Below are 72,089 nucleotides of genomic sequence, written 5' to 3'. Positions count from 1 at the left end.
TATTGTTCAAAAAAAAAAAAAAAAAAGTCAATATACCTTTCGGAGTGGAGGATGAGCACAGATTTTAAACAGTGTTTTTACACAGCAGCTAACATAATTTATCTGAAATCTGACAACTACAGGTTGATACTCACAAAAATGTTAATACCACAAAGAAGTTTCCAGCTGAATTCCTTCTCAATAATTTCTCATTTGTCTTGTTTATGGGGTTTTTCCCACTTCATCATACGAGGAATGCAGTTTAACATTTCCACATGTACTTCTTTCATCAACATACATATGAGAAATGAAATGAGGATGATTTAAGAATATCCCCAGTTCAAGGTCATTTGGGGTGCTTTCTGTGTGGACTTGAATCAAAATTACCTGTATGGTTGTGTGTCTCTCTGTGTTTGCTCTGAGATGGGATGGCGACGCGTCCAGGGTGTACTCTGCCATTATCCAAAGTCAGCTGGGATGAGTTGTTGATCCTGTGGCTCTGTTCTGGGTAAAGCCGCATAGAAGATGCATGGCCAGATGGAAGAAAAGACATTTCTGTTTTTAGCGGCTATTAAAATGTGGGTGGATTCAGGAGTTGCTAGTGATTAAATTAAATCACATTGTGAATGAGACTTAATCAAACAGAAGAATGAATATTCTCTTTTTCTTTGAAAAGCCACAGCTCTTTGTGTCATAGGCAACTGGCAGTTTTCTGGCCACGTGTCTGTCTTTTCTGTATTGTACTCGATAGATCCCAACATGCATGAAAAAAAGGTCTATTAACTACATTTGAGGCCAATATCTATTGCAAACACTCCATAAATATTAATAAATTAAATGTATGTTAAGCTGAATTATCAAATGTATCATTTTGGTTTGATCAGTTCGCTCTTGAAATGAAACCACTCACTCTAATATTTTTATACAATCCAGTACAGTTTGTGAATCTGCAGAAGAAGATGATGTTTTTCTTGCCCGTGCCATGATGAAAGCTGACCATTACTGGTGTATAATTTTAATTCAAGCTCTTTCACAAGATGGGTTTAGATCAGATGACAACAAGGGTCATGGCAAATAGTTTACGCAATCTTATCAAACACCATCTTTAGACGAGTACTCTTGTTTACAAAACAGTAATGGGTAACCTATTAATTCTATAAGAATTGTGTAAATGTCAAATAGAATGGACAGGTGGTCCAAAAGCAATACTAAATGGATGACAACAGTCCAGAAAAACTCTAACAACATAAACAAAAGCCAAACTAAACACTGGGATCAAAACAATGGTGAAGCAGGGGATCAGACAGGACATGAACCGACAGATGACGAGGGGAAGACAACAGCGACGGCCATGAAACTAGACAGAACAGGTGAACAGAACTACAGGCACATGGAAGTTCCAGAGCTTTATACACTCACCAGGTGGACAATCAAGGTGAGCATTCAGGTGACAGGGATGGAGCCATGAGGCACTACAAATTAGGGGGAAGATTCATCATACACAGCAGCAACATGAAACAATAACAAAAGAGAACTTGACATAAAAGAACAGACAAAAATGTATTGTGGCAACGACATGAAACTCTGGAACACAAGGAACGTTAACAAGAGGAAACATGCAGGGAAAAACAGGATACAAAACACACAACACAACTGTGTGAACACCACTGTCATCTCACAAGTACATTCATTGCTGCACCCGGGCCAACATGCAATGTGACTCTTCTGGTGAATTGTTCTGTTTGACAGCATCAACTGTTGCTGAAAGTCTGATTGAATGATTCTATTTGTTCTGTAACTTTGAGTTTTTTTATTTAATTAATCTCTGTGGGCTGCTGTGGCCTTGGCATTTACAGAGTACTGTAACAAAGTGATAACTAATTAGAAGAGAAAAAAGAGAAAAAACCTTCTCACGTTGTATTATACTGAACAATGTTATGCACTTTCTGCAACATTTTGCCTGTTTTTCATGTTGCAGATAATTTGCAATGTGAATTGAAAATGCATCAACACGTTAATGGGAATTAGATCCTATAATATCTCAAGGTCTTGTAGAGGTTCACAATATCAAAGTCACATCAGCAGGGCCTCACAAATATGTTTGAACAAATGTGTCTAAAAAATGTCAGAGCAAGAGTCATTAAAGATGTCTTGAACACTATAGAGTTCAGTTTAGCCAAACTAGAAAGGCCAAGAAATAAAAAGTGAGACTTAATCCAGCACTTCTTTCAGGAGAAGTCCATCAATTGTGTCACACAACTGTCACGCCACATTCATACGTTCACAGCAACCAAATGTTGTAATTTTTTTTTCTGATGATTGGCATCATGCCTGCAAACTCCATACATATTCTGACTTAAATTTCATGGGAAGTTTGTCGAAACTCTGTCCTCCAGTCCTGTAATAAGCAGTTTGATTGTCTGATCTTTTCGGGGAAGATAATGAATCGCCAAGTTTCTCTCAAGTGTGTGTGTGTGTGTGTGTGTGTGTGTGTGTGTGTGTGTGTGTGTGTGTGTGTGTGTGTGTGTGCGTGTCTAACAGTGTAAAGCACTGTGAGATGATGTATATGTAGAATCCATTTAACATAAAATCCAGATTGATTTAGTTTAAATACACGTATGTGAGACTTTCGTGAAAGGATTGTTTAGCTCAAATCAAAATACCCAATATAATCGTGTGCTTTTTTTAACACATTGCTTGAATTTCTTGGGTCTTGTCAGGTTTTTCTGCTGCATTCCCACCCATTTAAAGCACATTTATTGCATCTGTCTTGGAAAGACAATCTACAAATAAACTTTCTTTTCTGTGCCGTACTGGTAGTTTATCACTTCGAGTGAGGAAAAATATAGTGTGGAGAGCTGCAGTAGGAGTGACAGACTGTTAAAGCTATTGATATACCTTGGAGCAAAAGCTACAATAAATCTTGACCTGCTGTCTACCTGTCAAAACAGCACAGCTCGTCTTTTCACTGACATGCTTTTGCTGACATTTGCTCCAATAAAGATGTGAAATTCAATTTAAAACAAAATGCGGGCTTTACTTTGAGCAAGCGTAATGTTTGTGTGTGCCATACTGTAGCTACCGGGCAAGAGTTGTCCGTATCCACGTACGGTTCCATGTTTTTGTGCACACAACTCATGCTGATTTTAATGGAATGCATTGTGGTGTAAGATTCATATCCATTCTCTTCCCACGCTACCCAGTGAAATCTAAATGGCTCCTTTGTATAAACAGCAAATCTCTATCATGGAAAAATAGATCAAAACAGGCAAAATGCAAAGGCACATGGATTGAAAAAATGGCAGCGGGAAGGAGATAGATTTAGTCATGAATTTGAATAAGTGTGGAGGGAAATGGCACAGGTTAATAACAGGGATAAATCATATCTTTCTCACAGCTTGAGGCTGCGGCTTGTCGATCCTTCTGTGTCGTTAGTCATCCATTCTCAAAGACCTGACAAAAATACAAACGCATAAATAGAGGAGACAGAAATCTCTGGCAGCAATCCTGACCTTGCTTCTCAGAGAAATCAAATGAACAGAGCAACTTAGATTCAAAGGCAGGCAGGGCAAAGGCGTTTTGCTCATATCCTCATACCAGTTTGTCTCTTGTCAGAACTCAAGAACATATTTTTTTGTTTAGGTATTTCGAAACTGCAGAATAAAAACTGGGTACTCGTAATGAATACATTGCATTGTGCAGAAAACACAAAACAAGTTTATATATTTAGCAAAGGCTTCTATTTTTGTGAAAGAAAAACTGCAACGACAAAAAAAAAACCTCCTTCTGCCTCCAAATTCACAGCATTTGACAATTAGATTGATGAATAAAAACCAAAAGAAAAACCCAGAGGCTCCTTAATCAGACAAATCTGTTTTGTGTGTTTGAATACATCTTTTACATGCAGTATTTCTTCATGTTGTGAAGTCAGCCGCTACCTGGGTCAATACCCGACTCACCTATTAATTTTTCATGGCCAAGGATTCACAGGTAGCAAATTTCACAGCTCATCATTGCAAGGATTGTGTTTCACACAGGAGTTAGCTGGAAACACAATCGCTCTGAGGAGATACGATCTCCTCTGGGGTAAACCGAGGTTAATAATTATAATATGCAGTGGCTTTCTTGGGTCTTGGGGTCAGACTTTGTGTTCTCACATTGGTGAGGATCCGCTAAACAGATTCTCAGGGCAGATGAAAACTGAATGATTTATGTGGGCATATTGCCAATGAGTCTCCTGCGACTAAGGACCGTATGCTGTTACACAAAAGGCTTGATTTACCAATGGATGACAACATTCAGTGAGCACGTGTGTAATATGCCAGTGCTCTCCATGGTTTTTGAATTTTGATACAGCTGGCTTGTTTAATTGTCTCAAAATCTCTGAGGCTTGACAGTCAATGTGTTTTGCGTGTCATAAGTGTATTAGTCACAACGTCACTGTTCAATGTGAATTATTGCAATGTGTGAAATATCAATACAGTATTACTGTGATGAAGAGATAATGACAAACAATTGCCTCAACAAAACCAATAGAATCTCATCTAATTATCCTCCATCTTCTAAAAATCTCAAGATCTCTGAATGTATTTTGAATGCACAACCTGGAGAAGGTGTTAATTGACACATTTCCCACTGCCTTTTCAAACGTGTCTGTAAAAGTTTCACTCAGCCTAAAATGAAATGTCAAGCACACTGATTGGAAGTGAAAATGGAGATCAGGCACAAAAGTAGCACAAACTTTTAACAAGCGAGGAGTGTGATAAGATGTGACTCTAGAACGATGTCTGAGCCATCATGCCTGTAAGACTGACTTTTCGTCACACATGCTGATATTCAGTTTCCATAGCAATGCCTTTTGGATTTTTTTTTTTTTTTTTTTCCAGATCAAATAAAGTGTAAAGCAATAGATCCAGATGTTGGATGTGTGAATGTTAAGTGAGAGTGATGGCACTCTATGCAAACTGCACAGATCTGCGAAAAAGAGAAACGCGGGGCAACGGGGGACCTTCAACAAGCCATAGATATCAACGCTGTGACTTTTAACACACCAATCACTCACTCGATGACAGCGTGCTGTATTTCATTTACACTCACACCCAAAGTTGTCATCTCAAACTAGCAAACACACTGCGGCACGGCTTGCCAGATGTTCCTCCTGAACACTGACTCTTCTGTTTGTGCAGCACAAATGTATGTTGTGTGAAGGCTGACAGAAACTGTCAACAGCAACACCATCTCCGACTAAATTCCTCCAACAGTTCACCCTTTATTCGTCAGCAATTTTAGGTTTATGTAATTTGAGCATAATTCTGCTTCAATTTGCAGAATTGAATATAATGCTAATAAGTGAGTACCATATAAATCAGGGTGAATTTGTATGACTATTTATGCCCTTGCGTACATGCTTATGAGGTTTTTCTGCTGGTTTTCTGGTTTCATTCCAAAATCCTACATTTGAAATTCTGTGTCCTATGACAGAAGTTGGACATTGCGATATACGTTGGATTAATTGTTATTGAATGGATACATATTCAACTAGAAAACAAGATTTAAAAAATATATAGTACATATTTTAAACATAAATCAATAATTGAGATTAAAAAAGTCAAACATATTTTCTAATAAGCTCTCAATGAAAAGCTAAAATGAAAAGAAAATAATATAAAAAAAAAGTGTACTTATTATGAAATAAATGTTACTTTTCTTGACGATTCAATTTTACAATTACAATTCCAACTTTACTTTCCACATTGTGACCTGTTTTATTTAATAATGGACTTCAACTTTGATTTAGAGCTAAACTGAAAGTAAACATCATCAACCAATCCAATGGCAGAAAACACCCATATTCAAAAGCACCAATTACCCTACACCTTACAGAAAATACAGAAGAAAATAAAACCTAATATTGCTCTATTATGCTGTCACAGTTATCTGTTAATGATATCTGTTGAATGTTTCTTTTGGATCAAAAACCAAGGCAAAGCTGACCTCACACAGATATGTGAATATAATTTACTCAAGAGCATAATAAACATAGTCTCTGTGCTTTGCTTGCAAGGGGCCAGCCATGTCTTTATTTTTGTGTCGTTGGTACAAGCTGGTTAACGTTTACCGAGAAAGCAGTGGGGGGGGATAGCGAATGAATAGCAAATGTGGAGTTCACTGGTACTCACTGTTCCACCTTGATCGATCAGGTGTCAATAAATATTTCTGCGCAAGACATTACTGGGTCTCCTGAGTGCTCTTGCTCTCCTTACTGGCCCAGATTCATTTCACTTACACCTGTGCTTGGAAATACTCGATTTTTATGACCTACTTTTATAGGAAATAGCAGAAGATGGGAATAAATGCATGAAGTTTTTGCGTATTTGGAGGGAAATATTCCCCTTTATAAAAATGCTGGGGCTGCGCACAGACATTTTGAGTGACAGATGCTCCAGTAGAACAGAAGGCAGGCATATGAGAATTGTTTATGAGAAATACAATTACTTGTGGCCGCACGGTGGTTAGTGCCTCACAGTGGGAAGGTTCGGGTTCAAATACCAGCCAGGGGTCTGTCTGTGTAGAGTTTGCATGTTCTGTGTGGGAGTTAAGCAGTTTACAAGATAAATTCCCATTTAATATAAACTTCATGTTCTCTTACAAATGTATACAGCAGAAAGTTACTAATCTGACTCTGACTCTGGTTTTCTCCTGGGAAAATGAAGTCTGTCCTTTTCTTGTTCATGTGGAATTGTTTAGAGAATAATTTATACATTCTCGAGGTAAATGCATTTTATATGCTCCTGCAAAAGTTCACAATGAAACCACAATCATTGGCAATAATCTGGCAGCTTAAGTTCACATCAGTTCAAGAACCGAAAACATAACAGGAAGATAAATATTGAGATAAATATATGGGGGGGGGGGGGGGGGTACCTTTACAAGAAGCATACCTATTTAGATTAGACAAAGAGGACAAGTACTTGAGCAACAATTTGGCTGTGCCAGTGCACATTGCTGATATTTCCTGTTTATCTCCTCGCCTAATTCCCAGCACCAATACAAGTAATCATATTAACATGGTGATTATTGAAATAGCATGTGAGGACATCAATGGGTGCGGTGAGAAGTGTCCAGTGTGGACAAGCTCATGACAAGGATGTTAAAAATTCTATGCAGTAATGTTTGATTAAACAAATGAGACGAATAAGACCGCAAACAGAGCGGGCCATTCTTGTGTGAGCTGCTATTTCACCTCATGAATGTCAATGAGGAGGTGGTAGAAGGTTATTTATAGTTGAAGATTGAATGCCGGGTCTATCCCTCTGCCTGATAATGCCCCCCTGTTTGTCTTCATGTGGAGATGGAGAGATGTTTATGCTTACAGCTACAGAGCCCAGGCATCACACCCGGCACCCCAACTCCGACAGAGGCAGAGAGGATAAAGAGAGCGTGAGGAAAGCTTGGAAACAGAAGGACAGAGTGCTTAAGTTATATTTGCAGGGGAATGCCTGTAGCAGAGGCACAAATACGCTCACATGCAGACAACACAGTGCCCATTAATGCAGGCCGCAGTGCGTGGGCCATGCCCTTCCTGTGACGCCAGCTCAGTGGACACACAGCATGCAGGAGTCATCGCTGGCTGCCATAGATAATTACCATAATGAATGTAAGGGCCGAGACATACAGACACTACTGCAGGAAAAAAAAAATAGCCCACAAGCATATTCAGAACAGCAATACTGACTGCTGTCTTCCTGAAATAAACATTAGACAAGGCAGATTCTGATACATGACATAGAAAGAGTCCTTCTCCACAATTATGGCATCTATTGACATTTTCTATATTATTCATGGTCAGTGGTCAAAACTAACGATGATGGAAAACTTTCAGAATATGGTTACATTGTGCAGGTGGAAATTTACAAAACTTGTATTTCTTTGCAAACGCTGAGATATTACCTCTTTGCTCTGCAGGACATGCCTGCAATTGCCCTGCCAATGCTTTTCAAAGTGTAAATAATCTTGAAGCTTCACAGATCTTACAGCTCTGATGAATAATGCATGCTCGAAATTACAGTTGCTGTGATAGCCGCCTCTGTTGTATCGGCGTATCCCCTCTCCCCTATTGATCACAGCCTATAATTCCTTCTGTCTAAAAAGCGGGATGTCACAGAGAAAGGCTCTGATGGGATATTCTGCTTTGTCATCCTTGGGAAAAGGTCCCTCTGTCTGCGGATCGTGCTGCAAGTGAAAATTGCACACTCCACCAATCCAAAAAAGCATGAGCCTCAGAAATAATGCTTTCAGAAAGGTCTGGAATAGCCACTGAGCAGACATACATTCTTGTTGCTGCAGGCAATTTCCTCTCTATTTAACCAAGCCTTTAGACTTGTTTACGAAACACAACCGAAGGCTTTTCTCCAGGTAATTCCATACCTTTCCACAGGATATAGTCAACGAACAAATCTATCGTTTAAGACCTGAGGGCAGCTCGTGACCATTTTAAATAATCCAGGAGGCCAGAGGCCAGCTTTAGTTTTGCTCCATAATTGATCTTTAGAAGAATAACTGAAGTGAATGACCTTATAGATTGAAATTAAGCAATGCTCTTAAAGTGGCATCGATTTTTCTGACACACCATGAAATCAAATGAACGTCGCTTTATGTTCACGTAAAAATGTTTTAATTTACACCTTAACATTGAACAAAGACTATAGTTTTTATATATATTTCCTCCTATAGCATGTTCAGATTTAGTTGCTTGTTCTCATGAAGTATTACCAGACAAGAAAACTATAAAGCAAAGTGTTTACAGCCATTTTCACCCAAACTCATCAAGTTTGACAGTGTTTTGATCAGATTTAGGACATTTCCTTTCAGCATTAGCCTTTTACTGTATTTGTATCCATCTATTTACTCTCGCTGTAATATTTCCACTTTAAGAGACAGCTTTTTCAAAGATGTTGGCTGAGAAGAATGCTGAAAAACAAATCCATCAGTTTATTTCTCCTGGACTGGACTATGTCAGCGCTTCTCAATAACTCTTTGCAAAAGTCTCCAGTTAATTAAAAATGCTGCAGAGAGTGAACTGACAGGAACTGGCAGGACAGATATCATTTCTCCTATATTGGTTTCATTTCAGTGAATTCCTGTAAAATCTCGAAAAAGACTTTAAAGTCATCTCAGACCTCTTAACAGGCTCAATTATATCTTAAAGAGCTGTTTGTCTAATATTATCCCAGCAGAATATTTAGTTTTTAGAGTGCTGCTTGCTGGAGATTCTTAGAGTTTCTCCAGTGTAGAATGGGTAATATTGCTTTCAGCAATCAGATGCTTCACTTATAAAACCAGAGGCTAACTCACTCTCTACGTTTAAGAAAGATAGGAGTAGCTGCAGGAACCCTGGGTGACTTTCTTAACTTGAACCTCTCTATATTAATAATGCTGGAAGACATTCATTACCAAATTCAATCTGACGTTCTCTGCTCTCTCCACGCCCGATACGTTCAAATATCACTTCACATGTTTCTCTCCCCTGTGGGCTTCCAATCCCCAGGATTAGGGATTTGATCCCAATTTCACTATGTTCAAGTGTTGTTTAGGGCACTAAACTCTCCCAGTGGTGGTCAAACACCAGTATTTCAGCTATCACCATTGTCTGAGAGTGTGTATGTTAATATGTGTATGAAGGGAGCATTATGACTCATCATAAAATGTGGTTTAAGTGATCAAAAAAAAAAAAAAACCACGCTAAATAAGTGAGTTTCCATTTACAAATAGTACTCACGTGTTTACTCTTACTTACTCACCCACAAAATTAATTTGGTCAAAACATTATTTTCTCCTGGTGTTGACACGAGTACCTGTATAGCGCCTGATGACCATCCATACAAATGGGAATAATTAGGAAACAAGGGCATTTATTAATCAGCCATTTTGGTCATATTCAAAATGTAACTTTCAAAAAAACCCAAAAAACAGTTTTTCTTCACTTACTGGTTGTTAATATAAGGCGCCCTGTGTCTGATTAGATACTGGTCAAATTTGAAAGTAAATGAAAACATTTATCCTGAATGGAAGAATTTGAAGCTTCATTGCTGTTTCTGTGACTACACCCACAGATCTCACACTCAGATGTACATGCTGCATGCATTAATACAAGACAGCCGGCGATGATAGTTTGTAAGTGCATTGAAGGCTCTGAAAAGTTTCCTTCGCCTCAGTACAACAGAGAACACAGCACTACCGTCAACACATTTCTCTCTGATAGCAGTGTGGTTTTACGATCTGCTGTGTTGTCTTCTGATTAAACTCCACTTCGTGGCATGGAAGCTTTCCAAAAACTGTATAAACCACTGAGCTACCTACTGTCTGGGGAGAGGGAAACACATGGTCCTTCAATAAAAGATAATAGAAATGACAATAAGATTTACCTTCTTCATTCATCTTCTTCATTACCATCTTCAAGATACTGGGAATAAACCAATCCACGGGCCTCCAAGCTCGCCAGGTCGTCTGGGGTAGTGGTTATATAAGGCACCTGGTAATTCATTACATTTAATAGGATGCTACACAGCAGTTGTGCTTTAGGGCTACTACTTATTCAGTCTTTGATAAGAGTTATAAAATCTAGTCTTTATGAGTTTTGAGGCAGGGAAATCTTACCAGAAACCCTCTGTAGGCCCCAGATGAAAAAAGAAAAAAAAAAAAGCAAATATACTTGATGTACAATAAGTCCAACATAGAGCATGCTCACACAATAAGATAAAAATATGTGCTGCCTGAGAGTTTTTTTTTTCTCCAAACAGATGTTACATTCCTCTGTGTGTGCAGCTGGAGTACAGTGTCTCTGCAGTAGCTGTTTCTCTCCTGCAGTGCTCAGCAGCAGACCAGAGAAAATTGGTCTCCGAGGACAAAAGCAGCATTAATGTACTCTAACTTAAAAAAGGTGGAGAGTACAGTGAAGTCACTTTCTGAAGACATGACCCCGCTGAGTGTTAGCCGCAACATAAATGTCGAAGCAAGCGCCTTTTCCTGGAGCTTTGAATGATAGTGCCTGTACATGCTGCCTCCATTCAGGAACCATCAGGAATTAATGATTACACCAGCAAAGTGCCAGAGTGGATCTCTTTGCCGGAGTGGAAGGAACTCAGGGAGCATGGAGTCGATGACACTGTACAAGCACCTCTTGATCTCCCCGCGTTATATCTTGATGCTACCATTCCTTGATGAGGTCTGTTGGCTGAGCATCATTGTTTTATGCGCTGTAATGTGACACAGAACTGCTACAAGCCTTGCGTTCATTAGAGGTTTATACATCTTTTACCTGAGAACCATTTTTGCCTCAGCAACAACAAATAAAGTAGCGGGGGGAGAAAAGACAGACGGACAGAGAGAAAATAGTCGTCTCAACGAAGAAATATCCATCCACATACAGCAAATGACATATGGAAAGGACTGAATTTCACACTCCGCTTTCTATAGAGCTGAATTAGGCTCCATCACAGCTGAATAAGTATGATGGGAAAGGACAGTGAGAGGCTTTCTAGTAATCGTGCATGTCAGGAGAAATTTCTCTCAGGCAGAAAATGTGGAGTTAAGAAGAGGAGTGAAGTGCGGATAAACGAGGTAGGCAAGGCTTGATGGATTCCAGAGGAGGATGACTGACCACTAATTGAGGAAGAGGCGCCCCTGTTGTGTCTCACTGCATGTTGCCGAGACAATGGAGGGCGAATTAGGTTGCTTGAAGCCATACAGGAGATGTAAGGCGTGATGGAGTATAATAGAGGCAAATGAAATGAGGTGATTTAGACTGAAAGATGCAAAGGACACAGCTCCTTAGGGGAGCCCGTGGCCATTCGAGTGTGAAAAGTTATAAGAAGTCGGGTATTATGAACCCAGACAAGTCAAACTCTGTGTCCCTAACTTCTTGTCATGGACAGTAGAGACATCAGTTCACTGCAGGTAAAGTTTGACAAGGAGGGTTAGGCCATTTTCACCCAGTTAGTGCTGCAGCAGTATAAACCGGGTGGATCACAAATATGCCAGCATGCATATGTGTAGTACACAGTAAAAGAAATGTGATATTTATTAGTACTGTTTTGGGGAAAGTATGCAAAATGTAACATAAAGTTGAGATCTTGAAACTGAATGAAAACATACTTGAAATACCTTCCTCAGAAAACTAACACCTCACAATTCACAATAAAAAAGTAAATTTGAGATAAACACAATCCCTATATAGTGTTTCCCCTTTCAACTCGATCAAAAAACATTGCAATTGTCCCCTACTGTTTCTTTACAATTTAGCTCATGTTTTTCACTTTATTCTTGCATGTTTTCTTCAAATGAGAGTCAAGGTATTTTTAAAAAGACGTTTCAAAGCTTTTACAGAAATGGCAATACATATTATAAGCTATTTCATTCCTTCTTGTATGTGGCAGCAGTGTGAACCGTGTGAAAGGCTAGAGAGCTTTTGAGAGAGTGTGACAGTGTGAGCATTCCTCAAAACCACACAGCAAAATATATCATCATTTGTCTGTGCCCTGCGAAACAAATATCTCCATTTTGCAGCTCCATTTTATGCCCCCCACGTATGAGCGCACAAAGACGACAAAACAACACTGGAGAAGCAAAAATGAAAATGTGGTATGAGCCATGACCTGTAATATTTCTGCTTTTCAAAAAGTTGGGCAAAGACAGCATGTGAGGGTAAAAAAGACTGGTGGTGAAACACACACAACAGAAATCATTGGTAGAATTGGAATTGCTCTGCTGGTGAAATCAGCTGACATTATGACTTGAAACAAATTATATTCGTTAACTTTTACATTTCTACCACTATTGTATCAACAGGCAAGTTTGCACAAAGAACCTTAGTTTGTATAAAATGCAACCTCTAAAGTCTGAAAAAGCAGGGAAACAAAGGCAAAGTGAAACCAAAGTCATTTCAAATCAGGAAAAGGCGTCAGGAAATGAACATGAAGCAGAAAAGCTTGACAGGAACAGTACTTACAGAAGACTGACTGGCAAAAACTTGCTCTTCTTCTTTTGGATTTGATGGCAGTCTGCAACCATCATAAAACTATATTACTGCCACCTACTGGAGTGGAGTGCATAATGAGAGAATAGCAAATACAGTTTATACCTCATAAAAGTTTGCATACTGTGAGAATCATGTGAGAGATGTATTCTATTTACTGATATTTCTAAGTTATCATAGTTGTCATAGTATATCTGTGATTTAAATTGGTTTTACAATACAAATTGCCATAAAAGGTTCACAAATCTTTTCTGTCAGTAAAGATCCAGCAATATTTGAATTATATATATATATATATGAAAAGAACAACTCATCATAAAGTGTCTCCACCATCAGAAGTCAACCCTGAAAACACTTTTCTCATCATCCAAATGAAAAAATATTCAGTTTGCTCAACTTGTTTCCCAAGTAGCAACTGTTAGATCCGTTTCCCATTGCAGAGGAAAATGTGGCAACAAGACGGTGCAATTAAAAGAACACAAGTCAACGTTCAGACAAACAGAAACGATTCAAATTCCAAATTAGGTAGAAAATACAAATGCAGATGTATTTGCAGTAAAGAAGCACTTCAAAAAATATGGATAAAAAAGCTTTCTGGTCTCAGGAGCCCCCACACCTTTACTGTATGTTGCGGCAATCATTTTATTTCACACAATCTGTCAACTCCTTTCCTTTTTTTTTCAGGTTTGTTTGTGCTGTGAAGTTGTACCAAAAGTTTTTTTTCCCTAACTTTTCTTGTGCTGATTACAGACAGATTTGAATTAATTGCATGATTTTTATTGCAAGTGAGCATTTTGGATGTCTGGCTTTTGTCATCCAGATCCCAAAGTGTTTTGCCGAACAATAAATCCTCTCCGAGTCAGTGGAGACATCAGATGGTGGCTTTGTTCTAGCTCTCACTCAACTGTTGCCTGTTGCTGCCATTCAGTTTCATCGATGTTCACTCAGTTGGTTCCAAAATATTACAAATAATCCTCCAGCAGCAGTAAAAAAAAAAAAGGGGGATCATAGAAACTGGTTGAAGACAAAAGTTAGTCAAAGAAGAATTTGCTTAAGTTAACACATCATACAATGAGACACAGCTCAATGCAACACAATGCAACTCCACACAGCACAACACAATACATAACAACAGAGCACAACACCACATAATGCACTTCAACAGAGGACAACACGACGCCACACAATTCATTGCAATGCAAAAATACAACAATACAATACAACGTCATAAAACTCAGCAGAGTTCAATTCCATTTTATTTATATAGCACCAAATACAACACAGTCATCTCAGGATACTTTTACAGGGAAAACCCAAACAATTCCACTTGAGCAAGAAACGGCTGAAAGGAAAAATTCAGTTTTCACAGGAAGAAGCTTGCAGAACCAGGCTGAAAGGTGGAGAGTTTTTGCTGTTACAATTGGATTTATGGGATAGAAGCAGGAAAGAGGACCGGACGGAGAGCAACAAGAGAGCACAAACTACAGGGTAAAAACAATATTAGTGTCATGTGACACTGAAACATCTCTGGATGGAGAGTGAGAAAGGAAAAAGGCTCAGTACACGTTTCCCAGCATTCTAAACTTATAACAGCTTAACTAGAACATGGCCCAGAGTGGCCTGAACCAACCCGGACTTAATATTAAAGCTGTTTCCACATGAGAGGGACCTGGTGGCTGAATGCTCTGCCTCCCATTCTAGTTTTACAAAGTCTACAACCTCCAATACACCAGCACTCTGAGAACGAAGTGTTCTTCTGGAGTAATATGGAACTAACATATTTCTAAGATATGATAGGACCCAGTTGTTAAGAGCTTTTTAAGTTAAAATAAGCATTTTAAATTCTATTCCCGAGATATTTCACGGATTAAAAAAAGGCGGTCCTGCCGACTTGTTTGATGTGGGAGTTGAAAGATAAGTCATGGTCAAAAGTAACTTGCCGTTTCCTCACAGTGTTACCGGAGGTGAAAGTGATACCATCCAGTGTTACTAGATGTTTAGCTAATTTCACTCTCAGGAGTGTTGGGTCAATTATTAACACTTCAGGAGCAGAATAATCTATCCAATCATCCAGGCTTTAAAGTATTTAAGACAAACATCTAGTTTAACACATTGATCAGTATCATCTGGTTTCAAAAATAAATAGACTTGTGAGTTATCTGCATTACAATGAATTTATTGTAATGTAGTGTTTCCCAATATTATTCCATACAAGAAGAAAACAAGTGAAAAGTGTTGGTTTCAACACAGAACCCTGTGGATGTTTTACTTCAATCTGAGCTGAGTCATCATTACTATGAACCATGAATTAACTGGAATCTGTCAGATGAATGCAATTGAAACTGGGTTAGTATTATGTCTTTAATCCTGATGGTTCATTCCAGTCTCTGTAGTTCTATATTATGATCAATGGTATCTAGATAATTCAACATGATACAGCAAAATGTAATCCAACATGACAAAATGCAACGCGATGCATTCCAAATTAAAGTATCCCGTCTCTCCGAAGCGCAACTCAACACAGCATCAGACAATATATTACACAACAATACAATACAACAAAAGCTCATCTTAATACATCACAACTCAAACCAACGGGACAACGCACAATACAACTCAGCATAGCGCAAGACAGCATCATATGTCATAACATTATACAAAACAACTCACTAGACACAATACAACTCAGCATAGCACCAGATAACAAAACAAATAACATTACACAAAACTTTTCAACAAATAACAATTTAAACATTGCAACCACAATCCGTGAAAACATATTACACCACAGTGCAATGCAAACCACAACATGTAACAACACAACACAACACATAATCCTAAATGGCTGAGCTCAACATAGCACCAACCAGTCAACACAACACAATGAAACCCAATACAGCACTACACATTATTGTGAAACGAAAAGCATTTTTGGCACAATGAAACAATGTGCAGGATTATGACCGCTCAAGTGGTAAAGTGTGCCATATAAGTCAAGTCCATTTACCGTACCATTTACAACTCACTACAACTCAGAGCAATACAACACAACAGTGCACAGCATATAGCAAAGCAACAACACACATCACAACAGTACACAACACAGCTTAACAGAGCAGAAAAATGCGCTCATAGTTTGTTGCCAACACGATCAGCCCGAGCTTTTATCAGATAGAAGTGTTTGAACTATGCCTTGAAGGGACATCACATCATTATAATAGACGCTGTAATAAAGAAAGACAGAGATAGAAAAACCTCCCTAAACACACGAGGCCCATCTGTGCTCAATGCTGCAGCGTGTGTGTGTGTGTGTGTGTGTGTGTGTGTGTGTGCGCGCGCTCGGCAGTAACCGTACACAGCATGAGGAGGGATCAAATATTTTCATGGTGGCGTGCAGGACAAAGCCATTACAGTAATCAGTCTGTGTTGAGCGGAGCTGAAAGAACCAAATCGACGGGCTTTTCATGTCGGCGTCCCACCACCAGCATATCTACAGGTCGATTGTGCGATCATGTTTGGTCAAATTATGTCTTTTGCACCAATTTCATTTGCATTCATTATGCCCACTTGCCACTTTTTAGGGTGTTTTTTTTTTTTTTTTTACAACAAACATATTTTGTGGCAACAACAGTTTTATTCGTGATGTGTAACATTTCTGACAGCATACGGATAATCAAAACAAAAAAGTACAGTTAAAAATAAAGCCACCATGCTGGTAGTAACAGATCTGATATCTCATTTGATATCAAAGCATCTTTGTCCTTCATTCAGTGAGACGCTGTCGGTGATATCTTCCAGTTTTACTTAAAAAAAAATTTTTACTTTGAAATAATGGTAGATCATGAAGGTCACACTTGAGAAGTTTGCATGTTTCTTTGGCTACTTCGGTTTCCTTCACAGTCCAAAAACAAGCATTTAATAACAATTTGATTACTAAGTTGTCCATAAGCGTGTACTTTCAATGTTTGTCCTCTGATGGACTTTGCTCATAGTGAGCTGAGAAACTAACTTGGATAAAGTATAAAAGGTTGGACGATAGAGCATGTGCTAACAATGTCCCACTGCTTTTCTTTTATTGTCATGATTTTTTTTTTCAACTTTAGAAACAAAGTAAAATAGGAGAAAAAAACGGAACCAGAACTTTTTATTCTCCTTAGCTCCATTTAAATAAGCAGTTAAGTGTTCAACTTCTGTACAACGTATGGAATAAGAGTTCAGTGTACTATGTAAAGCCTTTTCCAGTGCATTGTTGTTGATTTTTTTTTTCAACTGGTGTAACATCTGCAAAAACAGTTGTTTTTCAGTGTCTACAAATTGTTAATTTAAAAAGGGTAATTCAATATCAGAGCAGGTGCGAGGTACACAGATATAGTTAGAGAAAACCTATTACAAAGAAAACAGGCTATTTCCCTCCAAAAGAGAGCTGGAGGTGGGTACCCGCAAGAACACGAGCGAAAATGTTTCAGGTCTCTAGACGCCATCGAGAACAGAGAGGATTATTTTCATGAATTGCATTGTATCAGGAGAAAGGTAAGTACTAGTCCCATAGTTCAGGTGGATTTCTTTGGTGGTCTGCATGGTGGGACACAAGTAAAATGCCAGCCCACACAGACTCCTCCTTCATAGTTTTCTTGATAACATAAATATTGTTGTGTTTTATGGCTTTGACAAATCATTTCTTACTTGAGCAAAATAACCCGTGGAGCTGATTCCACTTGTAATCAGATTATGAAAACATGTGTCATATCCTGTTTACATACTGTATTAACTAATGACCCCTGTAACATTATTGAATTTCTATGATAAAGTTGACACTTTGTAGTTGTGCTCCGGTGCATTCTCCAATTTCCTGTCCAGTCTTATACAATTTGTTTATAGATTCACTTAATCACCTAATATTAATGGCATCATTAAGCAACATTTTCAGACATAGTTGGTGAAACTTTAGTTTAGGTCATTTTTGTACTCAGTTGCTTTTATAAGCATTTTAGGTTGTATCCAAAGTCCTTTATTCTTTTACCTATTTTTAGCAAAGGTATATATTGTGGCCTGTAGTAGCTGGTGCTGCCAATGAATAATATTACAAGTGCTACATGTGCTGGAACAGTTTGTATAAAACACGTTCAGTTATGAGCCAAGATTTCAGATATGTTTGGCATCGGTCTCAGTGTGACTTGTTCGCTTCCTCTGCGTCCCAGGTAGTGGCAACTTCTTGTTGTCGGAGAACATCGTTTCACAACCCGCCCTCCACACACACACACACACACACACACACACACACACACACACACACACACACACACACACACACACACACACACACACACACACACACACACACACACACACACTCCACCACCACCATCACCACCACACCCCAGCCCCCAAAGAAGGTATTGCAGTAAAATGTGTTAGGGGAGGTGGTGTGTGTGTGTGTGTGTGACAGAGAGAGAGAGAGAGAGAGAGAGAGAGAGAAGAGAAGCTGGTGGTAACTGAATTCACATTTAACTTTTCCCCAGTCGGAGCTACCGGTATTAATGAAGTTCCAGTGTAACTGTGTTTCGGACACAAAGGAGCGCCGGTTACACCTGGATTTCCTGCAGCTCTTAACATCCAGTCTGTGCTCATTAGCCTGATTGCTGCGACCGGGGAGGAGCAGCCAGCGAAGTATTTAAAATATGATGGATGTGCAGATATGCGCGCGTCGGGCTCGGCGGGTGTAGGATTGCAAACCGGTGTGACTGAAATAGAAATGTAACAAAATTTGCTCTATCATTATAAATACATCTGGATGAGCAGATTGGACAAACAACTGTCAGTGTCGCCATCAAAATAATTATTACGAGAAATCAATGCGGTGGCTCCTCCAGAGGAACGCTAATGTCCTCACGAATCCTTTATCATGCTTTATTTACTTCTTCAAGTGGGTTACTGCACCAGAGGGGTCCAGACTGACCCATTTACATCTCTGCATGATAATTTCTCATTTCAAACTTTTGGGCAGAGTGAAGTTTGTTAACTGTGTTTTGAGGCATTTAAAGTCTGCCATGTCAATGGGCACTGAGGTGGTCCAGTTCTGTGTTAAATTATTTGACTTGTGCACAAGGATCAAAAGCCTTAATGCGCCTTACCCAGCCCCTGTGTGTTATGCAAATGTAGGTGTTTTAATGAAGGCGTCATGAATAATTCAGGAGTGGTGTTCCACAGAAAACACACCGCAGGAACAAATTCATAGAAGAAAGAATTACTTTGGAAAAATAAAAACTGATGTTAAAGAGTTTCTCCTGGCTTTCTGATGCTGTGTGCCACTCATCACTCGCTCATTGGGTAACAGCAGCGGGCTGAAATAATCTACTTAATTAGGACAGCGGGTGAAGGAGACGCCCTCACTGTGTCCACTCCGCTTCAATCTCACTGCCACAAGCCCTTTAGAACTTCAACAAAACCCAATATCAGGATGAGGTTTCAAACTCAATTTGTCTTTTCAATAGAGGTTTCTTTGCACAAAGTCTGATTACTCTGTACAAAGCCCCCCCCCCCCCCCCCCCCCCCCTCCCAAAACAAAATAAGAAACGGGAGATGCACTGACCAAATCATCATTAACAAGCATTTTGATGCCCTAAAAATAACACTGAATACATCATAGTGGGAGACTAGCTTTGGTGTTCAAACAAGAGCAAATTAAAAAAAAAAGTATATTTTGATCGGAATGTGCAAGTTCAGGGTGCCATTTTTCACATGGCCCTGTCACAGAGTTTGAGCAGACTATTGTGTATGGATTGTGGTTTTTGCCAAGTTGTTGCTTTGACAGCCCTGAGCGAAGCAAGGAAGGTGAGAATTATTCTCCACCCACGCAGCACTTACAAGTCTCTTATCTAATCCTCCAGCAGGAGTCGAGATGAAATTCTTTGCTGGATCAAACTCGGGACGTGTTGACCTCAGAGCCCTGAGCTGCATTCTTTAATGATACAGACACCTGAGTACGTTCACATTGTCGTTCATCAAGCCCTCATTTTGTTGACGTAAGGTGTGTGATTATCTAAATGGCAGTCGGCGTGAGCATCATCCTCACCATCGCCACCCGTTGCCTGTCGCTCACCTCCAGGTATCTTACTGCAATGCACAATGTACAAGTGAACATCCCAGTGTCCACTTCGTCTGGTGCAGATGTCTCTACCAAAGCGGCCCCTCTGGTCTGTGACATAGCCGGACTGACTTTTGTAATCATATTACCGATGCATGTCTCATTAGTTTCTGCCACGGCTGAGTGTCTCTGCTTCTTCCTGCTCTGCTCCTCCTCCTCTCTCTCTCTCTCTCTCTCTTTCTCTCTCACACACACACAAAGGCATGCACGCGCACACACACACATGTGCACATGCACAAACATCCACTCAATTGCTGGCTGGCATTTGAGAATGTCTGGGCTTGCATCTAAAGCAGTTTACTGGGGGGAAATAATAGCCCTCTAAAAGGATTCTCTGTATGCAGAATCATCCCATTCCATTTGAATTCTAGTGAGACAAATTAAATTTTTTAGCAGAAGGTGAGTATAGCTGCATGTTGAGACGACAAAAGACTGAAGGGAAACAGAAAAGGAACGCCTAAATTAGATGGGAGTCGTGGCGGGTGTTGCTGTGACTGCGGCAGCCTTTATTTGAGATATTATTGCATTATTGCGTTGTATTTTATTCCTTTTTTTTGTCAGAGGTAGAATCAATACAAGCACAAGGTTTGGAGATTTTTTTAACAAAAGGACTGGAAGGAGACAGACAAAAATGCATTATTAGCTGTGACCGTCTCCTGAATGCGTGTCTAGACATTAATATCTCACACTGCATCAATATTTCAATTAAAGGTAAGCATTCACGCCAGAACACTTAAAAATGCAGACAAAGATGGAAGGCCACGAGCAAGCTATATATAAAGAAATGAAGCGCTGCCGGTAGTCGTCGACATCATTGGTCGTCCTCTTTCTGCAGCTGATACGTGTTTTCGCGAAGGGCATGCTGTCAAACAACCTTCAATACACCTCCACCCACTTCTCACCCACCTTTAACCCCTTTCTCTGCTGAGGAGCTCTCACACGGAAAATGAGAGCATATGATTCCTAAATAGACTCAGATGTTTGTCACCCTAAAATAAAATGCTGCCACAATGTTTAACTTGTCACAGTGATTCTCTTGCAATTGCTTCAACTGTATTCCTTCAAAAGCCTGTATTCCACCAAAGAGGAGAATAACCTCCTTAAGAGCATCTCTAGAAACACCTGTCACTGTTCACCTCTTTGTGAACCTCGCACTGTTCAATATTGATGAGCACTACATAGCTATCGTGCTACTTTCCTCTTCATTGAGTCATTGTGGAGTATGCGCAATGTGAAAAAAAAAAACCCTGCAACAACTGGCTTACCGTTTATGCACAGTTTGTGGTGATTGCAGCTCCAATTGGTTTTGAGTTGATACAACACTGACTGAAACTTGCAGCATGTGTGAGCATGCTATCGATTTCCACCCACCAGGCAATTTCCAGGGCACTTGGCCTAAATATCAGCCCCGATCAAATCGACCAAAAGGGAGCGATCTGCTTCCAACACAGATGCACTGCTTTATATGTAACTCTGGGCCGTTTGGCGGTGATAGCATAAGCGGTATGCGGCGAGTGCAGTCGTTCCAATAAAAGTGGATTCATGAAATGTTAATGACCTGACCTGTAAATTGTTCCAAAACGGGGCTATTATGACTTGAAAGGGTCACCTGCACGTCCTCAAAATAGATTTAGAGGAGCTAAAAAGCTGCGTGTGTGACACTCAGGGGAGCTTTGACTCGGGTAATCTTTTGTTGTTGTTTAGAGGTTTTAACGTTCCACGGAGAAAGCAATTTTAAAACGGATGAGGGCGTAATCCCTGACAATACAGGGATTATCTCTTTAAATGACCTTTATCTAGCCATGAAGCATGGAGTGCTTTTCAACTTCACTATCCCAAGTCTGGTATGATTATGGCTTGAATGCCCATAATCAGGAGGCTATAGACAGACGCTACAGCTGCATGGAGCCTGTGCATTCAAAGCTAAAGATAAGGCTTTCAAAGATACGCAAGAACTCCACAGCAAAGCTGGAATAAAGTTAGAATAATGTCAGTTTTATAATGTCGTGCCCTTTAATAAATGCTCAGATGGTGACTTGCTCAGTAAGTCTGGCAGTCTTTTAAATCCCAATTATTTGAAATTCAGTGACAGCTGTTTATTACTGGTTTATTTTAGAGGTTTAGAACAAACATACAGTAAATGAGAGGGGGCAAAAAGTTCTCGGCTCTTCTATTGAAAGACTCAAAAACAATGGAAGTGACTCAGACGTGTAGTTGGGCCTTTGTAGCCGGATTTTAAGAGGCTCCCGCCGAATGATGGATGAGTCGATCACCCCTCATCTTCGTTGGTCGGGATTTCTGCCTCATCAAAGGTGCTACATTTTTTCCCTCAGAACTTGAAGAGAAGAGCAAGCGCCGCTTTAGTCCAGATAATTGGAGCCATGGGATCTGCTACAGTAATGGGAACGAGATTGACTACAAAGTTGACTATTTCACAACTAAACTTTCCTCCACATCACCACTTCTATTGTGTGAAATAGAGGCTGTTGGATTGGCTTCCATTGTTTTCTCATATTATGTACCGAGTGGATCGCAGCATTCTTTATACATTCATAGAGAAACTCTTAAAACATATTGTCTCATTTCAGAGGCTTTTATGGTTTGTTTTCTTATATCGGTAAAAAATATAAATCAAAGCTTTAGTCTTCAGTAGTATTTTATTCATTTTTAAAGTGGTCTTTGTATGTGAGCTAAAACTCAGTTGTGAAGCCATTAAATAAGGAAAACCTCCAGCCAAGCCACTTGGTATACATTTATCATTTCTTAAGCCTGCACCAGACCCATATCCTATTTTATTACATCTGTTTTAAGGAAGATAGGTCAAATCTCAACTTTATTTGACTTATACCCTTGATGAATATTGCAGTAACATGCATAATGCATGGGCAGATCCACTGCATGTGTTGCGGAGATAACAGGAAAAATATTCCTGGAATTTACAGTCTGACTGACCATTAGAAAAGTCGACCTTAATTGAGCTCTCGAATCACTTTTCGCTTTATTTTTAACTCGCTAAATAGCAGAGGGAATTTTTTTTTGGTTACATGGTTACAGTGTTCTCATTCTCCATGCAGTGGACACACTTCTTAACTTGAAAGGGTTTTCTCCAAATAAGTGGGGCCTTTTTTTTCATTACAGAATAAGAGCAGCAAATGGAAACTGATGAATCATTGCACCAAGTTAAAAAAAAAAAATATTGGGAAGATGGAGAATTTCAGGATAATAAAAAAGCCCCGTTGCGTGGTAATTCTTAAGGGATGTAGAGTGATTCATCTTGTGATAGCCATAGCCGGCAGAATAAAAGCACATGATTAAAAAAAAACAAAAATGTCCAAACCTTATAAAATAGCCTCGGAGTATGACAAATTGCTGTACTTTAAAAATTTCCGCTTCAGTGCAGGAGAGGCCCTAAGGTAAAGACTTTATTCACCAATTAAAGGTTTGACAAGCTCCTTAAATAAATGTATTTCTGATTACACTCAAGAAATAAATGCAGGAACATACTGGTCACTTCACCATTTCCGCTGGCAGCAGAAATACTTCATTACCCAAACAGTTGTTTATATATGAAAACAGAAGCGCCACTTTGTCTTTTACTTCATGTTGTTTTTTGCATTTATGATACTGCTTATTGTTTGAAAAAAAAAAAAACAATCAAGAGTTTAGAAAACAAAGGTTGATATATTGATATAAAAGGACGTGAACATATTTGATTATAAAAAAAGGACACATTATCCATTTCCACACATTTGCATATTAACAAAGAAATCAAAATACACTGTTACAGACAGGAAAACATTAATGCCTACATATTGGTCATCATGAAGGTGATTCTGTCATAAATAAATCGAATATTCTACACTGTATAGCATAACAGAGTAAAAATGCTGTTGCCACATGTTCATATTTACTGTATATACAGGTGCATCTCAAACATCTGCTTATTTGTCCCAAAAAGGAAAATGTCCATATAATTTGTATCCATTACACATCAACTCAAATATATCAAGCCTGTCTTATTTCATTCTTTTGCATTATGAACCTCAGAAGTAATTCAATTAAAAAATAAAGTATCTTAAGATATAAAGTTTTAGGGGATCAAACCATTTTTCCTATGTTTGTACAAAATGATCACTTTTAAGAATTAAAAAATGGTCCAAACATTTAATTTGTTAGATTATGAGTGTAGAAATGATGGAATTTTGAATGACATTCAAATTCTTTGAAATGCACCTGCATGTTTATTTTATGTGCAGTGTATACAAAAATACATATATGACGTTTTCAGAGAATTTCACTATGTAGAAAATCATTTTTGATCTTTTGCTTTTTCTTACAAAATCAATGTAAATTGCTGACGATGGAGGCTGATAGGTACAAAAAACTTTTCATCATTATTAAAATCATTAAAAATAACATCATTCATTATTTTACAGCACGTACTAAGACGTGTATTTGTGTGTGGCAGTTTGTAGTCGTTACAGGTGTAAAATCTTCGTCAATATTCAAGTCATTTTTCTGTATTCGTGCTATATTTAATGTCAGGGAGGCTGAATGTAAAATGTGTCTTGAAAGGATTTAAAGTCGAGCGTCTCAGTTGGAGCTGTGCTTTATGCAGTGACAGGGCCGGGTCCGCTGGGCTCGCTAACAGAGCCTCTGTGCTTGCGTCCGGAATATTCTCCGATGAATGAGCCGTCCTCATTGAATTCTCCTCCGCCGTCCGCATAGTCAACCAGGCTGTCTCTGCTGACACTGTCCCCAGCCACGTCATCTCCGTTCAGGGAACACAAGCTACTGCCCTTCAGTGGCTTTTCATCGCTGTCACTGCCATCAACGACAACAGAGAGAAGGATGGCCGAGGTCAGCGGTGCAGTGCACAAACAAATTGTATGGCACATCAAGCAGATGTTTGGAAGTCACACGTACGGCTCGAAGAGGGCCATCTTTGACAGGCAAGACACACGTGCAAATGTACTTCACGTGTAAAGAGGTGCAACACACATTAACACTACGAACAAAGAATAATCAGAATGTATAGACTATCAGATGCTTTGCTACACTAATAGACACAACAGCTCCCACTCACATAGCAAGGTCTTGTGGTTTCAATGCATCACTAAAGGCAGCAGGCAGGGGTGGATGCAGCGGCTGCACAGCAGGAAAGGGAGCACAGGGGAGGCGGGGAGGGCTTGCTACAATCACTTCACTAATTGCTAATTGCCAAGGCTTCAGGACCAAAGGCAATTTCAAATCTCTTTAGAGCCAGCGATGGAAATTGCCAGAGTGCAGTGGAAAAGCGGCCGAGTAGGTGTGTGTGTGTGTGTGTGTGTGTGTGTGTGTGTGTGTGTGTGTGTGTGTGTGTGTGTGTGTGTGTGTGTGTGTGTGTGTGTGTGTGTGTGTGTGTGTGTGTGTGTGTGTTGCAGAGGGTGTGGGGTTGAGGGTGAAGGCTGAGATTGAGAAAGGGAGAAGGAAGAGGGGAGAAGAGGTGGGGCATATGCAATCCCAGACAAACAGCCTGTCATTCCTGGTATTCCCGGGGGCCCCCACACACAAGCCGAGGAGATTAGATGCCAATTTAAGGCTGGGCAAGTGGCCAACTTGCAGGTGTCTCACAACAAGACGCGGGGTCACCTCAAAGCACGGAGGATATTTTTCCTCCATGTCCTCTTTTTCTAATTCCCCGCACTATTAGTGTTTGGCAACACCTCTCTCACTCCTCCGGTTTTGTATTCATAACACAGAGCGTCTGCGTTCACAAACGCTCAGGTGGCTCGTATATGATAGTGCCATTTGAGGCGCATTGTAGTTGACACCTGTGTCAAATAGAAGCTCAACACTACGAGCAGAATTTCGGCGCCGAGACACGGTTCGAGCTAAGATTACAAATTGGGTCTCCTTCATGGGGATTTTTAATAACCAATCTTATCTATCCTATTTCATGAGGCCGTTTACGATGCAAGCCACATAAGGTCCGCATTTCAGCTCTTATCAAACGTTCTTTCTCTGACGACTCTCGAGCTCTGAAGATAAGTGGCTGTTATCTAAGAGCAGTGGAACGCCACAGCCGCGGCAGCCCGCCCACAGTGACTTTGAATACAGTGATAAAATGGGGCTGAGTGCTTCTGAGCCCCGGCTCACTGGAGACCTTGGTCAGGATCCAGCTCACAGCCTCAGCTGTTCTGGTGAAAAGCCTTTCCTTCAGCCTCACAAACAGGTAGGAGATGGAGGGAGATCACCGGCCAGAAAGTAATTAAATTTGTCTTGCCATTGACCCATGCTGACTTGGTTTGGGGGCAGCTCAGAAACTTCAAGTGAAAGTTCTTTTTTTTTTTCTTTTTACCCCCTCCCCCTTGCTTTGCACCTCAAGTTGTATTTATTCTCACCTTTGAGGTGTGAGAAGGAAAACTTCCCCACACCTGGTGCCTTCTCCCAAATTGCGCATATAAATATGTGAAGATAGGGGCACAGATGTGAGCGAGTGAAAAAAAGCACACAAAAAAAAAATCCAACAACAAATACATAACAACATAAAGTAGCTGAGGAAAATATTACATCACACCGTTGGGTACTCCAGCGATGACACCTGCTGTTCTTGCAGTGGACGGAGAGGCGAAGCAGCGGAGGGCTGTCTCCAAAGAGAAATCATCTGAAGCATAATTACCACTTGTCAGCTCCCCAGACACGTGGCATACCAGTGGGTGGTCTATTGCCTTCAGAGATTCAAAGGGCACAAGAGAGCCCTGAATCCAGCTCTAATGCCAGGAAAACAACATCATAGTAAGGCTAAGGGCACTCTGGGGGGACAGTACTCAGAACAGCCTCATGAAATCAACCATGAGAAGCATTCTAAACAGCGCTGTGGCAAAAAACATCTGCAGCAACTTGCAAAAAACACACCGCTGCTTCTTCTGCCTCGTGAGCACCAAAAGTCAACTTGGTATCTGGGATACTGTCAACCATATTGATCGTTTTCTTCTGTACGTCACTGGATTCACTTCTTCTCTCCAGTTTCAGTAAAACAGCTCCTAAAGGGTTTTTAAAGTAACCTCGGAAATAATATTGACTGACCACCCACATCATTATCATTAAACTGAGCTATATTACAGTCAAAACTTTAATACATCTTTAAGCTATATATTCTATAATCAGGGTCATGGACACTATCAGCAATGCATTCTCTCGCTGTTTAACTAAATTATAATCTTGGCAGAAATTTGAGGAACGCAACTGGCAGCAACCACACAATTGTGAGTAATCATGTTCTGAATAATGTGGTGGCGAGCCGAATCAAAGCAGACAGAAGAGGCTATTTTAGGTGATTCCTGCACAAACAAAACTCGCCATTGTTGCACAGTTGCTGCAGTGCTGTCAAGCAAAATAGGATCCAGTCAATTTCCCTAAACTGTCACTGTAGCGGCTCAACAATGCAAACAATGGAAATTCAACAGTTATTATGAAGTATAACAGCTGTCTGCTTCAGGCTCAAAGACCCAGATTTGCACCCATTTGCTATGCTCACTTCATGCCTGCTTCGTTGTAATGCAGGATATTTTAAATCAACAATTACTGTGCATCTAAAATCTGTGCAGCAGCTTCCTCTATTGGTGGAATGTCGACTCCTACGCAGATCATCCTCCAATATTGACACGCGAGTCGGCACTGAAAGGTAAATCCAGTGTGTCAAGTTCCCAGGTGAGTAAAGGCCCGGCCTGCTGTGACGTCTTACAATAACCTTTAGTGCTCTTAAACAAACCGCTACAGATCAGATTTCTGAAAACTTGAATTTGATTTTAGTCACATGGTTCTTGTTTAAAAAGCTGTACCGCTACCAATTAAAAAAAATAAAAATAAATAAAATGTCTAAATTAGTTAAATTCTTCATTGTATATCTCAAGTAGGATGTCCTGATAAAATGTGTAGTTTTATTTTCACATTTTTTCTGTCACAAATGAGTTCTACTGACTCCTGATACTGGACGGTCACTGCATGATTTAGATGTGAGCGCAGTAACAAATCGGGCTTTAATTATAATATTGATAATGTTTTCAAAGCAAGTAAAGCACTTTGTGCTGCATCACATATGAAAAGTAGAAATTAAATTAAGTTAGATGGGATTTGATTTGATTCTTAACAAGAAATCATAATATAAAGGGGTAGATTTCTGTGAGCTTACTAGAAAGCAGAAAAAATGAAGAAGGTTTCAGGTTGGTGTCGAGATGTCACAATTACCAAACTTCTCTTAAGAGACTTGAATCATGAGGTGGAAAATAATTTAGGTGGAGACAAGAAAAAAACTTCTTGAAAAATTTAAGGAACATTAGTAAATGTGTCAACTGGTTATAGCAGATATAATGGCTGTGAAGACTCTGGTTTGGTTCTGGTCTATTTTAAAGGACATTCGTGTGTAAGTTCATTCAGTGTGGTTGGAAAAAAAAAAAGTCTCTTTTGGTCAAATCTCAGCGCCAGTCTGTAAATAATTCAAATTATTACAACTGGTGTCGAATAAATATTGTGATTGTTACATTAAAACCTGTTATCTCTAAATTTGTTCCATCTCTTAAGCATTCGATTGAGACGCAGTGTTTCATGGCATTGCTTTCTTAGACTGTTTACAATCTGTAAGTCTGCTGTAATTACATTACACACACAGAGGGAGGCGAGCAGGAGGGATTTTCAAGCACAACATAGTTTGAAAAAAAAAAAAAAATGGAAACACTCCAATGTATGCTCAATGAAACACACACAAGAAGCAGGAGACGAGTGGGGCACAAACATAAACACACATTCAAACACAAAGTGGCCTACGGATGCCTACAGGAACAAGGTGACTCATGCACGCTCTGCAGACACGCACACCATCCAAATCTGAGGACAAACTCAAAGCACATAATTCCAACTAAACGGGAACAAAGCTTAAGCTGAGTGTTACCCACTACTCTTAACTGCACCGTGTCATTACCTAGCCCATTAAATGACGAGAACATTGGCTTCTAGGTTGATCCTGGCAAAGCTCATGAATGCGGGTTTTGCTTTCAGGGCGAGAGGGGAAAAACATTACAGTGATACATGGGAAAGAAATCAGTCTCTCAGCCAAGAAATATTAAACATATGGTCGTTAGATTGATATTGCTTCAACAAAATGCATGTCAAGGGAATGAGAAATGTGATCTCTTCATCACAACTCAGCACTCCAGCTCTCACCTGCAGAGCAGATGCGTGGCTCACCTGTATTCATTGAAAGTATCATCATTCATTTCTTGTGACTCCAAGTCGGGGTGGAGATCCTCTTTCTCTTTCACTGCAGGGCAGGCAGAACAAAAACAGCTCAGCACTTTCATACACAGATGCAATCACATGTCGCTTCACTTTAATGTTTCATATCTAGTTGAATTGGTCAAAATGTAGCACCCCTCTTTTGCTCCATTTAGTCACTCTCAGTGGACAATTTTTGTAAATTGACCCTAAGATGAAATTGTACATTAAAACGTAGTGACCAAGGATATCAACGGTGATGCCCAGTTCACCTCAGTGCATCCAATTAGAGCTCCTATCTCACTGGGCCGCAACATCTTGCAGTTTGTTTAAGAGAGAAAATAAGATGGAAGAAAAGGAGAAAATTAACAAGAATGTTTCACATTGGAATTGTCTTGCACTGATATATTGTGCACATTGCTGCAATGATGCAAGAATGTTTTAAAAATGTCACACAAACACCTTGTGAAATTTTGGGTCTGAATTCATCTGGAGCCTGCATTCATGTCACTCGACATTTGACAGATCAAATTAAAAGTTTCCAATGATCGTGACGGATGCATGAATGTTGTGCAACAGTTGTGCAAGACAACGGAAAATTCTTGATCATATGAGTTAAAGACACACGTCACAAATCACCGCCCCCCCCCAGCCACCCTACATCGCAGTCTCCCTGAGACGTCCTCCGGTAAAACCAGTAAAGTTTGCCAGTGCTTTCTTGAAGGAAAATGAAAATGAGGTAGCATGTAGGCTGTGACACTGTTCACCAGATAAGGTTTTTTTTTTCCACCTGTTTTGAGGAGATAAGGCAACTCATCATGACAATGATGTCGCAAAATCTGCTTCCACTTAACTTTGTTGAAGGCAAATTCTTCTGGGAAATGATGGAATATGCAGAGGGTGAATGATACACAGTGCCTCATATTTCAACATCATATACTGACTGACTTACCTTGAATCTAGCTAAATATTTAGTGTTTTCTGAAGATTTTCCCTTTTCAGACTAGTCGAGGATATTCTTGATTAAACCATTAAGGTAATTTAATGTTTTTTGGGGGGGGGGTTTAATCTGGTCAAGTAATATTTTTTTATTTCAGATGTCAAGCACAATGGTAGAGCAGAAGCTGGGTGATGAGCCAAGGATTTTTTTTGTTGTTTTCTAATTTGTGGAAACTTAAAAATATTACACTATTGTTTGAAATTCAAGAAAAAATGTTTGCAATGTCATGTGACACAAGTGTGGAAACATCAAACCCATGCGAATGTTTGAGGATATTTTGGAAACCTCTAAGCAAATTCCATTGGCAATTTGTCACGACCCAGTGAGACGGCTGCTTTTACTCCTGAAATGACTGTGAAAGTATTTACATGGACGGCCTCTCTTCTGCATGTCTGCACAAAGTGCTAGATGTAAGACATTGAGTAAATATGCTTCACAAAAAAATACCAGTTGCTTTTAAGAAAGACAAAAGAGGGGTTTCATGAAAATAAAAAAAAGAGCGAGATGGGAATCCAAAGGAGCTGATAAAATATTCAGTGCTTCATGTCAAAAGCTACTGCAGGAAAAGCAGTGGAAGACGGTGGGAGCGAGGCAGCGGGTTGAGAGGAAATCAAGAGCAAAAAGACTTTGCAGGTACGAACCATTGTGGGACTGAATAAGCTTCTGATACAGGGGAGCACAAAAGAGCGGCAAAAGAGCCAGAAAGGTCTGGACCGGTGAGGGGCGACAAGGAGTGGAACAAAGAAAGCTGATTCCCATTCGCCTTGCTTGACAAGGTATATAATCAAAGGTAACAAACAAAACTACTTCATATGCAGTAGAGCCACAGTTCCTGCGAACACCTCCTGGATGATCATGGGCTTTGGGAGTGTCGACATGCATAAGTATCACACGTGCATGCATAACATAAAATCAACCATTGGGTCAGGGTCGAGGGTTAGGATGAGGGCTGTCAGTATCGAAAACGACCTGCTCCAGGTGACAGATGAGCTTGGCATGTATGGTATGTGAATTTTCCTTGCTGTGTGTAGTGTGAAACTGTCACACACTGTCACACAAAGGATTCAAACTTGGGTTCAGCTGGGTTGTAGGTGTAGAAAATGTTAATTCTACATTTGCAAATGGAAACAAAGAATCTGATTCATTCATTTAAATTGTTTGGGAATTTGGTCGACGCTCCATAGCAGTGGGTGACGGTAATGTTGGGTAATGTCATTAAAAGGAAGAGCAAAAACAATACCTTCTAAGCATATTTCTCTGAGGAATGCATTCAAATGTACACTGTAGATTTTTCACTGCATCAAAACGACACCCAAGTTTATCTGGCATACTGTAGAGTTCATACATGTTTGTTTGCTACATGCAGCCTTTTGAATAAATCAACACACAAGCTCATCTGGTAACTGAGTTTCAAGCATGGCCATTTATTGATTGGTTCACTTCTGCAAGCAAAACGACAAGGGGACCCACACCTGTTTAAAGACTGACTGACCTTTTTCCATGGAGAACATGTCTTGTCGCTGGAGCGGCGGCGTACCTGCATACTTGCCGCCTTTGTTTTTCCGGACAAAGCAGGCCATGAGCGCGATGAGGGTGAGCAGTGCCACAGCACACATGGTCCCAATGAACCAGCCCTGAGTAGAAAAGTCGCTCCCCTGACTGGCCACACCTGACAAACAGAACGGAAAGGAGATACTGAGCTCAAGAATCCACTTTTATACAAAAAGTCTACTTGAGCCTGGTGATCCGTTCAAGTGTTTCTCATACAACTTAATATTTCACTGAAAAGAGAAGGGAAAAAAAAAATACAACCCTGCATTGAAATTTGAGAAGTTATTCACACACTGGATTTGGCTTGCATTCCCTTCAGCTAAAACATCTTTTCTCTTCTGCAACAATATTACAGATGAAGGGGGGAAAAAAAACATAAATTCACACATTCGATCAAATGCTCAGTTGAAGTGGATTAAAGGTTCTTGCTAGCTAAAATCAAGAAATTCTTCTGAAGGGCGCTCCATTGTCTGCTCTCACCTGTGGCTCTCGTCTGGATAACCTCTTCGAAAATGCTAGCGTTATCAAGCAGGCTCTTGACCACGAGGCGCACAGTGTACACCATCCCGGGTTCGAGCCCGTCAATAACGTGGAAGCTCTGAGAGGAGTTTATAGCCTCTGAAATCCGCCAGTTACCTTCACCTACACATCCAAGCACAAGAAGCGCACAGGCAGCAAGTGGGCATTAACATTCATGCTGGAAGAAGAGGATGAGCTGCCGCTGTGTAGGGCTCCTAAGTTGGTAAAGATATTTGTTGTACTATATAAAATTACATTTACAAACATTCATAGTAATGATTGAAGCAAGTCATGGAGGCTTAAAATCTGTTTTTAGATGTTGAAATCAAACATTCCCAAGTGTACCTAAACATGATGCCACCTAAATGTCCTATCAGTGTTCAGCAAGGTGGGAACAGCAAAAGTAGCTTACGGTTATTCATATAAGCCACATAAAGCTTCAAGTCCCGCTGCTCTTCTCTGGCAGTCCAGCTGATTTTAGCAAAGGTGTCACTCACATAGGAGCTTACGTTCAACAGGGCTGGAACTGATAGAGAGAAGAAATAGGAGGAGGGGAATGAGAAGGAAGGGAAAACACAGACAGGCACAGAGAAAAGCAAGAAAAGAGGATTAGCAGAGGCAAATAGGATCCCCCGCAGCTTCAGAACACTGCACCGAGCAGCAACCCTTCAAGACGACAGTTCAAAAGGCAATTCAGGGCCCCAGACTCAATTGAGTGGAGCTGGATTTTGCCTCATAAAGGGTAGATATAGAGATCGTGGGCGGGAGTGACATCCAGTCTTCACTCCATGTTAAGCAAAGCTGGCATTTGCTGACACCCTCCCCTCCCACCACCACCACCGTGTGCGGATATCAGAATAGATTGAAACGGCTCCACATCTCCAATCCTATTGTTACTTGAAAGTTCAGGTACGTCAAGAGGAGATCACAGATATCTCATTGACTGTGCATGTGCGAGTGAGCGCTATATACCGAAAGGAGGATGAGTAGAATTGCCTGGGATAGAGCTGGGAACTGAATGGGAGCAGTTGTGGCCTGGAATGGAAAAAAAAGCCTCAGATGTTACGTTTGTGCTCCAATGCTGTCAAGACTAATACACTACAGTGTGCAACGAGCGAGCACTACAGACTACATGGAAGCAGGATTGTGAGAGGAAGTGGGAAAACTATATTAATGGCAATGGCGGCACAAGTACAGTGTGACCGATACTGCAGTCGACGCTGCACCTGTAGCACAGGTCGCACAAGAAAACCTGAATGGCAGACATACTGTCGCTGTATGAAAAGGCGCTTTCACACAGAGACTTTCTGTTTCTTTGAAGCGGGAATTCAGAAGACAATCAAATTATTTTTATAACATCTCTAAAGGACAAACTTTTGCCGAGGCTATAGCCAGCTACTCGCTACAGCAGCACGCCTACAAGCTTGTCTATCTGCACTGCTATGTGGATGCTGGCTGGCTACCGAGGCTGCAGGCGGTGATACATACTGCTCTGAACAGGGGCCGCAGCTGGAGTCGGGGACAAATCTTCAGAGGGATAAAAAGAAAATGAAATACAGCAGAAGATTACAGATATATGGAAAGCCAGCTTTAAGGTTTATAAACCGGGAACACACGCACGCACACACTTGCACAGATGCATTCTCACAAACACAAGCATCAATACCTGCCTCGGCTACTTGTTTCTTGCTGTCAACAAGGTTTTGTTTTCAGTGCCGTTTGTAAGTTGTCAACAGCATTACAGAAAAAAACTACAAGCCTGATGTGTCACAAAGGTCAAGGAGGAATCAAATACAATTCTAGAGCATAACATTTTTTTTTTTATTTACTTCAGTACCACGACATGTAATACATCTTAACGGACAGTCAGTTTTTATGAACTTTAATAATAAGAAAACATTCACTTGTATAGAAATATGACTTCACATTCCTGTTCTTATTGGTGGATAACAATAGCCTTTAGCGTAGCAATTATGTTATTTATTAATTATATCATCTCAGAGTTGATAACTATTGCTTTGGTGGAGTATTTTGGTCAAACACGATTATGACTTGATTTGGAGAATTGTCCTCATGGCAAGATCATCCCTGCTTTGAGTACGTGCTTGGAGCCTTACTTTTTTGAGATGTGCATGTTCTCCCTGTGCATTGGAGGCTAATTGGTGACTTGCAGAACTTGCCTGTAGATATGAATGTGGTGTGGAGTGTGTGACTCTTTGTCTCTGTGTGTGTGTGTGTGTGTGTGTGTGTGTGTGTGTGTGTGTGTGTGTGTGTGTGTGTGTGTGTGTGTGTGTGTGTGTGTGTGTGTGTGTCTACAGTTAAATATGCAGTTAGACATATACATAAATACAGTTTTCCTTCATAATGCTACTTAAATTCAGCTTGTATGACAACAAACATGAAAAATCAGAAATCATGCATCTAATTCATGATTTGTATCTAAATAGGCCACGATTAAAAAGTTGGATTATGGGAAAACTATCACATGGAAGCTCCATTTGTTATTATTCTGTTTGTAAAAACTGTAATTTTCCATTTTCATACAGGCACTTAATTTGCAATCATTTGGAAAAATGTGTCATTACCTGTGGCAAACATATCATTTCATTTGCACATGGTGTTGCCTGCATTATTTCTCACATTGTCTAGTGTGAATATCGTGCGCCCTCGTCTGAACTTCTGTTTAAAAAGAAAATGTCCTGTTCACAGAACAGCCTGTTCTGTTCTGATTGCCGAGTCGTGTGCTGATTACAGTGAAGATGAAGTCAGACCTTGATTATTATGTTTCTAATTCAACTTCTTTAAACATGAAGTTTAAGCCAACAGCAAATGTGTTGGTGATAACAACTTGGGTGTTCAAAATCTGTGCCAAGGTGCAAATAATTTAATCTCTGGAGGAGCTGGTTATTTTTGTGTGACTATAGGTATAGGCTCCTTTGTGCTTTTTGTCTAGTTTGCAGCCTGCTTTATCTGTGCTGCTTTGCTATCTCATGAGACCTGATGGAAAAAATTTTGATATTTTTGCTACCTGCTATAGCTGTTAACTTCTCTCCTCTTGAATTTCCCGCTTATGTTTGTCCCGTTTCAACCCATTTTCTGTGTTTTTGTTGTCTTTCAGCCTTGCACTTTAACCCTTCTCCCCACATGACACACATGAAGGCACGCACACATCTGCTCACATCTTTGTGGTGGTTTTTGTTCAGGCATGTCTGTAATTTGCCCTTTTTAAGCGTACGGCTGTTTACCGTACATAAGTGGTGATGTGAATCAAAAGCTCATCCAGTGACTCAAGATAAAATCTTAAAAGGCACGCAAACTCACATGCTTTCTTTTTCCAGCGTCACTCCATCACTACAGGTTACGGTTTCTAAATTCACCATGCCTCTGCTCCGAACCATCGGCATCCATAAATCTACTCCACAGCAATATGACGAACATGCCCTCAGGACAGCTCTGTGAAACAGAACTATTTTATCTCCCCGTCGAGTCTCCACCCGACCATATTTACAAACAATTGCATCTAATGGCTCTCAAGCTGGACATCCACCCACAGGATGCAGAGTTTCTCCAAAGATGCATAAAAGCTAGGAAAGGATATCTCACTTTTATTAAAATGTAGTGAACATATTGCCTTATGCAGTCTCATTTTTTTGGGCTTCCCCAGGCAGAGAGTGTGCACAAAAATGTATCATCCTTCAAGGCTTTTTATTTATTTATATTCAAATTGGGGTCAATATTCATGCAACAAATTGGTTGATTTAACTGATTTAGTTGGTGTTTTTTTTTTTTTATAGCAATTAAACATTGATTTGCTATGGCAACACCCAGAAAGTATGAGATGAAAGAAACATGCAGCCTACTTTGGACTGACTAATTGTCTAAAATATGTCTTCACCTGCATACAAAATGGTCGAACACCTTGGCTTTCTCTGTCCCCCGATGAAATCACAAGTCATTATCCTTGTGGGTTTGGATCCAACCTAATCCTTAAATTGCACCTCAGCATCTAATTAAGTTTATGTGGCGACAATATGAGAAACATAACCAGGGAACAGTTATTGCGAACATGGCATGATGCCACAAAACTAATTCATGCTTTCACGCATGGTCTCATTCATCACACAATTGTGGGTCTTTTTTAAAAGCTAATTTAAAGGATAAAGTAGCTCTCAAATTCTGCTGCTCGAGTTCAAACCCAAATTAAAAAAGTAAAAACAGCACTCCAGTTTTAGATGAATAATACTTGCTGTGTGTGTCTTTTTTTTTTTTTTTTTTAAAGAGGTTTAATAAACGCTAAATACGTCGTGACAAGACTAAACTGAAGGCTCCCTGTGCTTCATTTGTCTTCAGGTTCACATGGATCCTGTGCTGCAGGTCTGCTGAAAATTCACAACCACTGTCATACGCAAACTGGATGTGCTCCTTTTTATATGTAAACAGAAGCAAGCAATCACAAGAATATTTGAGACACTTTTAGAGCAGCTACTTGATGCATAGGTTACCTGCTTTTCTGATTTTTCATTAATTTATTCATTAGACGAGAAGTAAACACAGATCACTAGGGACAATATCAACAAACTCCATTTTTGTTTGAAATGTAATACAATTCTAACAATCTTAGGTAAAGGTTAACTATATTAAAAATTTTAAATGTGCCCATCTTTCATTCATTTTAGCAATATTGACAGCAGTGGTTTGAGCTGCATTAAACTCACATATCTGCCAAAACCAATCGTGTTCTTTGTTTAAGTAAAAGTACAGATACGTATATAACAAAGCACTGTGCTGATTCAACTTCTATACTTTGGTAAACCTGAGAGAAATATCTGTAATGAAACGTAGTCAGGTGCAAAAGTATATTCTTCTTTTTTTTTTTACACATACATGTACACACACACGAGAGCTACTGTTATTGTAGTACTATATTTCACAGTGTGGATACAGCAGCTTAATAAATAGCAAGAATAAAGTCCATGATTGATTGGATCACAGTTTTGAGTCAAAAACTAAATAATTTTCTCGATTTGAAAAGAAACAGGTAATAATACAATTCAACATCATTCCAAACACTATATAATCTAGTTAAATCTCTGCATTAACTTCAGCAGCTTCAGTATATAATATTGTTATGGTTACCCTCAGCTGCTTCCATCCTTTCTCTGTAACCTGGAATGATGCTAGTTTTAAGAATGTGCGTAGTAGAAAGTATAGATATTTATGTTCAAATGTAGTGAGTAAAAGTGAATTGTTCTCCGAAAAATAAAAACATGGAGAGTAGACACCTGTTAATTTCATTGGCAATAAAACTTTGCTTGGCATTGTTTGCTCTTCAAAAAGTCCTTGTTGGAAAAAAAACTGGGTGTGTTTGAGGTTAATTAAAGCAGTATAGAAACATTCTCCACAAACATGTCTACCTGAGGACGCATGATTGTTTTTGTCCATTGCTTGGATATTTGAATAATTCCACTTGGTATGATTTATTGTTTTGCACTTATCAGTTGTGTGTTACTATGGTTCAAGGCAGTGCGGGAAAAAAAAAAGAAAAAGAAAAGAAAAAGCCTCACCACCACTATACATGCAATGATTTTGAGGACCCACCTTCTGTCGTCACAGTCCTGCTCTCCTCAGCCAGTGCAGGGCCACAACCAGTCTGAGTGCAAGCACTGAGGTGGAATCGGTAGAGGCTGCCTTGCTTTAGTCCCCAAAGTTGCCACTGAGTGGTGTCAGGCCCACTGATGTTCACCTCTTGGGAATGTAACACATCCAGTGAGGTCTCATTAACTGCAGAGAAAAAAGGAAGATGTCACATTGGTTCATGAGCTTTGTGTGAGCTGATCAACGCCAAAAAAGTCACCGCGGTTGGGTCATGTTGTGCATTAATGGAACAGAACTATAATGAGGGTCAATGGTGGAGGGAGGGGGAATATGAAGAGCTGACATGCTAGCTCATGCGCATGAATATAGTGAATACATGTCATGACAGGTGAGCCGAGGAGGAATACATTATGAAGCAAGGCGAGAGAAGATGAAAGGGGTAAATGAAGAGCTCAAGAGGATGAGGGGGGAGTGTAAACAAGTGGCGGTGGATGAAAAGAGGAGGAGGAGAAGGAGATGAGGAAAAAGAAAAGCAGCAGGCGGTGGAAACTAAAAAGATATGAAAGAGAAGCTGGAAAAAAAAAAAAACAACAACCTGTGAATGGGGTAAATAAAAAAATGAAGCAGCTGGTGATAGGAAGGGAAAACAGGCAGGGAAGAGGAAAACATTGAGAAGGAAAAAGGAGGAAATCGGAAGTGCAGCAATCACAAGTAGCATAACACATCACCAAACATGCATTATAGATCAAAGTACAGTATGTGTGTGGGTTGTGTGTGCAATGTACTTCTCCTGAAACACCCCTCAGTGATGTCATTACTGCACCACTGTTGAACTGCAGGTGAGTGCCGGGGCTGTTGTGCCACTTTGCGAAACTCATACATTCATGCAGTACACACAGACACATTTCGTGTTTCTAGTCTTAATAGATTCCTTGAATAATCACAGGGCGGTTTCATCAATCAAATGCTGTACACCTAGACTGTACACCTAATGCAACATAACCAACGTCTTTATTCATTAACTCTTCAATACAGAAAATTTTAAATCCACTTGCGTTACATGGTGAGCAGAGCACCACCACCAAAAAAAGAAAAAAAGAAAAAAGAAAAACCTCCAACACCCACAGATTGCACTGTGTGGGAATAACTGTAAAGCCTGACATCTGATATGGGAAAAAGCAGAAAGGAGAAGGGGACTGAGAGTATTGAAGAGCTGGCCAGACTCTGTGGGTGCGGGTGGAGGCGGCACAGGGCTGTCTCTGCCTTCACATTTTACACAAAAGACTTCAGAAATGTCAGCGAGCGAGAGTGTAGGCTTTGAAAAACACAGAGATCATAATGAAAGCACCTCGCGTACTTGTTCACCGTAAAAACTCTCCTCAAGCATAAAGGTGGAGCCTTCTTTTTGGGAAATGCAACACTACTGACTGATGAATACCAAAGAATTATGCACAAGAAGCATAAACAGCACTGGGCTAAATTATCTTCTTTTTTTTTTTTCTTTAGGCAAACTTCGAGTCCAAGAGGATATCAGATAGGAAACACAGATTAAACCACAGTCTGAAGGGTTGTTGCAGACCACACTTGAGGGTTCTGTGTTGGACAGTGCCACCTACTGTCTCCTAATATAACACACAAGAGTAAAGCAAAGAAGTGAACAGACAGCTGATCGTATGTTTTAATGTCATTATCAGATAAGAAGCAAACATCCCGTATGTGTAAACGTGCACTGGAGCATCCCACATACACCCCCTCCCTTATTTCACTCATGTGACCTGGATGCTTCTTTTTCTCACTTCCCCTTTCATATAACGGCTCTCAGCTACACTTGTGTTTACACGTCGCCCACAATGCCTCACACCCCAGGCTCAGCACTCGGCTACAGCAAAGAGACATTTAATAGGGAAAACACCTCCCTCCGTTAGTTCCAAAGGTTCTTTGTTCGTGTAAGTTGTTTAGCAGGTGGTTGTTGCGTGTGTGAACTTACTGAGGTGGTACTGCAGGTGATAACCAGAGAGGATGCCATTAGCCTCCAGCGGTGGTCCCCACACCAGCAGAATAGAGTCTTTATGGGGGTTGGAGGCGGTCAGGATGGGCACTTGCTGTGGAACTAATGACACAACAGTCATGTTAATGCATGAAATGAACTGTGCTATTTTCTATGGCCCTTAAACGTTACAAACTAGTTCCGGGCTGTTTTTGTGTGAAATTCTATTCAGAATTATATTCCAAAATAAATTGAGAAAATACCTAGGTTTTTTTTTTTGTTGGTTTTTTTTTTTAATGGCTTCTGCTGCAAATGGCAATTAAACCCAGGTTTCCCACACTCTTGACTCTTTTGGGGAAACAACTAGTGGAATAGCTTCAGATTTTGCACCTTAACTGAGTGGTAGAGATAGTTTAAGTAAGTTGAATTTGTTTTTTGGTGGCAGAAGAGTAACACATAACCACTTGACTGACTCAGACAATAAAATGTTAGGGTACCTAAATCAAAACAACTATATTTTATTCTGAACTGAATGCATATATTCTGAACTTTATTCCAGAGAAACTCAACTTTACTCTTTTCCAATTGAATACACAAATGAGAAAACTACACTCACAAGGTTAACCTCATATTGGCTAAATGAGCTTAACTGTGCATTTTTCTCTGTTTCTTCCAATTTAATGGCACATGACAGTATGTCAGTTTCTACTCTTTTGACCAGTTCATCTACTCAGTCACATTTAGGGTACGCTTTTGCTCATTCCAAACTATATAATAGGAAAGTAATATGCAAAGGTATGTGGAATGTCCTCAAGGATTGGTGAAGGCAGTGAAGTATAAAAAAAAAGGTTTGAAATCACCTTCAATAACATCCTTGAATTAAATTTTTCAATTTCCAAGTATTTCAATGAGTGCCCTGTGAAAGGTTAAAGTTCTTTGTCGTCTTTTGTTGCTTTCCAGAGCCTGTTAGCTTGAATGATTTCCGTTAGTTTCTGTGTGCTTTGTGAGAAGAGCATGCATGGGTTGTTCAGTGTATGTTCGTGATACCGCACCTCCCTCTGGAGTGCTGAAGGTGACCGGATCACTCTTGGGACCGTTGCCCTTCTTGTTGAAAACGTTGACAGTCAGTTTGTACTCGGAGAACGGTTCAAGACCCGGCACAATGGCATGACTCCTCTTCCCGGTGAAAGTCATAGCGTGGTGCTCGTCTAAAACCCTGTTGGGATTCAGGAGACTTTTCCTCCGCACCCAGTGAACCTGTGACAGGAAAGTGATGTGCAATGTTAAAGAACGAGAAGCTAAAACTGAGCAAGAATGAAGCAGTGATGTTACATCCATCTCTGTCACCATTTTCAGTGTGCTGAATACAAATTTCTTACAAAAGATGCTTTCACACCTTGTCATGTTTAGTTTGGCCCAGTTGGGTTTTTGACATGATGTGACGGGGTTAAACACCTGGTGCTGCGCTGCAGCTCACTGGTACAGTGTGAAAGCAACCACAACAGTGAAGAACTCTTAGAGCACACTCAGCTTTCTATTGTTGCTTTTTCCTTGAACACATCACATATGATCAAGTATGACAACTATAGCCAAGTCAAGATTCAATATTTTGTCTAACTTGATAAAGACAGTACTATCAGGATCTAGTGGTAACAATGACGTATGTGTGGTGTTTAGTGAATGTCTTGTGTCGTCCTGCTTAGTAGTTCTGCCAGCGAGACAGTAAAAGAACTCAAATCAAATACCACTTCTTGTCAGAGCTAACAGGGATGAAAACACCCTTTATCAAGTAAATAAGAAAAAGTATTACCATACATTACTGTGAAAGTGTGATCTTTAAATATATTTCTTGATGTATTCATTATTCAGCAACGACAAGTTTTGGGGAAAAGATGCTACAATGAGTGAAGAAACCAAAACTTTATTTTGGTTCATAGTCGTTTTAAACCATTGGAAAAATAAAAAAACATTGAAAGTTGTCCACTGGTCAATTTTAAGTGACATGTAACCTCAAAGAAAACTATGCTCTCTCGTCTGATTTTAACAGGCATGACCTCACTACTGGCTGTGGAGCCCTTTATGTGTTTGAATGTAGCCTCAAAAGACAATTAACAGCTGTGAAGTCACATAATGAGCATTTCTGTTTCTGTGCCTCAGCTGTATCCTGCGACATTAAAGGATTTGTTAAAAAAAAGGGCAAAAGAGACAGAACAGTGTGAGTAGCGACTTTTTATCTGGGAGCTGTCTTTTGGTATGACACAGTTGTTACAAAAAAAAGGGGTTAAAGAGAAAATATGTCACATAATGAGACCAAAAAAGATCTAATTGCAGCAGGTAAGGGTAAAGACTCTTAACCTGGGAAACTATCTGGATATCTCTCGAGGATTGTGAAAGTATAATTGCCTTTATGAAAAACACAATTCATTCTAGATTAAAGTAATTACAAAATTAAAGAGCAATTTGTGGCAGAAGAGATGACCACACTCAAAACAAGTCAGCGTTTCTATTCAGTGAACACAATATTCTTACTTAGCGCAGATGCCATGATGGGAGCTGAGAGAAATAATGTGTAAAGCAAAAGCTTACAGAGAGCTCTACTACGTATGGGGAAGTGTAAATATTTAAGCATGACTGGATAATAAAGTCAAAGATTAACATCACAATTCTGGCTTAAGAAAAAAAAATCTGATTAAATTCAGAATTTCTGTTCTAACTTCAATTTGGCAAAAAAAATATGAGCCTTAAAAAATATATTTTATGGTATGTCCCTAATCCCAGCCAATAGTGCAGTGTGCAAAATACAGTGCAAAAGTACAAAAATATACTTTTTTTTTAAATTTGTAAATGACTCAATGGGAATATTCTGACATCAGTGAATTTCTTACGCACACATTTGCACACGCTATTTCAAGTCACCAGACTAGCCGGATAAACCTGTAAAAGCACAGGAAGAACATCTAAACTTCACTCACGGCATCTTGAACTGCTAACATTGATATTCTAGCAGTGAGACATGAACAGCATAAGTCTGAAGTGCCACTTTGCCTGAATTGATATGTTGCCACTGTATGTCTTAGCATAAGACTAACTGAAAAATGTGTAAAGACCGTTGTAACTTACGTCATAGCCCCCCAGATGACCCCGCACTGTGGCATATGGAACCTGGGTCCAGCTCACTCTCAGAATGGTGGTGTTGATCACCTCCACGGCGATGTCCCGCGGTGCAGCAGTAGGAACTAAAAAGAGAAAAACAAGGTCAGACACAGGCCACTGTTGTTAAAACTCTTTCATACAATGTATGAACAACAGTGCTGAAGCTGTTTTGAATTTTAAGACAGAAAAGGCCGGTTTCATGGTTCAGGTTGTGAATATGGGATCTGTGGCTGGGTATGGTACTAAACGAAACCAGGAAATACACACATATTGTCACATGTTTAATAGTAATTCATTTGGACCTCTTTGACTGGTTTACTTTCAAAAAATAGGGGCTCTATGCATCACTGCACTGATAGTCGGGAGGAGACGGGAGCAAAGCAGACACTACTAACAGAAGCAGCCGTTGTGCCATTGTGTTGGCCTACAGCACAAAGTCTGTTATGATCTGTCAAATCTCCAGCAGCCTCTGATACCAAAGTGGAAATTCGACATCCCTCTCCTCTACAGACGTTATCTGCCACCTGCTACATGCGGCTACAGCGGGAGGAAAAGGCACTACTGGACAACTGCACAAGGTTAAAACCCCAACGATAGAAGGGGAGAAAAGGAAATGAACCTAACCTGACACATTTTCCCGAAGGCAATGCCAAAAGACAACTGAGGACACGGTGAAAACAATAAAAGAAAATGTTTAGAGTGAGCCACGAGATTTTAAACAAAATGGTGTTAAAACAGCTTGGACATTATAATGAAGATTGTTGCAACTAATAATGTAATAATGGTTGGAATTTAAAATGTCATAAAGCCAAAAAATTGCATTAAGTTGTAAATGGTGTAATACATTGTTTTCCCCTTAATGTTATGAGTAATTAAATTATCGGTCGTTTTGCAACTGCGATTTATTTCCATATTTTGTGAAGTTGGCTTGTCAAAAATTTACATATTGGATGGCATGGTCATCATAATCATTTATTGGGGATACATATTATGTAGCTCTCTTTAGGTATTATGAACTATGTCTAGAATTATTTGTCATATAAAAGCATGACTCAGAATTGTGTTTATTTGCTTGGATATGTAAGGTCATAAACTCATATATGGATGGATAACGTTGAAATAAGTTACTGTGTCATGTATTGCGTGGCTCGATCACTGAGTGGTTCAATCACTATTGACAGATATTACATTATTGGTTGCTGTACAGAGAAACATACCATAATGAAACTAATAACTTAATGCCAACAAACTCACCGTCCTCTCCAGAGTACCCTGTGACCAACTTTGGTTCTGGACCCCAGCCGTCGCTATTCCTGCTCTGAATTTTGATCTCATAGGGGACGAAGGTTGACGTGTTCCTCACGATAAACGAGTGCCTTTTGACCATGTGCTCTCTCCACACATCTTCCACCCCCAGTTTGCGGTAGCTCACCTTGTACTCAAGGCCTGGGCCGTTGTGTTCAATGGGCAGCAGTGGCTGCAAAGTACAGAGCGTGGCGACAGTGATGGTTTTGAATGTTGTGAAAAAAAAATGTGTTTTCAAATGTAGGAACTTTGGAGATGCACAAACATAAATTTACCTCCCAGCTTATGTCCATTTGATGTGGAAGGTGGCCTTGGATTTTGATGTTTTCTGGGTTCCTGTCAGGAGCTTTGAAAAGATAAATGTTGTTGTACAATACATGAATCACGTATTTACTTGCTTTATTTTCTCATTTAATTCTAATGTACAAGTATATCCTTCCTTTCTGTTCGGCTAACACTTTGTTAGCAACATTTTTATAGAGATTGAGCAGCAATAGATAGCCAGAGGTGATACATGAAGATCTTAAGAGTTTTTGAAACCCCAAAATATTCTCAACCTCTGCTGCTAATAAGTCCTCCAGTCACATGCTGGTTTCTTCAGATGTCACATTTCAAAAAAGATGCAAAAACTTTTCCACAATAGGAAGAAAAGTGTTAATAAAAAAAAAAGAAAACGAGTCTCACGAGCAGGAGGTGTTTCATGTCTCCTCGTGGGCTCACTGGGGGGTCCAGGTCCGACGGCGTTAACGGCATACACTCTGAACTGGTAGTTAAGGTGTCCATGTAGAGCCAGCTCGGCTGTTGCCTGGTTACCAACTACTTTCTGTAGCTCCTTCCACCTTCCGGGCTCCCACTTGCTCTCCTCGTACTCCACTACGAATTCTGTGCTCGTGGAAAGTAGGGAAGACCCGAACAGTCAGACATCACCACACAACTGCTCTACTCTTTCATTCCTTCACATTTCTTCTTCTTTTTTTTTGTCTTTTTACAAAAAAAGCAGTTTGCAAATCACTTAAAAAAAACAGTGCTTGATTACAGTTGCCAGTTACCTCTTTAAAAAGTAGAGGTGTCAACTACTTGCTTTAAAGTCAAATTATGAAACACAGGTTTATTTTGGTCTGTTTGAGGTAATCATTATTAAAATACTGTCTTTTCAGTGACAAGTGCTCCACAGCACACGCTCCTGCAATGGGGTGCACATTTTCAGCAGATGCAGCAATCAGCATAAGCACCTAGTTTAAACAGAGTCAAATTCATGAATTTCTGATGACAAAAAAAAGCCAATAAAACAGAAACCATAAATGACCATCATGCAGCCAGTAGCAGACAGCAGACTCTTAATAAGAAAACTTCATGTTTTTGGGGAGCTTTGAACGTCTGAGCTCCAGTGGATGCATTCTTCAATGGTACGTTTATGTCAAGACTCCTCCTTTACATTTTTGTTTGTTTTGTTTTTTTCATGATTTAATTTCCTATTTTAAACTACAACAAAAGTTGAATCATGATCTGCTTCATTACTCATGATTACTGACAAGCAGGCGTTATACTGTGTATGTCTACAGGACTCATCGAAGTTGTCTGTTACCTTGAAAAAGCAATGACTTTGGGCTGAAGCACATTTCAGAACCGGACATTCTCATCTTTACTAAAGTAAAGAAGTGAAGTCAATGCATTCCCCTGTATCCGTCACTCAAAGCCAAGCCATTTTTTAAGCTCACATTTTTGTATTTTTACTGAAATATGTCATGAAAGTATGTATCTTATACAATTCTGCATTGCAGCAACAAGTCATTTTATGACCTGTTTTCCAAACACTGTAGATAAGTCTATAGTCTTGTCTTTTTGTGAAAAGTGGATATATCATAAATGTTCAAATATATGTATATGTTGTTGTTGTAAATATTACTCTTGGTTTTAGAAGATGCCCAAAACTCTAAACAAGGTTTTAAGTCACACCTTACTCATCATGGCTTTAGTTAAAATCATCTTCATTAAATTACTAATGCATATTTGCCCTCTCATATTTTGTGCTGAGTTTCTGACATTTATTGACATCGGGGAACTATTTCTTTCTGCTTTGTAGCTCCCATGCACCGTAAGCAATACACAAGGATACATTATTGCACTGGTCAGCAGGTGGTGGTAATGTGCAAAGAAATACAGAAACGTCTCAAAAGGCAGAAAGAAAACAAATTACTTAGCAGTGATCATAAATGTAAAAACTAAGTGAGTTTCATGAGAGATAAAGAGTAACCATCAAGAATACACACAAGGCTGTTTGATTGACACTGAACTGAGACCAAATTGATCCTGAGTCTTTATTTTTACATTTCTCAAGCAGCTACAACTCCTTTAAAGAGATGTATATACCCTTTAATCTCTTTAACGTGTGTGTGGGAAAAAAAAAAAAAAACGAATAGGTGTCCAGGTTGTATTCATAAGTTGATGCAAATTCTTATGATCACTTGGTTTCAGAGATAAATTGGCTCGTTTTTTTTGGAGCCTAAATAAAGAGACAAAGCTGTCTTGCCAGGACTATCAGGACATCACAGCTATTTGCAGCCCTGCCTCATTTAAGAACTTTAGTTAAAGCTCATCAACAATCACAGCCGCAGAATCTGCTCGATCTCATTTTCACAGAGGAGACATGAAAACATCTAGTGATTCACAGTGAATGATTTAGAACGCCATTAGCACACAGATCCAAGGCCGTTTTTAATCGGAGTCTGCAGACTTAAAACGATACAGACTTAGAATCTTTTATGAAGCCATTTTTTTATTCAACTCACAAAGCTGGTCAGCGTTGAATGAATGAATTATCGGTACTTTCGCTCAATAATGTAAAGTTGAAGTAATATTTTCCAGTCAGTAGTTCAGTCAGAGTTTTTCTTTGGAGTGGCTTTAGTTGGTAGGAACATGCTTGATATGAAGCATCTCATCAATGCAAAAACAGTATAAATCACAAACATTAGCAACAACATGTTATAGTAGAACTATATGTTGGCTGTGGAGTCCCATGATCACATGAGCAATAATTCATAAGGCTATACAACCAACAGCTGATGACCGCTCTGCAAAATCTGCTCAAGCAACTTTACCGGTGTGAATTTTAGAGTGATTTTTTATTTATTTTTTTACCTGCTATAGCGCTGTTATGGTCACTTCCAGGAATCCAAGACAGACTGATATTTCGCCGACTTTTCATTTCTGAAATTTCTAAATTTGTTGGAGCATCAGGAACATCTGCAGCACAAACAATGAGGTTAGAGAGTCAGAGGCAAAGTTCAGTTTGACAAGCACAAATAAGTTATATAAGACCATGAATTAATTAAGGGAGTGGTTTTCAAAGCTGCTTTAACTTGAACTGAGCCTGAAAAGAAAAACCTCACTAATTGTAACAACAAAGTGTTTGAACCCTATGCTGGTCTTCATAATGTTTTTCACAATAAAAACGTTATTGTTATATAAGCATAACTCCCACTGTAGCAACATATTGTTGTACCTGCTGCAACCACATTTACAAGATTGTTTTGTAATTTCATTACACCATCATATCATTTAGAATGAATTCACCTCTAAGAATGTGTGTTTTTCCTGCTTTTGAAACCTCTTGAGCACATTTGTTACCCCGATGTAAAACACATATCAAACTTTGAAAACCACAAAATTACAAAATCACATCTGGACCACAGTGCAGTAGTTTTTATCCTTTGAACGATGGTTTACATCCTAAATAATTCCTACATTAGTTACTACCATGCATGAATCGATCGTACCCAGCACTGTGAGCAGTGCGGTGGCAGAGTCTTCATCCAGACTTGTTTGAGCGATGCACGTGTAATTTCCCTCATCACTCAGGTTCACATTCATGATCTGCAGCATGTCATCATCCACAAAGTATCTGAGGGGGAAAGCCATTGTGGGGAATTGTCTTAAAATACTACACAAGTGTTCATCAGTATTCTCTGAGTCTTCATTCAAGACAGAAACAAAGCTCCTTGTACACATTTTCTCTATTGTGGAATTAACAAATAGACCGAGATACTGAATTAATCTATTTTACACAGCTTCACATCTAAAAGCCAACAGAAATGCAATCAAAACACAAACATTTACCTGGAATTTTCCTCTAAGAAAAGTGGGATCTCCTCCCCGTCTTTCTTCCACACAACCTCAAAGGTGCCCCGCAGAGTTTTATCGTACTTCGCCTCACACATGAGCTGGACTGAGGCGCCACTGACGACCTGCGCATCCTGAGGTGGGCCGACTATCTTTGTAGGGTCTAAAGATGAAATGCGATGTGAATGACAAAGAGCCCAACCAATAAACAGATCATATAAAGATACTTTTCGCATGAGACTGGAGCTTACGATATTACTTTCTATTATTACAGCATGCGTGTAATTAAATAAGAGTATCTGAAATATTGTCAAATCATTTAATCAATAAATGAAACATTCTTTCAGAAACTGGATCTTTGAAGAAAGAGGGGCAGAAAATTAAAAGGTCATTTGCATTTATGAAATGACAATGAAAAATGTATTTCCAAATTTGTTCCATCACATTATTATTGATGTTGCCTCTCTTTATAGCATCAGTCAAAGTTCAGATGATGAGATATTTAGGGGTTTTTTTCTCCACATGAGGCTTTCAAAAGACCTGATGAAGACAGACCACCTCATGTTTAACTATTTAACTGGGTAAGGCAGAGTGTGACAAAATGAGATTAATCCAACTTTATTCAATTAAAATATGTATACAGTACATAGAAAGAAATCTGCCTTAGTTTCAAAATGGTATTTCTCTTAAATAACAAAAAAGAAAAAAAATTTCCTCTGACATTAAACGAGCCAGACGGTTATCCCCTTCGAAAAGTGTGGAAAACGTGAACCTGTCCATGTGTGCAGCGACTACTTGTTAGTAGTAGACTACCCAGGCCTGTTTAAAGAAAGCACTAATAAGGCTGGCATACCTTTCACATCCAGCACAGCAGTGACAGCCGACGTGCCCTCTGTGTTTTTGGCAACGCACACATATCTCCCACTGTCAGCTTTCTCTGTGCTAATGATTTTCAGTGACTGCTCGCTCTCAGAAAAACGTTCCCCCTCAAGAGTTTGGTCGTCTTTAGACCTGAAGAGAGAAATTTTTTAGTTTTTGCACTTGATCTCAACATCTATTCATACTTTTTTTTATTTCAAACATGCTTTATTGAAGGGAGTTGCAGGGAGCTGCAGTGAAAGGTATAGTACAGCATACAGCTTAGTATCTCTTCATTTAATGGTGCTGGAGGGTTGAATAGAAACACAATCAGAAGAAGTAAGATCGGACTCTATTAATCCTACAAAGTGTTGAAGGCTTTTTGTGTACGTACACACAACATATTTCTGTACCTTATTCAATCATTAGATATGTTCACAACAGTGAAAACCGCCAAATAAACAATGTTTTATTACTTTTACTTGTTTCCAGAATAGTTTGTTTTATTGGCGGAAAATACATTTTTTTTCACTTTTATTACTATTATTTACCATGATGTTTGACTATACATTACTCAAAAGAAGTATTCAACCTTTCCATTTAATACATTGTATCTCTCAGGTGAGTGAACATACATGAAATATACTTGTTTCTTCAACAATTTAGTTTTTGGGGATTTTCTTTGCTGGAAGTATTCTATCTCTGATAAACTGGCATTCCTCACTCAATTAAGTGTAATTGAGAAAGTAACACACACACACACACACACACACACACACACACACACACACACACACACACACACACACACACACACACACACACACACAGAAAGTATTATATGTTGTAATCTATTGTATATATCTTTATGATGAGCTTTAATGATCAGATATCGCCAACTTCACTTTTAAGTAAATGACCTGGAAGTCTGAGCTGAAACAAAAAATAAATCAAAGGGAGCCGTGCTCTCAGCTGCTGATTAGATTTAAGTCAAACAAAAATAAATAGGATCAGAAGTTCTACTTTAAAATCCAGAGTGCTTTGGTGATGTTGAAAGCGCTTCGTCACGGACCATCGGAGAGCCAATTTCTCTTTTGTGTAACTGTAACCGAGCTTCAGTGGTGGCTAATAGGATTTAATTAGCCTAGTTTCAAGGAAGGGAAGAGGATTATCTCATGAAACAGACATACAGTAAGTGTCAACATCTCACTGTGACATACAGACACCTGAAGCAGAGTGTGATTAATAGCATGACTCACTGCCAAATACTGTACGTGTGTCAGTTCGTGCTGTATTCAAGCCTTTAAGCTGCTTACAATCAAACCACAGAAGCTCAAAAAGAGTGACGTGTGACAAACAACCACTGGTGTATTTTTTTAAGAGTATCGTCAATGTGTGAACGTGATACTCCATCAAACAATCAGAAAAATCACACTTTACCAAAAGATGTTGGAAGGTGGAGAGCTGAAAACACTGCAGTTCATTTGAACATCTCCGCCGAGCACCACAGCGTACTCTTGGTAGTCTCTTGTCAGGATGAGAGGAGCCATATCTGAAAGCAGGATGACGCCGAGTGTCAAATGTCGAGCAGAAGAGATGACTGAATTATAGCTGTGTTTTCAGAGACAGACATGACCACCGCAGGGGTTATAACTCCGCAGAATTATGTTGACATTTGTGCCTGAGTAAATCATAAAAAGTCCAGAAACTCAAATCCAAGCTGAGGCCATATGTGATGAAGTGCGCTCCACCGAGGAACACGATTTGATGAAGTCATGTCACATTGCTGAGGTTGAAATGAAGGGAGAGAGATTAAGAATAGAATAGAATAGAACAGAACAGCTAAAACAATTCAGTATGTGTATATATACATATATGGTAAATGGTAAATGGTCTAGATTTATATAGCGCTTTCTAACCACACTGAGGTAGTCCCAAAGCACTTCACATATCAGCTCATTCACCCATTCACGCTCACATTCACACACCAATGGGACATCTCTCTCTCTATATATATAGAGAGAGAGAGCTATAGATGTATAGATATATAAATATATATGGAGATATATAGATATAGTTATAGATATAGATATACATCGGTATTGCATGTTATCTATTGTATACATTTGTTGAGGTTTTACAAAGAAGACCACTAAAATAATGTAACATTGTGAGGTACTATATTTATTTCATTTTCATGAGTTTATAAGTTTAAATAAAAAATAATGAAACCAATTTACGAGTATGACAAATTTAAAATACTGTATATGGAGGGACTTTTTTCATTGTCTCTAATTTGTTGAGATCGATTTGCACACTCTCAGAAGAGACCATTTTCAGCTGATAAGAAAGCAAACTTTACTAATGTTCGAAATCATGTTGTTACATGTATTTGCTTTATTCATATTGTCCATAAGTGTTACAACATATTTAGACAAATCCTCACTGGAAGCCTACACTAATATCTTAATATTCGTTCTCTATTGTGCGTGGTAACATCATGCCAATAATACTCACTGATGACCATGATGTTTACGTTGGCCAGAAGACTGCCGTGGTCGTTAGAAGCTTCACACTGGTAGACAGAAGTGTCCTCTGGTGTCGCCTTGTGAAGCACCACAGTGTCTTCCAGCACTCGCCTGTTTGAGTCGTCATCTGAGAACAATACATCCGTAGCAGAACATCAATAAGTCATCAAAATGGCGCAATCAATGAATATACTTTCAAAACATCAGTGCCTGTTTAGATTTAAGTCATTTTAATTTCAAAACTGTAACTTTTCAAAATGCAAACGGCTTCTTTATTGTTACTGTTTGCTAATGTTATAACATGCCTAGAAACTGAGTGGTTGAGGTTTTCATATATAATGTAATTAAATTATAATGCAAAAAAAATCTTTTTGCTTTTGGAATTGTTATTGGCGTTTCTGTCTTCCATATGGACCAAAACATCAATGAAAGACTGTGTAATCAAAAGAACTGATTAAGTCAACACATAGTTTGACGCAATTCATAACTGTATTTAGGATGTCCTCTGACTTCAAAATATCTGTCATTTAGAAACCGCAACTATTTTTTCAGAGTGTTCAAGTCATCATCTTCAAATAAGTTAATAATGAAAAATAATTTTCACAATAATGTGTTAACTGGATTCAAAACAAATTACTCATAATATTTAATTATTATGTTTATATTTAACATAATAATCGTATTTGTAAAAAAGTATTTTACCTGTTTTAGTATGTGTTTTAATTTTTTGTGTCTGAAAAGTGCTATGTCAATAAACAAAGACTGATGATAGCAGAACTTCTGCTCTTCCATTTACTAGAGAGCACAAGATTGCATCCTGTTGTATTTTCATTCCTGAATGCCAGAAATGGAGTGTGTCTCTTCGAGTTACACTAACAGCTGCTTGTCACATTGAACTCCCGGCTCCATGATTGAAGTTCAGTGTAGCTTGCACTGTCCTCCTGGCCAGTGGCGAAAGATGAATTAAACCGCAGCTGCAATTATTCGCACTCACCTCTGAAAATTTCTCCATTCCTCCTCCATGTTATGACCGGCAGTGGTTTTCCACTGACAGAGCACTTGATGTGAACATCAGACCCAATCACGGTCAGCTGGCTCCGGGGAGGCTCAGTCAGCCACTTTGGTGGCTCTGGAAGATGTTAAGAGACACATGTTTGTCTCAGTAAAAAAACAAATGCCATCTCTGTGTCAACAGCTTTCTCTTTGAAGCAGGAGCAAATGCAGCCATGAATACATGCATAATTAGCCTCTGATGTTGACTAACCTTCCACTATGACATCAAAGTAGTGGACGGCCTTTCCAGCAGAGTTTTCAGCTGTACAAACGTATCTCCCCTGATCCCTTTCTTCCACTTTGGGAATGCTCAGCAGCCTTTGAAAGTTGCTCAGTTTTATCCGGCCCGTCATGTTGCCTCCCATTCTAATCCACGTTACGTTCGGAGTCGGACTACAAACATGAAACGGCCCCATGTTAATGTTTGCAATTGATGTGATAATAAGTCAAACGCAGTGATCACATGGTTGCAGTGTGCACACATACTAGCCCTCTGGTATACATTCAAGCTGCATAGCGTTTCCCTTCAAAAACAACTTCACTGTTTGAACACCAGAGGGCAGCAGCAGGCTGGGCATTCTCGCTGGGGGGGCTTCAGCTGCAGTGAACATAGAGAACAGTGTTATGATATGTAGAATTTTACTCAATGCTCAATCAAACTGCACACAAGTTTGGCTGCTGACAGCAAAATGCTAATAATCTCTGCTGACTCCTCACTTGTCAAAAATGATTTGATTTTCACAGTGAAGGTGTTGACGTGTGTCACTCACCCACTTCACCGCTGTCGGAGGATCCATTGTCAGCTTTTACTGGAACAAACACAAAACAGTGTGAAGAGAATGCAGGTAGTGATAGCGATGGTTCATTTTCATGAGCATGTATTACTCAATCCACTGTCATAACAGACAGACTTCCCCGGAGCATAAATACGACAAGGCAAGCAAGCCCTGTCTCGTGGTATCCAGTAAAGCAATATTCTGCATAACAGCATAAATACCCAGAAAAACATCCAAATGATTTTTTAAGGAGCTGCAGTGCTTTAGGGTTAATATTGACACAGTGTAACACTTTTTGAGGACACACTAAAGAGGCGAGCTTCAGTGCTTTTGCTTTTTGAGCCACACCAACTTTGTTATAGACCTACAGCTCTTGACTGCGACGGCCATTGCAGTTTTCTGGACGATGGTGCGTATCGTTGGGAAGGCAGCAAAGCAACAGTAATCTGGACGACTGTCTTTCTGCAAGGCATTAGAGAAGTACAGGTTGCCATCAGTTCCCATGGAAACCCTCTCATCCTGCTCAATGTGTTGGAGATCTGGAAAACAACATATATATATTAAAAATATGGCAACATGCACCTGAAATGTATGTTGACTGGCAACAACTTAAAAACTGGACTTAAAAGAGTTTCACCAAAAAGAACATTATCAAAATTCTGTTCAACAACTATAATGCTCAATTCTGACATGGATTTTAAAACCAGGTTGTGTGATGACAAACTTCGGTACAATGGAATCTAATACAGATTGGATAATAAAGGACATAACCTAAAGCGTTTCCCTGTATAACCCTGGTGAACTCGTAAGTGCTCTATCGCAGCGTGATTGGTGTATATGGTGTTATTATTTCAGATATGGGTCAGATACGCACTGCCTCACGAACACATGCAAAGGGTCTGACTGGTTCATTGAAGGGACCGCCTGAAGATGTTGGTTGTTTTGTTTATGTTCCATCAAGACTCACAAAAACATACTCTGATTGTGTTTTAACATTGAAATAAAGATGGGTTATTGATACAAACAAAGTTGTGTATTCCTGATCATATGCAGCGCAGAATGTCATCCCATTCTCATTAGAAGTAGGTTTTGTGTTCATTAGGGCTCTTTTTGTTTTTGTTTTTAGTAGAAAGAATTTAAAACTAAACTTGAAAAATCAAGATTCAAACTCAAACTGAATCTAAAACACATTTTGCCCACAAGTGTTGTGAGCTATTCTTCCTGGTGCCCGTGGGCCTGTCCTCCTGAGCACCTAAAAGGACTCTTATGTTATTCTTTCTGACATCAGTCATGTTGGAGGCAGCTGAGGACCTTCAAGGGGTTGGACAGAAATCTCAACCCCTATTGACGGAGCACTTCAGACAGAGCTGAGGTGACCTTTTACAAAGCAAATCACTTTCCCTAGCAGGAGTGGGGAAAAAAAAAAAAAAAAAAAGAGTCCTGATGTGAAGTAAACCTGTGGGCCTCAAGTGTATAGTCTTCTTTATCTGTCCTTATTGTTAGTCCTAACTGATAGTCTTGTGCCTCCTTCAACACAGCTAGTTTCACCAGCCTTTGTACTTTATTTTGTCAATGAGAATCTCTTGAAACGGACATTTACTATTCAAAAAAAGTGATTTTTATATTGCACACTGCTCACCCAATAAAAGGTCAACAAATTCCACAAGGACTTCACTCTTACAATCAAAACAAAGTTCAGCAATTTAAACATGTCTTAACACAATTTGAAATGCTTAAGTGTCCTACTTTTTTCCCTGACATTCATCACTCTGATCTTACGCAACAATCAGCCAAGTGTGAAAGGCTATGGTGAACAGCCCAAGATGCCACTTTAGATTTCGTGGTTTTTGCACACCTGCAAACCCACATGTGCAGAGCAAAACAAAGCGGAGTCATTCCAAAATATTATAATTCTCTAACGTCTCCCTATACCTACAGGTTATTTCATCTATCTCCAAGAGTTTCAGTTTCAATTAAAGAAAACATCTGTAAGTAGATGAGTCAGGCAACATGCTGAATGGCTTAATTATTTAAAGCCGACTGAAGCCATTCGTGGTCATATTATTAAGACTGCACTCCCCTATTGGCTGTTTACCCTTCTTTCCATCCATGGAACAGGAAGCCACAAGTATCAGGGACTTTGTGGTTGAGTCTTTAGTTACAATAAAATAAGGGAATCAATGCATCTCAACAGCTGTCGTCCAGGGCCACCGCAGTGGCACAAGTTTAATATCGGATGCCCTTACTAATGCACCCGGAGCAGTCGGGGGGGTTAAGGGCCTTGCTCTAAGAGCTGCAGTGGTGACCTGTCAGCAGCGAGATTTGAACCAGTGAACTTCTGGTTACAAGCTAGGTCCCTGACATCTATGCCAAGACTCCAGGGTATATTGGTAGTAAAACATTTTCATCCAAGACAATACAAGCAAGTGTGCTCCAAATCTTACCGAGAGACATCCAGTAGATCTGACGCGGTGCCACACCCTCTGGAGGGTTACACTTGAGGACGATTGGCTCTCCCTCCATAACAATAAATCGATTAAGTGTTTCCTTGGGAAACTTTGGGATATCTAATAAAAAAAAAGCCAAAGGGACATTTCACTGTGAAAAAGAGGACAATGGCATAACGATTGAGCAAGTTAGCATCCTTATGTGAATGTTACTGACTTGGAACTATGATTTCAATCTCGTCCGCCATGGCAGTTCCCAGCTTGTTATAAGCAAAGCATCTGTATTTTCCCTGGAACTGGACAAGGGCCTTGTTGTGAAGCACAAAAGTGCCATTTCTCTGGTCTGTTCTGATTTTTGAGAACTCTGAAGGGATAAAGGTTCGACCATCTTTTGTCCATCTATATCTGTTGGAGCAGAATATGAAAAAGAAACCCATCGATTAATTATGTTTTCTGCACTTATACATTTTATACATCTTTTATATGCTTTATTGATTTGTTAAAGATATTGTTTTAATTCATAGTACTTGGTTTCACTTACTCTGGTGGCGGGTTGCCTATGGCTTGGCACTGCACAGTGATGATGTTTTCAAAGGGAAGTACAATAATGGGACCCAAAGTGTGACTGACTATGGTTGGAGGCTGCTCCACTATCAGGAAAAGACATAAAATCACCACAGAAATGTTAAATGTCAGCATGGTTTCACTGCTTGTCTGAATAAAGCTCAGTCAAGCGATATGGTGACGTTTAGTGGTAACAACACAGCATAAATGGCATAAACGAGGTGCCAAGAGCAGACAGACCAAAAATAGCAAAGCAGAACGTGTTTGCAAAGCATTCTCAACCCTAAACAAACCTTTGCTGTGACACTAAAGCAGCAGTTCCGAACATGTAAGAATGCATGGGGGTGGGACAGTTTAAGTTGTGAACCACGCATGTTTTGCTTTCCATCTCAGTCAACTCTTCGCATGTGAGCACTGAAACAAGTGAGCACTAGTCAGCACAATCCAGATGAGTTTCATGACACTCCTACCTTCCAGAGGAATTCCGAGGCCTGTGGCCCTGGATGTCAAGGCCAAAAGCAGAACAAGCTGCAGGCTCCCCTCCAACCTCATTCCACTCAGCTGGTTAATGGAGACAGTTGAGATCAGGAAAATGTGTTCATCAGCTGCCGTCACTTTCAATTTTTAAGGCACAGGGCACCTGAAAGAGAACAAATATTTTGTACCGGCAGTCCACAAATATTGTAAAAGACACAAGCTGAGTAATTTCATAAAATTTTCAAATGAAGGCTTTAAAAACATCTTTTTCGTACAAAATGCAGCACAACTTGCATAATATCTAAATAACGTACAAAAATATCACCCAGTAAGTAGCAATGCTGAAGGATTTCATGCAACAATGCTGTGAGCTAATGAAAGTAAGGACACAGGCAAGACAGTATGAAACCTATTGCACAGGTATACGTGTTCATTTCGATAAACCACGTAAAATATACTGAAAACATTGTTTTACTCTTCCGCATCAGGTTAAATCTCATAGGAATGACATACGGTGTAAAAACCAGCAAAGTTGCAATGACTTGTCTGTGGGTACCCCTGTAAAAGGGAAAATTAAATCAATACTTGTTCTATCATTTCATGGTTCGTGCATGTTTTAATCAGAGTTTTAAATTAAACAGTTCAAATCAAATAATTGATTCAATTCCAGCAGATGAAAAGAAGAAAGTTAAATGTCTATGATCTGATCCATTCTGCATAATTGATGCGAGATGTAACAGTGAAGACCCCAGCCATTTAGCTTTGGTTGTCCCTCATTGTTGTGATGTTGTAGCAGAACACACCCAAGTGCTTGTCTGGAGATTACCCTTTGAACTGTAAAGCCTGGCTGGTGGCATCGCATGGCATGCTTACTGTAAACCCACTTGGCACAAAGGCTAAGCTGCTGTCTGCTACGATCGCTAGATCCAAGATGGCAGTCTATAAATTGGTCTAAGCCCCTCAGTGTTTTCACGGCTTAGTTCTCACAGTGCTGAGACTGTGGCAGCGGCACTGGCAATGCCAAATGGGTTCACCCTCCAGCTAATCCCGCTATCAGGAGAATGAAGGCAGGGAGCTCCAGCAGTCATACAGTATGCTGCTTAACAATGGCTGACTGCTTCTCGAGGTTCTCCTAAGGACGCAAGACTACTTGACTTAGTGGAAAAGGTTAATGTGGTAATTGTTATCGACTAGAGTCGGGATTACGCTGCTGGAATTTAGAATCAATTAAACAAATTGGGAGATTGTGGCTGCGTATTATATAGGAATTTGTGAATATCTTTCGAAGGTAAACAAAGCTGAATAGAGGTTTCTTACAATGGAGAAATTATACATTTTATTGTTGCCAAAAATGTATAAACTACTGTATTCCGGTGCTGTAGTAAGTTTATAAAGCTTTGCATTAGACAAAATGTGTTGTGGCTTATTATAGACTTTGTCCAAATTTTTGTGACAGGGTTGAGATTCACGTTGTAGAAAGAAAAGCAGACCAGCCCACCGGTGTCTGCAAGCTCCCTGTCAGATGGAAGGCCTCCATCTGAATGAGAAGTGGGACCTTTTATCTAGATTTGTGTTGATCCTGACAACACAGTAACAACCAACCAGTCAACTATCACTCATGCACAACAAATCCACCGCCTGGTACCCACCCAGAGACCTTTGCTTAGCCAAATGACTAAGCTTTATATGCACGTGGAGATCGGTACAGCTGCCACTCTTAATGATAACTCAAACAAAGCTCATGTGGCTTTAAAAGCAAAATCCTTAGAGCATGAAAGAAGAAGAGGTGGAGTTCCTATGTAAATAGACAAGCAAGCATTTGTTTTTGGGGGCAAGGGATCTATTACCTGAACACATGGCAGATCATAGCCACAAATCCACAGGGATTGTGTTACCTAAGCCAATGGTTGGCCCCAGCATGAAGAGTGTGACTACTACGCGACTAATCTCACCAACACACACTGTATACAATGACCCCCATACCCCCCTTTCACCCCTACCCCCTCCTTCAAAGTCAAGCTTACTGCAGTTTCCTCTAGACAGACCAGCATGTCTCCCTGTCAGTGAAGCAGGAACAATCTCTCACACAGCGAAGTGAAGCAAGAAAATCTTTTTTAAAAGTCTAGCAAAATCAAACTTTTCATCAAATGACTGATACTTACAGTTGTTTGAGTCATTTTATATCATAGGTCCACCTCTATAGGAGGCACAAAGCAGCTGCACTATAAGTCCATTTAAAAGTACAGGACCATCAGGGGATCACTCCAACAACTCTCTGTGAACTAACATCTCTGACATGTCCTTCCTCCTCCACCTCATGTTGCTCCTCTCCTGCTGCACAGCCACGCCTCCCCGCCCGCCCCTTCACTCAAGCAGCTAAAGGAGCGACAGGAGACTCACTGAAGTGACATATGTCGCCAAAGCCTCTCACTTGGCAAAGAGGCTCTCTAAGCCTGTGACAATGACCGGGACAAAGACTGCACTGCGGGGCTACTCAATGAGCATTAAAGACTGGGTGGAGAGGAAGTACAGACATGCCTTGCCCCCTCTCTCTGTGTCTTACTCTCTCCCCCACTTTTTCCTTGATCTTCCCATCCCGCCTTATACAAACTAAGCAAGCCTATTCACACCCGGCTCCATCCCAATGATCTTAATGCAATGTGTCTTCGCTCCTTTGAAAAGGGAACAGAGTCATCCTCTCCCAGAAGACCACATCTTTTGTGAAAGTGTACTTTCATTTCCCTGCAGTGCTCCAGGGTATTGATAGACGGAGGCTTGGGACAACATGTCTAAAATGGACATGTGATGGTGTTGATAAAAGATATGACGAGCTATTTCTCTTTTTCATCTTTTCTCCAGGTTTTATCAAGCAATTTCTCATCTGGAGAAATGGAGAGTGTGATTCACTTCAGCCTGTATTTCTTGTTCTGCTTTTCAAACAACGCAAACATCCCTTTTATCTAGAGGTCTCTGATGTTATCCGTTTGTGATTTACTCAACTGGCATCATTCATATTCTAAAGAGCAAAGCAAGGATTTGCACAATGGGTAACATACCATAGCTATCTTTTCCTCAGCTGGACTGAGTTAGGGGGAAAAAAATTTATATATATACTGAAATAAATCAAACACATATGTATATTTTTCCCTGTCATTCAATCAGATACAGTAAGCTTTCCACAAGGTGAGTTACTAATTTCCTAAACTAACCACCAGGAGTACATTTTTCTCAGATCAACATTCTGTGTCCCTACAACTTCTCCAAACACCCAGCAACCAATGAGTTTGTGTTACCTTTGCATTTTTGTTTTGACATACAGCTTGAAATACTAGTTTATGATTCAAACATTTCACTAAACTGCACTTTAATTCCCTTCAAAAACGTGTTTGTATTTTGTATTTTAAGACTTGTCCGGTTATTGGCTCAAGCTCATTTGGAAACTTTACGTACAAGAACAATATTTGTAACTACACCATTATCGCTGTCAGCAGAATGTGCATTAAGCTGACTAATGGTGCCATAATGCTCACACCGAGAGCGTAAGGAATGCTCGCACAGCCTTGTAAAGTCATAAAGCCAGCAAAAGAGTTGACATTCACTGAATAGTATAATAAAGTCTGACATTAGTAAGTGTAAGCTCTCACTCTCACTCTACTACATCCATTCTCAGACATTTATAATGCTGGATAGACTGTTTTTATTTGTAAATGAAAAAAATGGACTCTTTCAGAACTCCGCCTTGCTTTTGTGTTCATTTATCTCTTGTACAAAAAGTGACATCAACCAGAAAGCTGCATGTTTTATACTATCCTACTCTTACATCAGTGGCTATTCAGACTTCAAGTTCAGCCTGAAGCCTCTGCTGGTAAAGAATGGCTGGACATAATTACGCACTTCACTTAAGACAGTTGTCATCACTTCAAATGGGCCTACTCAAAGTTTAAAAGAGCATGGCTCCTGTAAACACAGAAAAAAAACCTTCGAGGCAGAGTTTCCAACTCGAATGCTTTGTATACTACGCAGACGTGTAGTAAAGATTAAGATAAATAAAAAGACAATAGCCATTCCATGGTCAAACATATTTTGTTTGATCTGAGCAAATACATAGTTACCTCACTGACATCTCGGAACTACTAAGTCAATGTAGAACTGAATGAAGATGAAAATACAAAGCATAACTGAAGCTAAAGTAGCACAAAATTGTACCTCCTGTATATTTGTATACTTTAATTCTCCTTTTAGGCTATATGTTTGTATCTGAGATAACTCAAATTTCTCAGCCCATTCATCAAAATTTGCACCACATTGTTGACTTTCACGATGTCCTCAAATATACTGTATGCTTTGTCTTTCAGCCTTTTGACATGTAAACCAGTACAAACAAGTCATGTTGTTTTGCAATAATAATGTAAATCACAATAACAAGAGCAGACGCCTTACACCTGTCTATCAGGAACTGACATAATGACCAAATATTTACTTTTGCACCTAACAAAACATTCAAACATAGGTCCATTTCAAGCCGTCATTATTCTGAGTTGGCTTCATAATAAATAACTTACCTGCCGGATGATCCCTAAACTTTCTCTCAGTGACGTGAATGAGGAAAGTTATCCAAGTGAAATACATGAATTGGATGTTTCAGGGTCTCTTCTCATGCCCAGCTTAATTGTGTTTGTCGTATCATCGCAGTCTAGAAAATAGACGAGAGACTATGTCAGTCGTAAATCTTCACGTGTTTACGAACAGCTCAATACATAGTGTCAGACTGATAGAATGCCCTACCCTGTACTTTTGTTATGATGTATTGCTCCGGAAGAGATCATGTCTTGTGTAATTTCTTTGGAAATTACAAGTTTTTGTTTCTGATGTTTGTAAAGATTAAAAGCATGCAATGATTAAAAACATCTTTCAAATATATTTAGAAAAAATTATCTCACCAAAATGTCAAATGACTGTTATATAAAAAAAAAAAAAAATAGTAAAGCAACATGAGCGTGTGTGTGTGTGTGTGTGTGTGTGTGTGCGTGCATGATGAGTATAATCAAGCCAAAAAGGGCCAAAGAGGCACACCTATGTGCTTTAACTCACATGAGGAGCTACATTTGTAACCTATTCATGTTTCTATTGCAATCTCACAATAGATGCCACAGTTTTTGAAAAAAAAAAAAAAAAATGCTTCAGTAAGTGTATGTGTAAGCCCATGCAATTCAATGAATAGTCACTTCACATAAGCAGACATACAAGAGCACGCACAAAAGCGTGGCAGGATTTGCTGTTAACATAGACAAGAAAAGCAGTGGCCGAGGGTTCAGGCATCAACAATAAAAAACATTTTTCAGCTGCCTGAGAAATCCTCAAGTGCATTTTCTAATGTGGGACATAATCCAGGTGTCAGTCATCTCAAATAGTTTCTCCATCTGAGAGATAAAAGCAAAAACTATATAGAGAAAAGCTTCTTCTGAAGACTCCCGAGAAGGCTGCGCAAATTACTGAAACTTAAAATAACTAATCCGACACAGACACTAAATGCTCATCTTCACTGTGTTACATACAGTTAAACTATATAAAAAAAAGTGTCCCCATGATAGGAGTTTATACATTTATCTATATAACCCCACTCCCCACATCCCCACCAAAAAAGCAAAAAAAAACTAATTATATTTCCAGTAAAGTTAAACAATTGATCAAATGTTTTAATAAACTGTAAGCATTAATGACAGTTTTAGACACCGAACTACAGTAACATTTGTTTCATATACTGTGTCTGTCCTCTTAACTCCACAGACAAAACCCTTTAAATACATTATTTACTGGTGTCTTTAACATGGGCTTTACTTTTGTTCTTTTCCCTCCAGCACTTTTACAAGCTAGTAATCATGTCATGTCCGGAATTCACACAAACAACTCTCTGACACACGTCACGTTCGCATCAAACCTGTGCTACCAGTATTATGCAAAAAAAACATTAGTCGTACACGCTTACACTTTACACAGGTGTAACAGGTTTAGAGTAAAAGTGTAAAAGCCGCAGCTCATATGCTAAAAGACTGCAATAAAAACACTGTAAAGCAAAGTATGATGAAGGGGGAAAAAAATTGGCTATCAAATACTTTTGTATGTGTCTTTAATCATAATCAGAATTGGGTTTGGAAATCTAAATGGCCTTGGGGTCAATGAGTCATGTTCATTCAGTCCACATGCACCAACAGGAGTTTCAGCAGTCCAAATGTGAGTGCTACTGAAAGAGTACAGGTGCTTCGAGGAAGTTTTGTGTCAGTTATCAAAGTGCCGCCACTTGCGCAGTGGCAGTTAAGAGCGTATTGCTCTGCAACAAAACAATTTAAAAAGGGACATGTGAGGAGTTGTCTCAACAGCCTGGCACGCAAATGCATGGCACGCCACCATGACAATGTGCAATGCTTTGACCCATTCCTGACACTTTTTTTTCTTTCTATTTGCTCAGAAAATATGGATTTAAAAAGAATTTTAAAAAGGTGTTCAACTACTTAAAACACATCTTCCATAGAAGTCAATTGCCTGACATAGACTAGACAACAACATGAATCACTATGGAAATATGTCCCTTGCAGTAGTGCATTGACAAAGAGTGGCATTCAGGAGCTTAATCAGTTTTCCACAGTGAGCAGCGCTGAGAGACAGTTTGGAGACGAGCAGGCACACTCTGCTTCCTCCCTGCAGACACCGAGGCCACGAGAGGACCTCGTCACACCTTCCTTCACCCCGACACATTGTTCAGCACTGTTGCAGAGGCACAGATAAGAGAGCAATGCTGCGCTCTATGGTCCAAGTGAAGCTGCTAATTAGTTTATGGGATAATCTCGAATGCCTAAAGTGGTATTTAGTTGGGTTGGTCAAGACACAAGGAATTGTTGTTGCAAAACAGCCATTTGTATGAATACAGTGCTTTGGTGTTATGACAGAATTTGCCAGAGCAACAAGTTTAAGCATGAGCATATATTGTAACATGACAGCTGAAAATGTGTATCTGCTCATGCCTGTGTTTATTTATTACTTTCTTAATTAAAGTTTAATTAAAAATCAAAGCACAAACATGTAGCCACAGTCTGGTGATATTGTTATTTTAACAGTGATTAGACTTTTTTTTTATATAATTAGGATTAGCTTCAGCATCACAAGACCCTTAAATTGAGAATTATTTTATTTTTCTCCACAACGCTTTCCCTTTAAAAATAACACTAAGCTCAGGAACATGTGTACACGATTAGCAAAACAAGTGCTGGCAATAGATGTTTAATTTTCTTTGTTCAATGGATCAAGAGGGTTGCAATCAGTCGACAGTGTGAAGTACTTCTACTTCACCGAGTACCTTTGGATTTATCAATCTAATCAAGCAACAACGTCAAAGAACTCAACAGTGAATGCGATGAAGCCACACACCAAGGCAGAACTTGCCGGATCTTGTTGATTCGTGCACTACCCCCCCCCCCCCCCCCCCACCCCAAAAAAAAAAACCAAGCAGACAGCTCAGGCAAGATGAGAAGAGGAAAACGAATAATCTTTCCACCACATTACCTGTTTACTTGAATGAAAAGTGTCAGAAAGGGGTTCAGTCCTGCATGTGCGTGTGACATTAGGATGCATCATCACAGACTTTCGATGTTATCAACTTTAACACTCCCTCAAAAAAAAAAAAAAAAAAAGCTGAGGCAGTTTGTGGGGCATTTACTAAATAAAAGCAAATCCAAAAACTTGTGAGAACCGGGTGAGGAAACAAATGACTAACCCTCCTATTCTAGATGAGTTGCCAATGAATTAGTTTCCCAGAGTTTGTTATAACATGTCAAGAAATTTATGTTTATGAGTCACCTCAAAATGCACCATCAAAGGAATTCAAACATCAGCAAGCTTTGTTAAGTTACAATGAAGCTGAAAAACTGAATTAAACAGAGCCCTTTAAAACTCCAATCTGCAATGATAAAAGTCACCAATGACACTTATAATAATGTTTATCAGCATCCCCATTCACCAGGTAATTGTGATGCGGTACAGTCAATAACATAAGTGACAGGGGGGGAAGATAAAACATGCCGTTTCCTCCGTGTTTTCATTTGTTTGTCCTTTAATCTGGGAGAAAATGCTCTGGCTCAGAGTTTGTGGCACTTAAAGAGATTCATTGCCTCAATACGTTTAAATTGTATTTGAGACAAGAACCATCCGAGTTGCACCTTGCTTCACCCTGTGTGAGCTCTGGCGTCATCACTGTCTATTACAGGCCCATGACAGTGGTAACCCTGTGAAAGTGACAAGGCCTGACTTCATTAGCATATTTGGAACCCCGTGAATAAAAGTGTTTGTTCTGGTCTGCGCGCCCAATTGAAAGGGTCCATTAAGGAGTGTTTTAGGGGCTCTTCTGTGTTAGGTCGGAAGTTTGGGAGCTGGTGCATTGAGGAAAATGCCAGAGTAAAAAAAAAAAAAAAAAAAAAAGGGGGGGGGGTGTAAAAGTTGTAAGGGACAAAGTGGATCATGCTATATGCAGATGACACTCTGCTCCACACATTTCAACAAGTGAAGAGGTGAGCCTCATAGCAATCAACAACATCCATGAGGTTCATAAATGTTTCAACACGGATGCTGAACATGTTGTCGGACTGTAATTAAACTCAGGGTCGCAGGTTTCACATTCACAACCAAGCTTCCCGCCTGTTTACTGTAAATCAGAAACGGTAACATCCACCCCCCCGGCTCCCGTGTATAATAACAATTGTGAGACACCTCAATTTCTCACACAAAGGCAATGCTGGTGTTAGGAAATAAATCTTCCTATTTCAACTATTTGGTAAAACTTCAGAATGAAAAACGTAGGTTAATAAAAACACAAATAGGTTCCTTCCAATTGAGGAAAAGAGATGTTTCATCCTCTTATCTCAGCATAGACCAGCTGTGAGAACATGGATGTTCACCCGTGGGTGTGGATAAATATGATTCAGTGATGAAAAACACAAAATCAGACAATGAAAAATCCCACAAGACAAAGACCTTTGAGCTCATGATGAGTTGTCACAGAGAAAGCTATGTTTGCCCATACATCACAATTAAGTGCACGTCTTTCATTGGTACCACTCAATGGAGACCTGTTGCTATGGTTACCTGCAGCTGAGCATAGTTTTGGGGCTATTAGCCAGAATCTTCAAACTTATCAGAAAGCATTTTCTGTGTTTTGAGATTAAGGATTCCTGCATTTTAAGGCAGCACGAGTCAAAGATTTCCCTCTTTCATGTGAGGAATTAAGTGCCACAACAATAATAAATCAAGCTATATTCACCTGGCTGTAACCCGAAGCAGTTTTACCTGTTTATTGGAAGAATTTCAGAGAAGCAGGGAGATGCTAGCTGATTATCTGGAGCTCCTACATGGCGTGATGGCAACACAGATGCATATCAGCACCTGCTGAATGGGATGGATCCAGATAAAAACAAAAGCGTTGTGCAAGATTAGTGAGAGCATGGTTGTGACCCGGACAATGGATGAAAGTTTTGTGGGTGCAGGAGAGATGAAAGCAGGCAGAAACCAAGAGGAGGGGGCTGGAACGCAGTGTTTTGGGGGTGATATCTATGGCACACGAGAGAGCAATCCATGGGAATTCCGCTCATTAGCATATGAATCAGATTCCAGCAGCAGAAAAAGACAGACAGAGTTCAGAGCCTGTTGTTATGAATGTCAGCAGTAGATGAGTGAAATTATTATGCTAATGGTGGCAATGTTGCACAAATGAAGAACCATTTAGATTTCTCAGGCAAAAAAAGATGATGTGTTTAAATGACAAAAATTAAATGACACAAACAAGTCAAACAAGCTTTTAGGCTTTAGAAATATGTTACCCGCTGACACCGTCATTGTTAGGGAAGAAAATACTTCAGAAGGATTTCAAAGAGATTATTTGTAGCAGAGGTGCTAATTCAATCATAATACATTTTTTATTAGTCTTTGTGCTTGTGGTTGCAATGATTTAGCTGAAGTTTTCCAAAGTTTAATCAATTATCTGGCTGATACAAAACACAGATTACTCAGTGATCTAATGTTTGTTTTGATTGTTTTCCAACGAACAACCAAAACACACAGTAGTGTAATGTGTAGCTTTCTGTTCTCAGAGGGAGAATATCCACTGTTCTGTTCAAGGTCGGGGGCCTTTATGTGCAGAGTTTGCATGTTCTTCGTGTAACTGAGTGCACCCATGTACAAAACTGTACTTTGGGTTTTCAAAGCTGCCACACATTTACCATCCAGGATGTTATCGTAAAAGCAATGTGACTTTTTTTAATACTTTTTCTCTATAAAACCAAGTCCCACTCTGAATTCTGAGGTTGAAAAATAGTGGAATACCGATGCTAATACAATAAAATCCATTATTCAGAAGCTATAGATATTTGAGTCATCTAACATATCTTTCATCGAACAAACTCACTCCAAATATTGTGACAGTAGTGTCACATGTGAAATTTACTGAATTCCATATTTCTGAAAATCAATTCAAAGCGTCACTGTCTGCAGACAGTCAAAGCAAAGCCTCTTTCTGGCCTCTCAGAACCTGTTTGAGCTCATGTGGCTCATCCCAGCCTTCAAGCAGGGGGCATGTACGAACACGGAGTCCATGCATCATAGCAGGATTCCTCGCTCCTGAAGAAACATAGAAAATATCTCATCATTATGCTTCCACACACAAACGCGCTTGCTTTACATCCAGATTTAGTTTTGACAGTATGACACGCTCCCAACTTTGATCAAGTGTCCCTCAGGTTGCACACCTCCATCAAGGCACCCGGAACTGCAAAACAAAACTGGGCTTACAATGATCCGATGATAACACTGCAGGAGGTGACCACACAGAGAGGATGTTTACTTCATAGTCTGGCGACCGGGACACGCTGTCACCGTAAACAAGGGGATGTGCCGCACATGTGACAGCATATTTCTGTACTTCTGTCTCAAAGTGAGTGCCTGTCCTGAAGACGGGTCTCCACAGTGAGAGCACTGTTTAAAAGCAAGTGTCCACACAAATGCTGTGAGGAGCATTTTCGGTGCCAACACACCATGTTCTTCACTCACTCGGAGGAATGTGGCCTATTGTCAGCGAGACTTGTTCAAAAAGCTCCTGAAAGTGATGCACAGAGGGGGTGGATGCGGCTTACGTGACCGCCCTGAAAGCCAGATCATCGGAGTCCGCCGGCGCTCGTCGGAGGAACTTCAATTGCTCCAATTCAGACAGGGTGCAAAGTTATTTGTGCCCCCTGTGTGAGGCGTTGATTTCACCAAACATTTGTCGGCTGGAGCGGTCGTGACCTCTGCTCTCGGTAGTTAGGAGCTGGCGGAGCCGGCGGAGCTGAGAGGCAGAAAGCCAGACACCATGGAAACAAGAGTGCTGGTATCCATGCTGGAAAGATTTACTGGGAACTTTTCAGGACATTTCCACAGCGTAAAAATCTCAATCCCTCAGCGGGTGAGAGTTGGGCGCTAACACATCTGTCAACAAATCCTTAAAGAAGACAAAAGTCTGAAGACGCAACCAGTTTCTGACAGCGGCTCCTCTATTTTAAACCAGTGCGTTGAGCACTGGCGAGTTCCTGTGTCAGTGAGTCCTGGAAATATTTCACAAGCATTCCAAGTGTGGATTATCTGTCCTCAGCGCAAAGTAATAAATCCAACCACACATCAGGGCTTTAATTTCTCCTTCATGGTCATCCTCTGATCAACATCATTAAAGTACTCAGCGAGTACATTTGGGAGGGAGTGCCTGTGTGTCCTTTATTGGCACAAAAGCGGACAGTGGCAACACAAACTCACAGCAGGAAGGACCACCTGCCATCCCTCATCAAACCTAAAAACTCTTCTTTACAAGACTTCTTATTGATCCGCGTGGTATGCAGACTGCGGAGGCTGTTTTTGGCACTGGTTAACAACCCTAATACCAAAAGATTAGAATAAATTCAGTTCTATATTGTTTAAATATACTGAGATCATCTGTGACCCGAGTGTTTCTGACAGCTGTTATCTTCATTCTCAAGAGCAGATTAAGAAGCCTCCAGGCATCTTAATTTATTCATGTATGCAGTATTCTAAGATTATCGTCTTAAACAGTACTTAAACAGTTAATCCACATCATTGCTTTTTCTGAGACTACTGATATGTAAAATATGTGATTATTGCACCTCTAAAAAAGCACACCCACATTATTTTTCACATTCCTTCTCTTCTGTAAGAGTGACATGTGTTTTTAAGCATGTGTTAATCTCAAAGCTCTCTTCACCTTTTATTTCACTCAGACAACTGAAGGACTGGGTTTATGTGGCTACATTAGTGTTCACTAAAATAATGTTTCATATAACTAACACAGCTTTGGACAGAACGACTCCCCTTTGTTTATTATTATGATTTTGTATTTATATTGCAAATATACATACGGATACAAGAGTACCTTCTTGTACTACATGTCTTCTTTTTTAATCCGCAAGCAGCCGGCAACTTGAATTTTCAATCTATCAAGTCAAAATTAGAGCTGACTGTGACATATATTCTTGTAGTGTTCTATTAGATAGCATCATCAACTCTGACTGCATCATCCACAACACTTTGGTACAGATCTTATAGTGAAAACAACAAAAGTGCACATCAAACCCAGAATTGAAATGCCTTTGCGAGCCATCTGAAAGTAATTTGCATTCATGGTTACTCTTCCACTGAATGAGATTATGAGTTTTTGATAGATTCTTCCATGCAGTGGCTTCACGTTGATACCATAATTTTGTTGACTATAAGCAACAGGCCTGGAGTTTTACTCTTAACAAATAGTCACTGATTAAGTGGCTGAGAAGCCCACCCCCTGCCTGGTAAGGCTCTTACTATACACTCGCTCGTCCTAATGGATAACTATGAGCCGCTCAGATGCTGACTGCAGCTAAATATACCCTGTACTACTGTCACAACACATTTGGAAGCTTTAGAAATCCATCCAATGCATTCAACTGTAATAGATTCTTGCATATGATGCATACATGTCAGAATGACACTACAATATTTGCCGCATGTAATTTATGGATCACATCTGTCAGTTTTCCTCCATGTAAAAGCAACGGTTTGACCTGTAATGTAACAGGCTCCAATTATACAATTATAGGGGTTGCTTGGAGTCAATTATCTGCTCTTTTTCAGAAGATGCAGAGGAGGTAGGAGGAGATAGCGTGCCAAGCATGTTGCAACATATGCTGGATATACCTGTCCGAGAGACACTGTGTTTACAGCCGTCTAACAGGAGGTGAATTACCGGGACCTTGATACATTCACGCATTTCCATCGCCATTGGGGAGTGATTTGCTGAGGAAAGTTTTGATTTCCATTTCACGGTGTCAAATCATTATGACATTTCCAGCATGAATCCCCTGTCAGTTCGCATCCAATCACTTGCCTCATGAGAAGTGCACTCAGACAAACCACTCACCAGCTGACATTTAGGATTTGGCATCTTTTCCGCGCCTCTATTAAACCACAAAATGCTACTGAGTCATGGATGTGGAAGGTGCAATTCATATTTAATGGGGAAATTTTTGTCAAAACAAGTTTTTGGATAACAAAAGACTGGGATGTTCGCACTGAGCAAGGCAACGTAGGAAAACTCTGGCTGTTTCAGATTGCAGATCATCAGAACATCTAATAATAAATGTTTTCATGAGCAATTTGCATTCATTTCTTCAACCTAATGAGGCAAATATTTGACAAGCACAAGCAGTGTTTGCTTTAATAGTCTGAGACATGAAAAGAATTTGAGATGAGACTCACAACAAACACAACATAATGTTTTTCCAAAGTACAAATTAAACGATGACCTTGTTCTCATGTTGCCACTTGCTGCACTGTAAATTCATGTATTGGAAGCCAAGCCAAACATCACCACAGGGAGCTAGGATCCCAGGATTCCCCCAATTATCACGTTTCAGTCAACTTGGGTCAAACAAAGACAAGAGATTCGACCCATTTCACCATGACAGTCCTGAATAGTCTGACTTTTCAGAACCACTCACAGGTTACCTTCCACAGCACCAGAAACACACATGTACTCCCTTTACACACCGCCCACACACCTAAATAGTCCTTATTTCCACACCTACAACAACTTTTCATAGCTGTTACTTTTCATTCACTGTAAACAACATAAGTATTAATAGGTACTTTATGTGGTGCTGATACAAGTAAGTTATTAAAAAAAAAAAAAAAAAGTTTTGACAAAATTCAAAGTTTGTTCTGGCACAACAGATACAATTCCATAAGTTTAAAATCCGTTGTTAAACTAACTCACCCATAAGAAGAGAATGATGACAGGAGTCCGGATGCGTGTGAAGAGGCTTGTGGAATTAGAAAGGTGGACCTTTTGAAACCCTTTTTCTCCGCATTATGAATGAGCGGTACTGACGGTGTCAAACATCTCCTACAAAGTTTTGGAGCGTGCTTCCTTCACCTCGCGCGGCGTGTGAAAGTCTCTTTGAGTGACGGCCAAAACTGCGACGTCAACAACTGCAACTTATGACTCAAGTCTCCACAAGGTCGTCCCTCTATTTTGGAAGCTGCAGAGGTCAAAGGACGCGCAGAGTTCCGCGTCTGTGTGTGTGTGCGTGTATGTGTGTGTGCGCGCGCGCGTGTGGAATGACTGCGGTCATAGACTATAAATACTGGCATGCGCCCAAAGGCTTTAAGTCAAATATGCGCGTATCCAAAACGA

General features: G+C 39.8%; 1 protein-coding gene across 1 annotated transcript; it reads right to left on the bottom strand.

Moving 5' to 3' along the window:
* Positions 1 to 23,551: 23,551 nt before the first annotated feature.
* Positions 23,552 to 59,584, bottom strand: chl1a (cell adhesion molecule L1-like a). Its single transcript, XM_080497060.1, has 28 exons — positions 59,503 to 59,584; positions 57,334 to 57,503; positions 56,841 to 56,949; positions 56,517 to 56,704; positions 56,297 to 56,419; positions 54,221 to 54,391; positions 53,847 to 53,885; positions 53,563 to 53,674; positions 53,288 to 53,469; positions 53,018 to 53,152; positions 52,013 to 52,150; positions 50,936 to 51,047; positions 49,491 to 49,648; positions 48,635 to 48,800; positions 48,295 to 48,419; positions 47,657 to 47,761; positions 45,203 to 45,400; positions 44,794 to 44,864; positions 44,468 to 44,690; positions 43,181 to 43,296; positions 41,113 to 41,317; positions 40,061 to 40,183; positions 38,077 to 38,259; positions 33,967 to 34,005; positions 33,451 to 33,513; positions 31,901 to 32,077; positions 29,382 to 29,454; positions 23,552 to 24,980 (listed from the first exon to the last, which is right to left on the bottom strand). Exons 2-28 carry the CDS (start codon positions 57,413 to 57,415, stop codon positions 24,767 to 24,769), a joined length of 3,630 nt encoding a protein of 1,209 aa, XP_080353186.1. The 5' UTR covers positions 57,416 to 57,503; positions 59,503 to 59,584; the 3' UTR covers positions 23,552 to 24,766.
* Positions 59,585 to 72,089: the final 12,505 nt, after the last annotated feature.

Source organism: Blennius ocellaris, assembly GCF_963422515.1.
Source record: "Blennius ocellaris genome assembly, chromosome: 5".
NCBI classification, from domain to species: Eukaryota; Metazoa; Chordata; class Actinopteri; order Blenniiformes; family Blenniidae; genus Blennius; species Blennius ocellaris.
This window is presented reverse-complemented; position numbering and strand designations above follow the sequence as displayed.

Coding starts and splice junctions, on each gene's coding strand:
- chl1a (XM_080497060.1), bottom strand. CDS start 57,415: ATGAGGTTGGAGGGGAGCCTGCAGCTTGTTCTGCTTTTGGCCTTGACA. Junction 56,705..56,840: donor ATAGGCAACCCGCCACCAGA/GTAAGTGAAACC, acceptor CTGCTCCAACAG/ATATAGATGGACAAAAGATG. Junction 34,006..38,076: donor CAGGACTGTGACGACAGAAG/GTGGGTCCTCAA, acceptor ATCCCTCTGAAG/ATTTGTCCCCGACTCCAGCT.